This window comes from Mesoplodon densirostris, chromosome 13 (genome assembly GCF_025265405.1).
Source record: "Mesoplodon densirostris isolate mMesDen1 chromosome 13, mMesDen1 primary haplotype, whole genome shotgun sequence".
Taxonomy (NCBI): Eukaryota; Metazoa; Chordata; class Mammalia; order Artiodactyla; family Ziphiidae; genus Mesoplodon; species Mesoplodon densirostris.
In genome coordinates this window covers 73,662,356-73,734,444 of record NC_082673.1, presented here as the reverse complement: position 1 = coordinate 73,734,444, position 72,089 = coordinate 73,662,356, and the positions used below count along the sequence as shown (strand labels likewise).

Below are 72,089 nucleotides of genomic sequence, written 5' to 3'. Positions count from 1 at the left end.
GACCTCTGGCCACCTCCTAGAGGTAGACAGCTGATCTAAGCTATACCAATTTTTGAAATTTGAATGGAGAGAGTGAAGCTGGTTGAATCTGTTACCTTAATGGCAGTGTCCATATTCTCCAGTTGCTGAGGACTTTGTGGACTGTGACCCATGGAGACTGCCACTGCTATTAGGTCACCGAGGTGGGGATGGGGAAGAGGTTCGCTGCTGCTTCAAGGCCTGGGCCCCGCCACTGGGTGGCCATTGCGAGGGCTCTGGAGCTCTGCGAGACACAGCCTTCAGCCTGTCCCCACGTCCCGTAGCTCACCTGACGGCCGGAGGGCCTGGAGGGCCCCGGGAGAAGGCCGTGATCTGTCTCTCACTGCACTGTCTGCCGTGAGGACCATTGCGAGCCTGACTGTTGGTGGAGCGGGACCTCTAACTGCTGCACTCAGTCTCGCCTGCTCCACCCCTATTGCATCATTGTGTCCTTCAGAGACGGGATGAGGTACACTCCCCTCTTCCCCTTTTTATTTTCTTTATTAAAAATTAAGGTGAAATTCACATAACATTAACCATTTTAAAGGATATAATTCAATATTATTTAGTAGATTCACCATCTTGTGCATCTATGCCTTCTATCTAGTTCCAAAACATTCTCATAACTTCTAAAGAAAACCCAATACCCATTAAGTAGCCAGTCACTATTCTTGAGTTGTTTTTTTTTTTTAAACATCTTTATGGAGTATACTTGCTTATTCTTGAGTTTTACATAGATATTTCTGTAATGAAGCAATATGCGTATGACACTATTTTAAAAAAGGAATACCTGTTAGAATTGTGGTCATTTATGAGAGTCATATTTTGAAGGCTCAATAATCAATGATATCTTTAAATGGAATACTGATCAGTGACAGGAGGGTACAGTATTTCACAGCATAGTGTCTTACTTCATTTGGGATGCTGTAGTGAAAATACTATAAACTGGATGGTTTATAAACATCAACAATTTTTTTTCTCACAGTTCTGACTTCTCACAGGCTGAGAAGTCCAAGATCTTGGTGCTGGAAGATTCAGTGTCACTTTCTCACAGATGGCATCTTCTCACTGTGTTCACACATGGTGGAAGGGGCAAGGGAGTTTTCTTAGGCTGTTTTTGTAAGGCACTAATCCTTTATGAAAGGCTGTACCCTCATGACCCATTCACTTCCCAAAGGCCCTATATCTTAATACCATCACTTGGGGATTACAATTTCAATACACGAATTTGGGGAAGACATAAACATTCAATCTATAGCACATGAGACTGCCTAACCGTCATTAAGAAAATAAAAAGGCAAGCCACAGGCTAGAAGAAAATATTAACAATACATGTAGCTGACAAAAAATTGGCATCTAGAATATAAAAAGAACACTTAAAACTCAAATATAGGTTGCAAATCCAATTTTTTTAAAATGGCCAAAAGATTTGGCCAGGAACATCATTTAAAAAAAGGTATCTGAGTGGTTAACAGGCACATGAAAAGAGGTTTAAAATCATTAGTCATGAAATAAATGCAAATTAAAACACCTACTGAAATGAGATGTCCTATTAACCACTAGAACAGCTAATTTAAAAACGCTGATGCCGAGATTGGTTCAAGATGGCAGAGTAGAAGGATGGGCGCTCACTTCCTCTTGCGAGCACACCAGAATCACAAGTAACTGCTGAACAATCATCGACAGGAAGACACTGGAACTCACCAGAAAAGATACCCCACATCCAAAGACAAAGGGAAAGGCACAATGAGACGGTAGGATGGGCGCAATCACAATAAAATCAAATCCCATAACTGCTGGGTGGGAGACTCACAGACTGGAGAACACTTATACCACAGAAGGCCACCCACTGGAGTGAAGGTAATGAACCCCACGTCAGGCTTCCCAACCTGGGGGTCCGGCAACGGGAGGAGGAATTCCTAGAGAAACAGACTTTGAAGGCTAGCAGGATTTGACTGCAGGACATTGTCAGGACTGGGGGAAACAGAGACTCCACTCTTGGAGGGCACACACAAAGTAGTGTGCACATCGGGACCCAGGGGAAGGAGCAGTGAGCCCATAGGAGACTGAACCAGATCTACCTGCTAGTGTTGGAGGGTCTCCTGCAGAGGCAGGGGGTGGCTGTGGCTCACCGTGAGGACAAGGACACTGGCAGCAGAAGTTCTGGGAAGTACTGCTAGGCGTGAGCCCTCCCAGAGTCCGCCATTAGCCCCACCAAAGAGCCGGGTAGGCTCCAGTGTTGGGTCACCTCAGGCAAAACAGCCAACAGGGAGGGAACCCAGCCCCACCCATCAGCAGACAAGTAGATTAAAGTTTTACTGAGCTCTGCCCACCAGAGCAACACCCAGCTCTACCCACCACCAGTCCCTCCCATCAGGAAACTTGCACAAGCCTCTTAGATAGCCTCATCCACCAGAGGGCAGACAGCAGAAGCAAGAAGAACTACAATCCTGCAGTCTGTGGAACAAAAACCACATTCACAGAAAGATAGACAAGGTGAAAAGGCAGAGGGCTATGTACCAGATGAAGGAACAAGATAAAACCCCAGAAAAACAACTGTATGAAGTGGAGATAGGCAACCTTCCAGAAAAAGAATTCAGAATAATGATAGTGAAGATGATCCAGGACCTCAGAAAAAGAATGGAGGCAAGGATCAAGAAGATGCAAGAAACATTTAACAAAGATGTAGAAGAATTAAAGAACAAACACCTAGAAGAATTAAAGAACAAACACCTAGAATAATTAAAGAACAAACAAACAGAGATGAACAATACAATAACTGAAATGAAAAATACACTAGAAGGAATCAATAACAGAATAACTCAGACAGAAGAACAGATAAGAGACCTGGAAGACAGAACGGTGGAATTTACTGCTGCAGAACAGAATAAAGAAAAAAGAATGAAAAGAAATGAAGGCAGCCTAAGAGACCTTTGGGACAAAATTAAACTCAACAACATTCGCATTATAGGGGTTCCAGAAGGAGAAGAGAGAGAGAAAGTACCCAAGAAAATATTTGAAGAGATTATAGTTGAAAACTTCCCTAACATGGGAAAGGAAATAGCCACCCAAGTACAGGAAGTGCAGAGAGTCCCAGGCAGGATAAACCCAAGGAGAAACACACCGAGACACACAGTAATCAAACAGACCAAAATTAAAGACAAAGAAAAATTATTGAAGGCAACAAGGGAAAAATGACAAATAACATACAAGGGAACTCCCATAAGGTTCACAGCTGATTTCTCAGCAGAAACTCCACAAGCCAGAAGGGAGTGGCATGATATATTTAAAGTGATGAAAGGGAAGAACCTACAACCAAGATTACTCTACCTGGCAAGGATCTCATTCAGATTCGATGGAGAAATCAAAAGCTTTACAGACAAGCAAAAGCTAAGAGAATTCAGCACCACCAAACCAGCTCTACAACAAATGCTAAAGGAACTTCTCTAAATGGGAAACACTAGAGAAGAAAAGGACCTACAAAAAAAACCCCATAACAATTAAGAAAATGGTAATAGGAGCTTACATATCGATAATTACCTTAAACGTGAATGGATTAAATGCTCCAAGCAAAAGACACAGGCTCTCTGAATGGATAGAAAAACAAGACCCATATATATGCTGTCTACAAGAGACGCATTTCAGACCTAGGAACACATACAGACGGAAAGTGAGGGGATGGAAAAAGGTATTCCATGCAAATGGAAATCAAAAGAAAGCTGGAGTAGCAATTCTCCTATCAGACAAAATAGACTTTGAAATAAAGACAATTACAAGAGACAAAGAAGGACACGACCTAATGATCAAGGGATCAATCCAAGAAGAAGATATAACAATTATAAATATATATGCAACCAACATAGGAGCACATCAATACATAAGGCAGCTGCTAACAGCTATAAAACAGGAAATCGACAGTAACACAATAATAGCGGGGGACTTTAACACCTCAGTTACACCAATGTACAGATCATCCACAGAGAAAGTTAATAAGGAAACACAAGCTTTAAATGACACAATAGACCAGATATATTTAATTGATATTTATAGGACATTCCATCCCAAAACAGCAGATTACACTTTCTTCTCAAGGGCACGCGGAACATTCTCTAGGATAGATCACATCTTGGGTCACAAATCAGCCTCAGTAAATTTAAGGAAATGGAAATCCTATCAAGCATCTTTTCTGACCACAATGCTATGAAATTAGAAATCAATTACAGGGGAAAAAATGTAAAAAACACAAACATATGGAGGCTAAACAGTACCTTACTAAATAACCAAGAGATCACTAAAGAAATCGAAGAGGAAATCAAAAAATACCTGGAGACAAATGACAACGAAAACACGACGATCCAAAACCTATAGGATGAAGCAAAAGCAGTTCTAAGAGGGAAGATTATGGCAATACAAGCTTACCTCAAGAAAGAAGAAAAATCTCAAATAAACAATCTAACCTTACCAACAAACAAAACGCAAAGTTCGTAGAAGGAAAGAAATCATAAAGAGCAGAGCAGATATAAATGAAATAGAAACAAAGAAAACAATAGCAAAGATCAATAAAACTAAAAGCTGGTTCTTTGAGAAGATAAACAAAATTGATAAGCCATTAGCCAGACTCATCAAGAAAAAAAGGGAGAAGACTCAAATCAATAGAACTAGAAATGAAAAAGGAGAAGTAACAACTGACACTGCAGAAATACAAAGGATCATGAGAGATTACTACAAGCAACAATATGCCAATAAAACGGACAACCTGGAAGAAATGGACAAATTCTTAGAAAAGCACAACCCTCTGAGACTGAACCAGGAAGAAATAGAAAATATAAACAGACCAATCACAAGCACTGAAATTGAGACTGTGATTAAAAGTCTTCCAACAAACCAAAGTCCAGGACCAGATGGCTTCACGGGTGAATTCTATCAAACATTTAGAGAAGAGCTAACACCTATTCTTCTCAAACTCTTCCAAAATATAACAGAGGGAGGAACACTCCCAAACTCATTCTACGAGGCCACCATCACCCTGATACCAAAACCAGACAAAGATGTCACAAAAATAGAAAACTACAGGCCAATATCACTGATGAATATAGGTGCAAAAATCCTCAACAAAATACTAGCAAACAGAATCCAACAACACATTATAAGGATCATACACCATGAACAAGAGGGATTTATTCCAGCGATGCAAGGATTCTTCAATATACGCAAATCAATCAATGTGATACACCATATTAACAAATTGAAGAAGAAAAACCATATAGTCATCTCAATAGATGCAGAAAAAGCTTTTGATAAAATTCAACACCCATTTATGATAAAAACTCTCCAGGAAGTGGGAATAGAGGGAACCTACCTCAACATAATAAAGGCCATATATGACATACCCACAGCAAACATCATTCTCAATGGTGAAAAACTGAAACCATTTCCTCTAAGATCAGGAACAACATAAGGATGTCCACTCTCGCCACTATTATTCAACATAGTTTTGGAAGTCCTAGCCTTGGCAATCAGAGAAGAAAAAGAAATAAAAGGAATCCAAATTGGAAAAGAAGTAAAACTGTCACTGTTTGCAGATGACATGATACTATACATAGAGAATCCTAAAGATGCCACCAGAAAACTACTAGAGGTAAGAAATCAATTTGGTAATGTTGCAGGATACAAAATTAATGCACAGAAATCTCTTGCATTCCTATACACTAATGAAACATCTGAAAGAGAAATTAAGGAAACACTCCCATTTACCATTGCAAGAAAAAGAATAAAATACCTAGGTATAAACCTACCTAGGGAGACAACAGACCTGTATGCAGAAAACTATAAGACACTGATGAAAGAAATTAAAGATGATACAAACAGATGGAGACAGATACCATATTGTTGGATGGGAAGAATCAACAGACTGAAAATGACTGTACTACCCAAAGCAATCTACAGATTCACTGCAATCCCTATCAAATTACCAGTGGCATTTTTTACAGAACTAGAACAAAAAATATTAAAATTTGTATGGAAACACAAAAGAGCCCGAATAGCCAAAGCAGTCTTGAGGGGAAGAAATGGAGTTGGAGGAATCAGACTCCCTGACTTCAGACTATCTACAAAGCTACAGTAATGAAGACAATATGGTACTGGCACAAAAACAGAAATATAGATCAATGGAACAGGATAGAAAGCCCAGAGATAAACCCACACGCCTATGGTAAACTAATCTATGACAAAGGAGGCAAGGATATATACAATGGAGAAAAGACAGCCTCTTCAATAAGTGGTGCTGGGAAAACTGGACAGCTTCATGTGTAAGAATGAAATTGGAACACTCCCTGACACTATACACAAAAATAAACTCAAAATGGATTAGAGACATAAATGTAAGACTGGACACTCTAAAACTCTTAGAGGAAAACATAGGAAGAACATTCTTTGACATAAATCACAGCAAGATCTTTTTTGATCCACCTCCTAGAGTAATGGAAATAAAATAAAAAATCAACAAATGGGACCTAATGAAACTTAAAATCTTTTGCAAAGCAAAGGAAATTACAGACAAGATGAAAAGACAACCCTCAGAATGGGAGAAAATATTTGCAAGTGAATCAGCAGACAAATGAGTAATCCCCAATATATAAACAGCTCATGCAGCTCAATATTAAAAAAACATACAACCCGGTCCAAAAATGGGCAGAAGACCTAAATAGACATTTCTCCGAAGAAGACATACAGGTGGCCAAGAAGCATATGAAATGCCCCCAACATCACTAATTATTAGAGAAATGCAAATCAAAACTACAATGAGGTATCACTTCATACCAGTCAGAGTGGCCATCATCAGAAAATCTACAAGCAACAAATGCTGGAGAGGGTGTGGAGAAAAGGGAACCCTCTTGCACTGCTGGTGGGAATGTAAATTGATACACCCACTATGGAGAACAGTATGGAGGTTCCTTAAGAAACTAAAAATAGAATTACCATATGATCCAGCAATCCCACTACTGGGCATATACTCAGAGAAAATCATAATTCAAAAAGACACATGCACCCCAATGCTCATTGCAGCACTATTTACAATAGCCAGGTCATGGCAGCAACCTAAATGCCCATCAATAGACGAATGGATAAAGAAGATGTGGTACATTTATACAATGGAATATTACTGAGTCATAAAAAGGAACGAAATTGGGTCATGTAGAGACGTGGATGGATCTAGAGACTGTCACACCAAGTGAAGTAAGTCAGAAAGAGAAATACAAATATCGTATATTAACGCATATATGTGGAACCTAGAAAAATGGTACAGATGAACTGGTTTGCAGGGCAGAAATAGACACAGATGTAGAGAACAAACGTATGGACACCAAGGGGGGAAAGTGGTAGGGGTGGTGGTGGTGGTACGAATTGGGAGATTGGGATTGACATGTATACACTAATATGTATAAAATGGATAACTAATAAGAACCTGCTGTATAAAAAAATAAATAAAATTCTAAAATTCACACACACAGACACACAAAAAAATACTGATGCCATCAAGTGGTGGTAAGAATTTGAAGCAACTGGAACTCTCATACATTTCTGGTGGAAATGTAGAATCATACAGCCGCTTTGGATGACAGTTTAGTGGTGTCTTAAAGTTAAATATACACTTATCATATGAGCCAACAATTGCACTTCCAGGTATTTACCTATGAGAAATAAAAACATCTGGCCAGGCTTCCCTGGTGGCGCAGTGGTTGAGGGTCCGCCTGCCGATGCGGGGGACGGGGGTTCGTGCCCCGGTCTGGGAGGATCCCACATGCCATGGAGCAGCTGGGCCCGTGAGCCATGGCCGCTGAGCCTGCACGTCCGGAGCCTGTGCTCCGCAACGGGAGAGGCCACAACAGTGAGAGGCCCGCGTACCAAAAAAAAAAAAGAAACAACATCTGGCCACACTATGACTTTTACATGAACTTTCACAGCAGTATTTTTTAATAAAAATCCCCAAAGTAGAAACAAGCCAAATATCCAATAGCTAGTGAGAAGATGAATATTGTGGTACATCCATACTATGGAACACAACTCAGCCATAAACAGGAGGAAACTACTGATGTACAAAACAACAATGATGAATCTCAAACCATTATGCTGAAAGAAAGAAACCAAACATGAAAGAGTATCTACTTTATAACTTCTTATATATGAAGGTCTGTATAAGTCAAATCTATTCTTTATAGAGTAGACAGAAAAGAGATAAATGTTTGCCTGGGGCCAGAATGGGGAGATTGACTGAGATCAAGCACAATGAAACTTTCTTGGGTGATATATATGTTCTATATATCTATGTATAAGTTCTATATCTTGACTCTGATGACAGTTACATGAGCACAGGCATTTATCAAAACTCATTCAACTGTACACTAAAATGTATACATTCTATTGTATGTAAATTATACCTCAATAAAGCTGATTCAAATAAAAACAACAGCCTGGGAACACATAAAAATGCAAATTGTTATCTTGGAAGAGATGAAAGTTTTTAGGGAAAAAATGCTTTTATCCAGTGTTTGACAGACTGCCATGTGTTAGATATATGTATTCAACTTGTTCTGTGACTCCTCAGATGATAAATAAGTATAAGAATGATTTTTGGAGAATATAAATAAAATGTCCTGAAAACTGGAAGTTTTTTAGTTTGATATTTGAGAACTTTCCAAATTTTGATTTGATAAGGTGCTGAAGTCCTCTAACGTTTGGAAAATTTTGACATCATATTGATTTAGTACAATGAATCTTATTAACAAAATCCTTTGCTAAAATTGATGTTTTGTAATTTCCCTTGAAATATCTGAATTATGAAACCAGAACTTAAAATTCTATTCAAACATGCATTAGAATGGAAAAAGCAATGAACTGGGCTCTATCCTTGCCTCTGTGAAACCTAGATATATAAACCTGGAATGAGCTGCCTCCATACAACTCCATTTTGTAGCGTGTAAAATCAAAGTCTGTGTTACATTTTTTGGAACTCTCCACTAATTAAATCCCTCTATTAACTGCCCTAACTAAAGACTATGATTTTATGTTTGGCTCTAGAAGGATCTGTGTAACCATAAGAGGGCAGTATTCCATTTAAACAATTTCTTACACAATTTCCTGTAAGTGCTTAGTACACTAAAATTACAGGACTGTGAGACTGGCATAATATTTGCTAGTATTAATCCCCTTAAGATTATGTTAAGAAAAGTAATTTGTCTTTTTTAAGTATGAATACATAAATTTATCACAGCTAGAGGTAAAAGGGAGTCATCTTACTCTTTCTCTGGCTATCAGGCTTGCATTTACTTAAATTGAGGAGATCATGCTTCTATCTCATCAGGACTGTAGTATATTAAAACACACTTGTCAACCCAATTAAAGGGGGGGCATTCTAGGGCTAGGATGTACATTTATAAAGAGATATTTTTCTATGGATTCTGTGTAAACTGCAATGTACATGGTTGCAACTAATTCAAAATCAGTGTCAATGTCCCACATCAAAATCACATTTCAGTAACAGGACGTAAAATGAGAAAATAAAAGGGTAAAAAGTCATTTTTGGATGAGAATTTACTCAGGTCTTACTTGATGCTCAACACATTTTTAAAGGAGTGGAAGGCTTAGAAACTACTGTTAAGGCATTTACACCATTTAAAGAAACTGAATATGTATTCCTTAAACAATAAAAGATAATTTATGAAAAATAGAGTCTATCACCATGAAAGGTATTCTAATTTTCTGTATGTGTCCCAATTGTTAGCAATTTTATCTGCTTTATAAGCCCATTATCTTACAAGGACAGAAGGCCATGGAAGCTTGCACAGCTCAAGGTTGCAATAACAAATTCATGGTTTATGGAACTAAATCCCCTCTTCCCTCTCTTCTGTCCTTTACACTGGTTTATTATCTCCTGGTCACTCATCTCAACCTAAGAATGTCCCTTTTGACATTCAGTTCATCCTTCCTCTACATAATGTTAAAGTATCTTCTCACTGTCTTAGAAAACCACCTCCATCTTCTACAGTTAGAGGAAAAGAATGTTTAATAGTTTAGAAAGGAAAGGTCCAAGCATAGGGAAATCAAGGAACATTTACCAGTTCCAGGCTATGCCCATTCCCATAGGAAAATCTGTCATCCTCTTGGCTTACTAGGGATATTTGAAGAATCCATATGACTTGCTTAAAATCACTGTTTTCATTACACTCATTATTGTGTATGGCTTCTCACAATAATGGAGTGAACATAAGCAAATGATCAACACAATGAATCATACGAGAATCATCTTTTCTTTGAAAAGAACATTTATACCTGAAATAGAGAGCCTTGCTTGGGCAAAATTATCCATAGGATGACACAGCAGAACTTCACAAGTTGAGGGAATTTAGAAATGCTATATAAGTTCGCACCTTGCTACAAGACCAGAGGGAAGCCATGCCTAAAAATGAAAAAAAAAAAAGTCATTTGATTACAAATGTTACTCTAATTTTACTCTGACTCCATTTTGATATTTAAAATTTATTCTGATGTAGTGTTAGGATGTTAATAAAATGTAAATTGCTTTTATCCTGACCTTCTGTTTTATTGTTTCTCCTCAGCTTTTATTACAGAATTGTTATTGCTATGGAAATGTTAACTTCCTGTTTGTATTTCTGGAACTCTGAAGGGCATGGAAGTTGGCCAGTTTAAGCTTTATTAGGTAGCTACTGAGAGATAAATGTCTGCAGCATTTTTGTTTTGTTTTGCTGCAGTTCACTAAATGAAAATCTGTCCATTAAAAGTAAACTGTGTGGTCAATGCTACAGCAATGCCTCCCTTTTCTACCAGTAACACACTATAAACCTTAAGCTCATTTAGGTTAGTTATGAAGACCCACTATTGCTGCACCTAAGCCCATATGAACTTGAAACTAACCAGTCTCAAAATGTGTATGCCTCTCCGGATAGCAGATGAGAGCCATGGGTAAGGCTGGATAACCTTTCCAGATGTGTTTCATCATGGCTGCTACCCATTGGAGGGAAATCACAATGGAGAGTTGAGACCTTGGCTTTCCAGGTTCATAAACCTGGTTTTGTGAGTTTACCTAAATTTTAGCTCTGATGCTTCCTTATAAACAGGAACATCACTTTACTGATTACTAAGGGAGATACCGAGAACAGTGGGAATGAACAACTCTAGTGATCAGAATGCTTGTGCCCCATAGCCCTTCATTCACAATCTTTACTAGGAAAAAGGCAATTAGAAAACTGACTTAGTGATAGAAAGTTGCTTGATGAGAGAGCAGTAAAGGGAACTGAATGTCCTTAAAGGAATTCTCATCTTAATTAAAGGAAGATACACCTCTCGGCAGTGATCAGAACATGGTACTTTGGTCTGCTTTTCTCGATGATTACAGAATAGTTATTAGCAGAAATCTGTATTCTCTTTTTTCTTCTTTCTGTAGAGCTTGCATTTGTCCTAACAAACTTCCCCTTTATTTAACCAAGTAGGTCATTTTATGTATATTGCACTAACAAAATAGACAGTCTATGCTCCATGGAGCTTTAATTTTAGTGGTGAAAAACAGACAATTAAATGTGGTATATAATATTTTATGTGGATAAAAAACATTATTGAAAATAAGAATAAAGAAGAGTAAGTAGGCAGAGAGCAATGAAGGAAATGCTGTTTTAGATGGCATGAGCCAGAAAGATCTCTCTAAAAAAATGACGTTGGAGCAAAATGACATTGAATTGAGTGAAAGGCAGGTCATAGATGTATCTAGGGAAAGAAGGCTCCAGGTACTGAAACAGGTGTACTTACTATGGTGACATCACCATATCCCAACACTTTCTATATTGGGAAAACCAAATTAAAGTTACTACCAATGGTATCCTTGAAAGATGAAAAGAGTCCCTAAAGGACACTGTGTGATTGAGGACTTTGGTTTGGTGATGGATAAGGAAACCGATTGTTGACAGCCATCATCTACCTAGGGAACATTTTCCTAGTACCATTTGGAAATAATTATTGTCACTCAGGGTCCCATCAGAATATTAGGCTAAATTTAGGAAGGTTTGATAAGGCATTATTTACACTGCTGTGTAGTACCCTGAGAACTTGACCCTCCTAGGCCCTCGAAAGTGAGGAGATGGCATGATTAATGAAACTCAGAAGAAGAGAATGATAGCTTGAGAAAAGCTATCATCTTTGGTAGAGAAACCCAACCATTCCCAGGTGACCCTGCAAAGAGGGATGTAGTCCATGAAGATCAGCATCCCCAGGATGGGGGTGGGGTTTGGGGGGAGGGATGAAAAGATAGCAGGCACACCTTCCTTTCCCTTTTTGATTGCCAGTCTGAGACCCTACGGAGATTAAAATGTGGTGTTCCAGTCCTACACACTCAACCGAACACTTACGCAACTGCTCCTTCCCCGATGAAGGCTCAACATGCCTAAGGTTGACCTTATATCAAGTTGTTTCTGATAACAACGGAAATATAAAGACCAGTAGACAGAGATAGTGCTAAACATGGCTTAATCTTTGGCCACAACAAAGTCAGACTCCATGCAAATCTCAAAGAAAAATCAAGGACTATAAAGAGAAGGGGCTTTGGGTCTAATACTTGAGTGCAAGTCATACATGTGACAAGTACTATATTTGTGATCATTGATCAAGTTGCTTAATCTCTTTGCACTCCACTTTCTTTACCTATAAAATGAGCATCATTATAGTTCTTACACATAACACATTATTGGGAGGATAAAGAAATATATGATGGATGCAATGGAAAGGGCACTATAACCCTCAAAGATGCATAATGCTTTCTCCCACAGATAGAAGAGCAAAGAAGTACTTAGTCATACCTGCTTTAGAAGGAAAAAGGAAAAGGCATGAACACATAAGAGTCCACTATGCCCCAGACACTGCTTAACATATATTATTTAATTCTTTGAACACCACCTATAAGATGTTAATATTACCATTTTACAGGTAAGAAAACTGGGGTTCAGAGAGACCAAACAATTCACTCAAGATCACACATCTTGTAAGCGGCAGGGCCAAGATTCCTAATCAAGCAACATGAATCTCAAGACGATGTTTTTATTCCTGATGTCATCAATTCTGATTGAGCTACTCCAAGAACACAGAAAAACTGTATGTTTCATTTCAAACCACTCCTGGGCATAAAGAAGAAGCTCATCAACAACTACCTTAGAGTCTTTCCTCTCCCTCTCTCTGTGAGATGCCCAGAAGAACACTCTGCTAGGTAGTGGCCAGGACTGGGGCATCTCTGCTGAGCCCAAGGTGCTGACTGTTAGATTCAATATGAAAGGGTGTTCTTCCTTGACTTTCAAAGTCCTGAACTGCCAACACTCCTTCTCATGTGGGAGCGGGCAAGAACTGCAACAGGGACCTCTGCCTTCCCACTTTGGTGGGACCAGGCGTCCACATCACAGGGCTCAGGTCCGCCGCCAGGAACCCAGTGAGGATCATCACCATGCTTGACCAAATGCCATTCGTTTCCAGAAAGGGAGTGAAGTAAATAGCCTTTTGATTTGTTGCTTCTCAGCTTCTTCTGAAAGCTATCCTAAAGGCTATAGTTCAGGTGGGTCTAATACAGCCAGAGTATATGTATGGTAAATCAGGCTGGGAAACATTCAGTTTTATTTTGGTCTAGCGGGATGGTGGAGGCTAGGCAGAGTGTGAGTTCACGTGAGTGGAGTGAACAGGGCATGGGTTCCATTAAAGAGGGCCATTTTGTTGGGTGCAGCCATGACATGTTGGGTCAGGGAACTCAGCACAGAAGCATCAATAGTGGTGCCACAGCCAGGCAGGAATCACAACTTCAGGCATGCCCAGAACCAGTATCAACCAGGTTACATCCACTGTTCCCAACCAATCTTTGGTTCTTGGGTAGGGATAACTGTCTTTGTATGAAGAGTTTTGACCAGCCCAACTTCAGTTTTTTCTCTCCTGCAGGGCTGTGAAACTTTTCTGATTGTTTTTCTCAGTTTTGGGAGGGTAGCAGCCTCAGCATAATTGTGAACTCCATGAAGGCAAGGACTCTGTCTCCCCCTTCACCATGATATTCACCCTGCACAGCATCTAGATGTGATAGTAAACTTTTGTTAAATGAGTAAATGAATTACCCCCATGACCTCACCTCTCATCCAACCTGACAAGTTACTGTGTGTTAAGTGCTTTACATGGGGTTCCAAGCAGTCTAGTTTGTTTGGTAGATACAAACAGCTCCAAAATATATCAGTGGCTAAAACAACAAAGGTTATTTCAGGTCCACTGGCGGATGAGCACCACATCACCTTCAGGCTAGGACCCCACAGGATGCAGAAGTCACCATGTTGAACCCTGATGTTGCTGAAGAAGACAATGAGCCAGTGAATCTAATCCTGGCTCTTAAAGGGCTCCTCCCAGAAATGACATGTGTCAGTTTCGCTCATATGTCATTGGCCAAAGTGAGTCACTTGGTCATCACCCTCACGCCACAAGGGGTGAGAAAGTTCAGTCTTAACCCAGAAAAGAAGAGAACCAGACTATTTGTGAACATCTCTATGACTTTCATCCACATATTATTTCATATAAACCTTATAATTCATCTAGAACAAAGATGCTATTATTGGTCCCACTTTTTTTTTATTGAGGTGTAGCTGATTCACTATGCTGTGCTAATCTCTGCTGCAGAGCAAAGTGACTCAGTTCTACACAAGGATCTTGAGGTTTAACAAGGTTAATGAGTTGATCAAGAAAATCAAATGGTGAAGCCTGGCTTCAAGTATAATCACTTAACCAATCTGTTGAATCTTGCTATCACTGGAGTCTGGCAAGCTCTGTAAGGGGAGACACAGTGAATTCTCAGGGTGTCTAGGACCAGATTCATCAAGGGTCTATGCTTGAAATCATTAAGCTTAACCTTATAGTCTGAGTCCCTGTAGGTAGTACCTCTGCTCTCTGACTTATCCTTTCTCTTTATTGGAAGAACTTGCTGTTCCTTGAGGAGGATGATAGCTACTTATTTAAGACATTAAACATCTGCCATCATCCCTTCCATGGCCAGTATTTTAGAAGTTATCCAGCAATGACAATTTTCTTATTTGCTGGTGGTAGATAATATTCATGGAATTATTATGAAATTCATATTTACTCTTTCCATAACACATTGCAGTAGCTCAGACATCAGAGAACTGCAAATTCAGTCTGTGGTTCACATTTTTCTGGTCACGTAGACAGAGAAAAATGTTTCCCAAATGCTGAGATTAAGATGTGGACTTAGCTTGTTGGGGATGAAACATCAGTGGGCTGATGACCTGAAGACTATTTCTGTAGAATCAAATGAGCTTGCGAAAAATAAACTGTTGGTCTAAAACACCATCACAAACCTTTGACATGATCAGAGGTCACTATCAGCTGACTATTTATTTAGATAATTTATTAGGGTTGGCGAAACAGCCACAGAAACTCACTCTAGCCAACTTGTGTAAATGAAGGAATTTGTTAAGTCCTGGGCAGTTCAAAAATCAAAAGAAAAGCAAACTATCAAGGCCCTGGAAGGAATGGAAACAGTGCATCTCTGGGGATCAGACCCACAACCATCAGTATTCATCAGCTCCAAACATCTTTCTTCTAGGGGTCTCTCCACTCCAGATTCTGATGCCCAGGGTCCTGGGAGAAAGGTTCAGAAAGGCATAGCATGGATCATGTATGTCTATTGCTCACAGTGCCTGGCAGATATTAGCAGCTCAATAAATTTTTGTTGAATGAGTGAATAAATGAATGGCCAAGGTCTCTGGGCCTCATATCACTCAAACAAAAAAATAAAATAAAATTTGATGATTCTATGAAGTCTGTATTAGTTGCCTATCATTGCTGTAACACATTACCACAAATTAGTAGCTTAAAAAACCCACAAATTTATTATCATATGGTTCTGGAGGTCACCAGTTCAAAATGAGTCTTACAGGGCTAAAATCAATGTATTACCAGGTTGTGTCCATGTCTTGGCTATTGTGAATTGTGCTGCAATGAACATTGGGGTGCATGTGTCTTTTTAAATTATGGTTTTCTCTGGATATATGCTTAGGAGTAGGATTGCTGGATCATATGGGAGTTCTATTTTTCGTTTTTTTTTTTTTTTTTTTTTTTTTTTTTTTGCAGTACATGGGCCTCTCACTGTTGTGGCCTCTCCCGTTGCGGAGCACAGGCTCCGGATGCGCAGGCTCAGCGGCCATGGCTCACGGGCCCAGCTGCTCTGCGGCATGTGGGATCTTCCCGGACCGGGGCACGAACCCGTGTCCCCTGCATCGGCAGGTGGACTCTCAACCACTGCGCCACCAGGGAAGCCCTATTTTTCATTTTTTAAGGAACCTCCATACTGTTCTCCATAGTGGCTGTACCAACTTACATTCCCACCAACAGTGTAGGAGGGTTCCCTTTTCTCCACACCCTCTCCAGCATCTATTGTTTTTAGACTTTTGATGGAAGCAAACTAAATGTCCATCGACAGAGGAATGGATAAAGAAGACGTGGTGCATATACACAATGGAATATTACTCAGTCATAAAAAATTGAAATAATGCCAACATGGATGGACCTAGAGATTATCATACTAAGTGAAGTAAGTCAGACAGAGAAAGACAAATATCATATGATATCACTCATATGTGGAATCTAATTTTTAGATTCTTATTTACTTATTTTTGAACTTATTTACAAAACAGAAACAGATTTTCAGGTATTGAATACAAAATTATGGTTACTCAAGGGGAAACGTGGTTGGGGAGGGATAAATCAGGAGCTTGGGATTAACATACACACACAACTATACATAAGATAGATAACCAACAAGGACCTACTGTATAGCACAGGGAACTCTACTCAATATCCTGTGATAAACTATATGAGAAAATAATCTGAAAAAGAATGAATATAGGTATATGTATAACTGAATCACTTTGCTGTACCCCTGAAACTAACTCAACATTGTAAATCAACTATAATCCAATAAAATTTTAAAAAATAAAATAAAATAAAATCAATGTATCATCAGGGTTGGTTTATTTTGGAGACTCCAGGGGAGAATCAGTTCCTTGCTTCTACCAGACTCTAGACGCTGCTGGCATTACTTGGTTTATGGCTCCATCACTCCAATCTCTGCTTATATTGTCACAATTCTACCAACTTTGATCCTTTTGCTGCTCTCATAAGAATCTTTATGAATAGATTGGGCCCACCCAACAATCCAGGATAATCTCGTCATCTCAAGATTCTTAATTTAATCAAATTTGCAAAGTCCCTTCTACCTTGTAAAGTTAAGGTATTCACACATTGCAGGTATTAGGATGTGAACACCGTTGGGGACTATTATCTGGCCCACCATAAGACCCTTTTCAATTCTGAAATTCTGTAATGCTCTCATTGCTGATATTGCTACTAGGAACCATGGGGACCACCTGGCCCTGTTGTATGTGGAGCTTACAGTCTATTACCAACAAAGGTGGCAAAGATGTCTGATGGTAAATCAGGGCTACTGAAAGAGAATTTATATATCAGGTGATTCCTGTCTGTTGGATGAACCAGATGGCTCATTGTCTATGCCAAAAATTTGGGGATAAGAGCAAAGATTTTTGTTACAGCATTTCTACTAACTCCACCCCAAAATGGCATCACTATGAGAGGACACTGTCTAAAGAAATCACTCACGTGGAATTCTCACATCCCCAGAAGGGAGTCTGACTCAGGAGGGCCAGACTAAGAACCATAGGAGACTCCCAAGCACTGAAAAGATTATTAAAGGTTATTGTGCTCCACTTCCATTTGTAATTAAAAAAAAAAACCTCTAAAGTACAGAATAAATATAGAGAACTAAGACAAATATCTAACTTTATCTATGATGACTATTGAATGCTTGTTTTGAAATATCTCTATCAAATAATTTTAAGAATTGCCATTTTCTTCTCCTGCCTTCTTGCTGATGCACTAAATGCATTCTTAATCCTCCTGTTGGATAGTGCAGCCCAAAATATTTATGACCTACCAGAAATAATACCATCCTTAATAAACCAAGCCAGTAATTTCTAGATGTCATTTTATGATATCTTAGGCTTTTACTAATATAAGTAAAAGGGACTCTGGCATTCTAAATGCTAATATAATTATTTATATTAAATATGGACCCAAAATTTATAATACCTAGGAACTAAAATAAAATCCCACTATGGATCTCAGGCTTTAAAATGTTGTATCTATTAAACAACATGCCTTTATTTACAATCACTCATGTTTTCATTTTTTTATCAAAGATATTATTTGACTTCAGATCTGAGCCTCTGAGCAGCCTGAGATACTAACAGTTGACATTGTTTGAACAACCACTTTATGTCGGTGTATCAGCAAATACTTTATACGTTTTTAATCTTATACATAATACATAATTAAATCCCCAAATTACTACAGGCATTATTATTATACTCATTGTAGTATGAGTAAACTGAGGCTCAGAGTGGTTAATTAATTTGATGCAGGTCACACAACAGAGCAGAAATTTGAATCCAAGGAGTTGGTCTCTTAACCATTATACTCTGCTAATTCCCAGTTTTACCATACAGGTTAGCTGTCACAGTAGTCAGATGCAAGGGCTGTCTATGCAGCCTTTGTTTTCTCTCGGTTTCTTTTCTTTCCATTTCTTTTCTTTTTTCTCTATTTTTTTGAGAGTAAATTTATTATTTCCAACAGTCTAATGGTTTGAACCAGACCTGTACATCAGAATAACTCAAAGAAGTGTTTTCAGGTATATTTTTGCCATGCCCAACCGCAGAGCTTCTGATTTGGCGCACTAAGGCAAGTAGATGCCTGTGTGTAGGTAAAAGATCCCTGCATAACTCTAACATGGACTCCTGAGGAAGAACACTGCATCAGGTCTTATTAGATACTGAAAGGAGGGCAGAAATTGCATCGCTACCTTCAAGGACCTGGACGAATCTAGGAACTCCAAGTGGTGTTAGAAAATTGGTCAACAAAAGCATATAACAACTTCAAAAAGCTTGTGAATCTAGTCTAGATGGAAAGAAAACTTAACAGCAGAAATGTGGTACCTGGCTTGACACCTCATAGTAAACACCATGAAACTGGAAACATTTCACCGTGAAACTGGAAATAATCAACCACCCATGGTCCTTTGTAGCCCCTTTTCCTGAGTTATTACATGCCTTCACATTCATGAGAAGAAAAGTAGGGTGGAACGGAGCAAAAGAATAAAACTCTAGATAAAAGAAAAAAAAAACCCACTGGAAATACATTATGGTTGGAGCTAAATAGTACCAGCCATTTAAAAATGGAGCAATCTCTTCAAAGAGAGAGCAATGGGAAATAAACCCATAACTTTTATTCACCTCTAATGCTTTCTGTTCTCCAGACAAGCTCTCACAATTCTGCAAAAGGGTTTAGCAGTCTTAAAAAGACATGGCGAGAAGTTATTTCGAAGGATCGGTGTGTTGTGACATGCTCATACTAATTTTGCAGTCTCTTTGCATTACTTCTTATGAATTATTTAAAATAACCCACACCCTACCAACACAATGACTTGCGTCTTCTTTCATTCTCTATTTAATATTCTTGTTGTTGTTGTTGTTATAGTCAGAAGACAACCTTCTGGCTTTCTGTTTTGTTTGTACTTGTGAGAAAGGCAAAGGAAGTTTTTTTAAAAAATGTTAATGTCTGCTTGTATATCTAGTTGATTTTTTTTAAATGCACTACTTTGGTGTCCTCTTCTGCTTCTTTCTTGTGAGTTTCCATGTGTAATCAACAGACACTAAGTACATCATTAGGACATACTAAATTTTTTCCATAGCCCTGGGGCCATCTTGCACTCTGTTTTTTTTCCATTAGGGCCCCACACATGGTGTTTTCAGTAAATTTTCATTTCCTAGGATCTGGTCTTTTTCCACTGAACTCATATTTTTCCCTGATTTCCTTTTAGATTATAAAACTGTTGCCAAATTAGACATGGTTTTTAAAAAAACACCACCACTACCTCTCCTGGTGTTGAATTAGTATTTAATTTAGCCACCCAGTAGGAATATCAACAGTCACCCATTCAAGTGACAAAATTAAAATTTTTTTCATCCAGTCATGGCCTGGAAAGAATAACTGATTTTACTACTCAGTTACCTGACTTGACATTGATTTTCCATTTCCATGACAATGATCCCACCATCAGCAAATATCAATTGAATGCCTACAATTCAGAAAGCAAAGGGCGGTGCCAAGGTATGAGTATGAGGTCCATTAATAACTCCCCACTCCTTCCTTTCCTGTTTGGAAGACACAGTTGGAGGCTTACCCAGCAACCACACCATTCCCCGCTTCCCCACTCCCCCTTCACACGCACACTTCCTCCCAGCAGACAGAATCTGCCATGCAACATGGAGACTGAAAATGCCAGGTACATGCTTTCCCAGCCTCCCTTGTGTTTACAGCACCAGCCATGGCCACTGTGACCTGAAGGGAAGTCTGCTGAGACTGGGGTAAGAAACAGGGGAAACAGGGCAAAAGAACATGGTTCTTCTCTTTGATTAAAAGGATTTTGAGAAAAGTCACCCCCTTTCAGCTTTTTAAGATGCAATTGTTTAAAAAAAATGCTGAGGGATTAGGCAGCCATCTTGCAATCATGAAGGAAAAAGCTAAAGACCAGAAAGCAATATTCTGAGGAGGACCAAGCCAAAATGCAAGAAAGAGTTTGAGTTCTCAATGACATTTTGAGCCATGGCACCAAACCTGGAATTTTCCTCCCCCTGCAATTTATATTATGTGGAATAATGATTGCATTTCTTATCAAATCCATCTTCAAATGGCTAGTCTGTATTTTGCAGTTGACGGTGTCCCAACTAATATACCTGCTTAATTCTTCTTCCTTCAAAATTCAACTAAGACATCAATGCCCTAAGAAATTTCCCTCAATAGCATCTTTGGCCCACTCCATAGCAACCTCACTCCCATTCCCATCCAGGTGGAACAAAATGACCCTTACTTTCAATTCCCATGTTACCCTGGCATACAGATGCTTATTTTCTTACAAAACGTAGGTTCTCAAAGCTCCCTCTCATTCACTAGCTCTCAAGTCCAATGCAACAGAGTCTAGTTGATGTGACCACTTGCCCCATCTGTTGGCGTCAGGCAGAGTTAAATGTCTTTACTAAGAGGGAGAATCTCTGCTCACACCTAGGAAGGACAATGACAGTAGTTGAAAGTTCAGAAGCAGAGGAAATTCTTTGTTGCTCTATATTGAAGCCATCAACGTACCCGTCTCCTCTTCAAGATCATAAGCACCTTGAATGAATGGACTGTGTCTTTCTGCAGAAAGTTCAGGAGTTTAGCACATAGTAGATCCTCCATAACTGCTTGTTAAAATAAGCTGATAATTATAGAATTTAAATGTTAAAGCACAATGACACCTTAGAGATTATTTAATATAACCTCCTAATTTTATAGGTAAGGATATTGAGGTCTGGAAAATTTAAATAAGTTTCCCAATTTGTAAAGTAGAGGCAAAGCTAGAACTACTACCAAAATCTCCTAATCCAGTGTTCTTTCTATTCCACCAGAGGTATGAACGCATTTGTAATCTAGGTGGACAGAAAGGATATCTTCAAAAACATAACTAAAAACGCATGCAGATACAGTAAGCGTCACATGTTGTTGCAAGAGGGGAGATGATGTTTTGGACTCGGATGGATGGTGAACATTAGCTATTACACATGTCAGGTAGCACAGCAGTATGGATTCTTGGACTTGTTGCCTTCACCTGTTGATATCAGCTTGTAGTGGGCATCCCTGACTTTCCAGTCTAAATTTGGAGAACATCCCATTTATTCTCTCCACAGCACCTGTGACATTTTCACTTCTCTCAATTTACCACATAACACTGCACACTTATTTATGTGCTTATGTGTTCACTTGTTTGTTTAATTTGCATCTTCTCCAGAAGAGCAAAGGCCATGTCTGTTTTGTTCCTGACTCTACATCCAGCACTTCACAGAGCCAATGATAATTAGCAGACACTCAGTATCTAATCAGTTATTAATTTATTCAGCAACATTCCAGGTGATGGGGGTACAAAAATGAAGAAGAAAGGCAAAAGTCCTGCCCTCTTGGAGCTTATAGTCTATTTGGGGAAGACAGAAATTAAGCAATATAACATAAGCACAATACTGCATATTTAAGGAATTTCAGATGCCACCAACTTGAAGATGCATTGTTACTTTTATGTGTGAACAAAGAAACAGACATCACAAACTTTGCCATGCCATTGGTATTTTTCGATGCATCATAACCTCAGAGAGTTCCTTGAATTGATGAATGAATTAGGTTGGAATTAGGTCTGGAGGGATAGTGGAATATCAGAGAAGTGGGTAGTCATAAAGAACGGATATATTAGTCAAGAATTAACCTTGTATTTACAAGGTATGTAGTAACTATGGTGGCAGATATATCCTGACCCCAGCCCTGGCAATCATTTGTTGTGTGGGCTTGAGCAAGTTCTTGAGTCTCAGTTTCCTAGTTTGGAAAATAGGTACTATAAAATGTGACATTTCAGATAATGTATGTAAAAAGACCCTGAACTTAAGACCCTGAACTTAATGGAGACTCAATAATTACCTTTATCATTTTACTCAGCAACTCCTCAGTTGAATTCTAGTTGATATCCTGTTTGTTTAACTGTTGGACCCTTGTCTTGATTTGCCAGTTCTGAGCTTCCCCACCTCCCACCCCTCCCGCTGCCATGACCTCCCATAGACTCTGTGCTCATCTCGTGCACCTTCTGTTTCAACTTGTCACTTGTCTGTCTTCCCTACTAAATTATAAATTCCTTGAACATGTGAATCCTGACTTATTTATATCCATCATATCCAGAATACAATGCTTGGAACCTAGAAGGTTCTTATAATATTTGTTGACTGAATGTGAGACCAAATATATTTTTGTTGGGGAGAGGGCCTTCCAGGTAAAGGAAAAGTTTTTATAAAAGCCCTGGTGATACATACATTAGGCATCCATCTATTCACTCAACAAAACTTCTTTTGAGTGTTAACTGGCAATAGATTCAGAGATGATTACTGCTCCTTGGAGTACACAGGGAACATCCCATGGAATAAGCAGGTTAGTCATCATCTTGGGCTTTCTCCATCACACTAGTTAATCTCTACCATCGGTGGTCACTCATCCAGTTTGATTTGGATGTGCTGTTCCAGCAGTCCCTTTCCATGGAAAGCTGTTAACTTTATAAGGTTTTAAAGAGACTGCAGATGTTTCTCAACACTTTTTTATGGGTGCCAGAATTTACATCCACCACTGCTCTGTGGAAGGGTTGCCTTTTAGGTAATGCAAAACAGCAGGGGGGTGATTGATTTGCCTGCTTCCTTCAGACAGGTGTGCCTCGGAGAGCATGAGATCAGCTGTAGGCCCATGAACTGTCACGCCAACCTGCAAAAGTCACTTCTTTGAAAATGATTTAGCTTTTTTCATTACTTGAGAACTAAGCAGGGCATTAAAAAATGTCCAAAACCAAACTCCCCATTGAAATTTTGAGGTCTCTCTAAGAAAAAATAACCTTTTCCTGGCTTCGCAGGTCAAGAAACCATTAGAAAGGAATCATCTCAGCTGCCCCAAAATGGTCTCGAGTCCAACCGCCAAGGCGCCAAAGCCAACACCACGTTGACGCAGATGGATAGCCAGCCAGAAAAGGTAGAGCGCCAGTGTTAGGCTCTCTCTGCTCCTCCAGCCTGGGAGTGAAGGGAGTGGAAGAAGGGAGGAGAGGAACACAGACCAAAAAAATCAACATAGTGCAACGTCTCATAGTCAAGTCAGCCATGGCAGGGTCTTATAATGCTGTTCACCAGGTTTTGCACCGTGCAGACAGAGCCAGCTCCTGTATCAGATGAGCCACTTATAATCTTCCATCTTGATACCTGCCCACAGGCCCCAAATAATCAGACAAGGAACAGTTCTGATGAGAGTTGAAAATACCCTTTAATCTATAGAAGCTTATTGTCAAATGATGGATAATAGCTTGAATTCAGTTAAGCAGAAACAGCTAGCAAAATATAACGGAGCATGAAAGTTGTGAATCTAGAGTTCAAGCTCTTGCTTTAATTTCAAGTCTATTTCTTGCTAACTTTGCCACCTGGGACTGGTCTCTGGTCCTCTCTGAGTGCTACTTTCCTAATTTTTCTAATTTTCTAATAGAAATGTTTAACTTATCTACCTACCAGTTATTGGTCAAAGGTTGATTAAATGATCTCATGATATCCTGTTGATTTAAAAGAACTGTACAGGGACTTCCCTGGCGGTGCAGTGGTTAGGACTCCTTGCTCTCACTGCCAAGGACTAGGTTCAATCCTTGGTTGGGGAACGAAGATCCCACAAGTCTCGGGGCCATAAATAAACAAACAAAAATTTAAAAAAGAACTGTACAAATGTTGGATTGTGCCTTATGGCTTAAATGATAAAATAAGAGGGTATATTTAAAGTTAGCATGACAGTATAGATATACTTTAGGAATAAGAACTTCATTCTTATTTAAACTTCTGACGCAGTCTGGAATGGAAAGCAGATTTTGTTTCCAAACAAGTAGCTTTGCAGAGTGGTTCACTGGGGGTCCATATTTTCCCATCCCCTTCCTCCTAATCCTTCCCTGGGAGCAAACAGGGTAATCTTTTGATCTTTCTGCTTTATTGGCAATGTGTGTGGTGTGGCTAGAAAAATATGAGGCAAAAATGAGTCAAAGAATGGCTCTTTTACATTTGGCACTGTCTTGCTTTAAGGACTCAGTGAAATAAGGTATGGAAAAAGTACTTCAAAAAGAATAAAGTGAAAAAAGAAAGAGTGAAGAAAAAAGAATAAAGTGGTTTACAAATGATCTCTTAAGCACAGTTCTGAGCACGCTCAAAAACCCTTTGAGCCTCCACTGCCCATAAAACAACAGTTGCATCTGGCATTCAAAGTCATCCACACTTCCTCAGCCTCTTCCTTCTCTGCTGCTTTAGCACAAAGACAAGGTCCTCTCGCACCTGTGCCTCTCACCTTCCCTCTGCTGGGACCATGCACCCTGCACTACCCATTCTTCCACCACCACCACCAACACATCCCACCCCTGCCCACGTCTGGGCCTCCAGGAGCCTAGTTTTTCCTGCCTGGAATCCATTTCCTTCTCATATCTGCCTCTTAAAAGCCTGCTCATTTTTCAGGACCTCCCTGGTGGCCCAGAGGGTGGGACTCCACGCTCCCAATGCAGGGGCCCCAGATTTGATCCCTCGTTGGGGAACTAGATCCCGCATGCGTGCCGCTACTAAGCCCGCATGCCACAACTAAGATCCAGTGCAGCCTAAATAAATAAACCATAATTTTTAAAAAGCCTGCTTATTTTTCAAAGCTCTTCTCCTTCAGGAAGCCTTTTCAGGTAGCCTCCCGCACCCTCCCCACACACACCATCAATCCCATTTCAAATGTATCCTTCCTACCCCCTCAACTCCTAAAGACTTCATACCATTCTCATACCATTATGCCTTCTGACCTCCTGTACCACTTCTTTGCTGTAATTTTTTTAAAGCATGTGTAATAGTGTAAGCCAAGCTCTGATGAAGAGACCAGGTGATAAACTCCCAGAAGGCAAGGAAGACACCTGGACATCCACTTTCCATAGGTTTCCTCAGGGCTTGCACAGGATTGAACACTTTGCAGGCACTCCTGGATGCGTATGCCTCAGTTGATTGACTGCCATGGTTGCTGGGGGAGACTTTCTGCTTTAAATATCTAGTTTAGGGCTTCCCTGGTGGCGCAGTGGTTGAGAGTCTGCCTGCCAATGCAGGGGACACGGGTTTGTGCCCCGGTCTGGGAAGATCCCACATGCCGCGGAGCGTCTGGGCCCGTGGGCCATGGCCGTTGAGCCTGCGCGTCCGGAGCCTGTGCTCCGCAATGGGAGAGGTCACAACAGTGAGAGGCCCATGTACCACAAAAAAAAAAAAAAAAAAAAAAAATCTACTTTATACTTTCAAATAGGTAGTAACTGTAGCATGAGCAGTCTTTGAAACTATAAAATCTCTCCTTTCAATGGCCTAGACAACCGTGTCCACACAGCACAGGTACAATCATTCTAAAGTAATACCTTGGTGAATTTGATTACAGAGAAGTGCTGATGTTTGTGGGGAGCTTACTGCTTGCCAGGCATTGTTCTAGGTGTCTCACATATATATTCCCGTTTAAAACTCAGAACGATCTTAAGAAATGAATACTGTTATTAGCTTCTCCACTGTATAGATGGAGAAACTCAGACCCAGAGAAATGTAAGGACACAGAGCAAGGCAGCAAAGATTCCGATGCAAAGAGTCCAGCCTCAGAACTGGAGCTATACTCTGCTCTATTGTTTTTCATCTAAAAGCGCCCCAAATGACTTGACTACTTTTGCTACTAAACTGATCTTTATTCTAAGCTACCTAAACCTTATCTTACTTGAGTTTGAAGGGAAGGCCACAAAAACCCCCTCTTCCACACTTCCCACTGTGCCTGCCCCTTGGGACTTCTGCTTTTGTGTTCCGTTCATCTCCCCAACATCTAACAACCACTAACGAAGCAGCAGAGCTTCCTTCAAATGTAAACTGTGGTAAGTACCAGGTTGTTTGGAACCCAAGGAGCTACTGAATCAGTCACTGTTTGCTGCTCCCTCTAACAAATATTTCTTTGAGATCCTTGAATGACTCAATCACACATCCCACACCTGCTGCCCTAGGAGAGGAGAATCAGCTGCCCTGAGATCTGAGTTGTGCTGGGAGTACACAGTGTCAAAGGGTGAGCCCATTTATAGACTCAGTTAGTACAATGATGCACTAGTGAGGAGAAAACAACCCTCATTTACGTAACATTGAAAATTCAGGATGGGTAACCTAGACGGGAACCCAGGAAATATAAATATTGAAACATGACAAATGATGATACAACAATATTATTACTAACCAAGGTACAAACATCTCTTTAAAACAGTGCCACAAAATGTTTCATCATATTCCAAATCAGTTTCCCTACTGGAGTCATAGGTCATGAACCTTCTGAAAGTGAATGCAAAATTTATGTGAACTTACATATTTTTTTTTTTTTTTTGGCCAGAAGACCCACAGCTCTTATGAACTTGAAAGCCCCAGTCATGAGGCTTTCTCCTGCCAAAAAGGCTTTCTCCTGCTGCACAGTGACTGGGGTTAGAACCACTAAGTCATGATGTCTAGGACCAGCTTTTGGTCCCACTGTGCAAAATCCTTTCAAATGGTCTGGTTTAGAAGTGTAAGTATGTCTGTTTATCTACTGGAACTCCTCCCAGAAGAAGCAACATGTCTTTTAAGAGAAAAAAATCATAACACAGATAATGTTCTTCCTACCAGGACCCAAAAGGTGACCTTGACTGTTCTCAGGTTCTATTGACTACATAATTCTTATTGACTGCCACAAGGTACCTACAGAAATACGAAACTTCAAAGGCCATTTCACGTACTAGAGGAGGAACTGTAGTGACAGAATTTGTAAATGAAACTGCTTTTCATTTACACATTGTTTACATTCCTCCAGAGCCAAATCCCATCCTTTCTCTTCTATCATAGTCTAAGCTGTTCCCTGTACACAACTCTTTTCTCCGCCACTCCCTTGCTCTGAGTGCCTGTTAGTATGTCTGAAATTTATTTTCAAATATTTTGGCACAGTGTGATGTTATATACACATTAGTCATGTTAATCTACCCTGTACATGTAGACAGTTGATTTAACCAGGATTCTCACTTTCCAGAGGGTGAATTAGCATTTCAACAGAAGGCCCACATTCCAGTAATTCAGCGCTGTCCACCTTCCAGCAATACCAAAGACTTCCTTCCTTAGCATAATGGTGGTAAAATGGACCCTCATGGGTGAAATCATAGGTATTTAAGTCACGGGTTTGGCTAAAGTATGCATTCTCAGTGGGAGACAAATATTCCACAAGTGGGCAAAATTTGTTTGGTTGGGGAGGGGTAAAAAAAGCTTGAAATATTGCGAGGGTTTCACGTTCTTCCAAAGCACAACCCTACCTGAAAACATCTTATGCCTTAGTATTCAATTTCTCTCAAGTTAAATTGACTTAAAATTTTCTCCTTTGGGTGTAGTAATGAAAACATATGTGGAGGAACATCTGGCTAAAATATTTTAACACCCTCTACACCCTGTAGGAATACAGAATATAGCCAATTCTCTGTCCTTTATTTTTAGGATCAGTGAGTATGTTAGCTCTAGGCTTGTCGTATGTGACCTTTATCATCTTGAGGTACATTCTTTCTATACCTAATATGCTGAGAGTTCTTATTATGAAAGGATGTTGAATTTTTGTCAAATGTTTTTTCTGCCTCTATTGAAATGATCATATAATTTTTATCTCCATTCTGTTCATACCCTGTGTCACATTTATTGATTTGCATATATTGAACCATCCTTCCATCCCAGGGATAAATCCCACTTAATCATGTTGAGTCCTTTTAATATGCCATTGAATTTGGTTCGCTAGCATTTTGTTGAGGATTTTTGCATCTATACGCATCAGGGATACTGACCTGTAATTTTCTTTTCTTGTAATGTTGCCTGGCTTTGATAGCAGGGTAATGCTAGCCTCATAAAATGAGTTTCAAAGTGTTCCTTTCTGTTCAAATTTTTGGAAGTGTTTGAGAAGGACTGGTATTAATTTTTCTTTAAATATTTCATAGAATTAACCTGTGAAGCCATCTAGTCCTGAGCTTTTATTTGTTGGGAGATTTTTGATTACTGATTTAATCTCCTTACTGGTAATTGGTATGTTCAGATTTTCTATTTCTTCCTGATTTTAGTCTTGCTGGGTTGTATGTTTCTAAGAAGTTTTCCATTTCTTCAAGGTTGTTCAGTGTGTTAGCATACAACTGTTCATAGTTGCCTCTTACGATCATTTGTATTTCTTTGATATCAGTTGTTATGCTTAATAGTGAAAGGTTAAAAGCCTTTTCTCTAAGATCAGAAACAAGACAAGGATGTCCACTCTCACCACTTCTATTTAACATAGTAGTGGAAGTCCTAGACACAACAGTTAGGCCAAAGTAAATAAATAAATACATAAAAGGCATTCAAATTGGAATGGAAGAAGTAAAATGATCCATTTGCAGATGGCATGATCTTATATACAGAAAACCCTAAAGACGCCACCAAATAGCTGTTAGAACTAATAAATAAATTCAGCAAAGTTTCAGGATATAAAATCAGTTGCATTTCTATATACTAACAATGAACTATCTGAAAGAGAAACTAAGAAAGAAATCCCCTTTACAATAACATCAAAAACAACAAAATATTTAGAAATAAATATTTTGGTATCAATGCCCTAGATTTGATCCCTGAACTGTCCTGTATTCTACCTCTGATTCTAGGAATACTTGTTTGCCTGATGGAGGCATTGTTGCTACGTCCTGCCCTGCCACGGGACACTGCATGGTCTGGCCCTGCCCATCTCTCTGAGCACATATGGTTTAAATCTCCCTCTCATTCCCTTAGCTTTAGCCCACTGACATTTCTCACCTGCATTACCACACTTGCTCTTTGCTCTACCTGGAGGGCTTTGGTTCCACCTCCCAGAATATGCAATGCCCTCATCATTCCATTGTCCGATCAGAAGTTGCTTCTTTAGAGAGCCTTTCCCTAAGAAACTCAGCTAGGGACTTCCTTGGTGGCGCAGTGGATAAGCCTCCGTTCTCCCGACACAGGGGGCCCGGGTTCGATCCCTGGTCAGGGAACTAGATCCCACTTGCATGCCACAACTAAGAGTTCGCGTGCCACAATCAAGGAGCCCACATGCCACAACTGAGGAGCCCGCGAGCCGCAACTAAGACCCGGCACAACCAAATAAATAAATATTTTTTAAAATCTATAAAAAAAGAAACAGCTAAAGTAGCCCCTTTCTAGGCATGCACCATTACACTATCTTGAATTATGGACTTCAACCCTCTTATCACTCTCTGAAACTGGCTTATCACCATCCAAAGCGTTTATTTCCTTGATTTATTTAATTACTCTCTCTCCTCAACCTGACTGAAAGCTTCTGAAGTGTGGTAACTATTTCTGTCTATATTGGGGGTGCAGTGTCTGGCACCTACTAGGTACTAAGTACTTTATCATTTATTTGTTGAATAAATAAATGATAAAGTACTTTATGTGTACAGAAACTGGTTATGTTAATAGTGCCCCTTCAGCTGAATATTAAATAACTTCAACCTCCTCTTAAGCTTAATATTCATCTACGGATGCTCCTTTAGGCTAAGTCTTTTCTAGGCAAACTCTTGTTTCAGGAAGCAATTCTCTCTCGCAGGCTAGTTTTTCTGAAAATTATCACATCAAAACTTTTGTTTCTAAAGGTTTGTTTCAGTTAAAGGAGGGGACTTTCCCAGGTAGAAGCACCTAAGTGACTACTAAGAAAATGGTTCTAAGAATTCTTATCTATCATATTTTCATTAGCCAGGTGCAGACAAATTGCATGGGGGTTGGGGGAGGGGGAGAATCTTTGAATCGACACTAGAGATGACCAAATTTCCTGAAGGACTTTTGAAGAGGAAACTCTGAGTAGGCAGGCGGTATTTTCTAACACTCTTCTGATATGCAGATATCAGATATATTTGTTCAGAAGCCTTCAGGTGAGGGTTGTTTGGGATATGCATCCCTGTTTAATTAAGGAACCCATTTCCTGGGACTGAGTAGACACTAGATGGGTATCTAAGTTTCAGAAAACCCCGTCTGAAGTGACTGGGGCTATTGGCAGACAAGGTCAAAGTGATTATAAGCAGGGAGTTAAGTTTCTTCTTCTGGCTGCAGAGGAATGACAGACATCATATTTCGGTCTATTGAGATTTTATTTTTTCTTTTTCCAAACTTCCCCACTCAGAATTAACATGAATTTGGCATTGTCTTGACAGAAATTTCAAACAGAAAATTGTGATGGGTTTTGCATGTGTGGAAAGGCTTGATATATGTTCTCCTCTGTTCCAGCAGGCAGGGTATATACTACGCTATTTAACGTAACTGAGTTCTACTATTAAGAACCTTTATCAAAGAATGTACAAGATTTTCCCCCCTGCTAGTAGCTTGCCAACCTCATACAGTCAGAGAAACCAGAATCTGAGAATGGGTGATGCATTTTGGAAGGAAATATAATCATAAAGTGAAACTGCCTGAACTGCGGAGGTTATTTTCTTAGACTGAAGGGGGAAGAGAGAATCCAGAAAAGGAGGAAAAAAGAAATTTGAGGGAGAGAAAAAGTGTGACTTTACAGTTCTGTATTCATAATATTTAGTGCGCACTCTAGCAAGTATTGCAAGAGTCTAAATTCCTTTGAAAATTAATCATGGGACTATAAATCCTAAAAGAGGGGAATAGAACTATGCTGCTATGGATTGAATTGTGTTCCCCCAAATTCCTTTGTTGAAGTCCTAACCCCCAATGCAAACTGTATTTGGAGATAGGGCATTTAGGAGGTAAATAAGGTTAAAAGAGGTCATAAGGGTGGTGTCCTATAGAACTGCTAAGAAGAGGAAGAGAGAGATATCCCTCTCTGAACACACACAAAGAAGAGGTCATGCTAGCACACGGCGAGATAGTGGCCACCTACAAGCCAGAAAAAGAGGACTCACTGGAGGCCGATACCCCAATATCAAACTTCCGGCCTCGAAAACTCTGAGAAAATACATGTCTGCTGTTTAAGCCAGGGGTCGCCAACCCCTGGGCTGCAGGCGGGTACCAGTCTGCGGCCTGTTAGGAACCGGGTCGCACAGCAGAAGGTGAGCGGCAGGCGAGCGAGCGAAGCTTCATCTGCCGCTCCCCATCGCTCCCCACTGCTCCCCACTGCTCCCCATCCCTCCCCACCGCTCCCCACCGCTCCCCATCCCTCCCCACCGCTCCCCACCTCTCCCCATCCCTCCCCACCGCTCCCCACTGCTCCCCACCCCTCCCCACCGCTCCCCACTGCTCCCCACCCCTCCCACCGCTCCCCACCACTCCCCATCCCTCCCCACCGCTCCCCACCCCTCCCCATCGCTCCCCACTGCTCCCCACCACTCCCCACCGCTCCCCATCGCTCCCCATCACTTGCATTCCCGCCTGTACCACCTGCCCCATCCCATCCATGGAAAAATTGTCTTCCACGAAACTGGTCCCTGTTGCCAAAAAGTTCGGGGACCACTGGACTTTAAGCCACCCAATCTATGGTATTTGGATATGGCAGCCCAAGCTAAGACAAATTTCCCACCCTCCACTTCTCCTGGTGGGCTGATAGAAGTTGCTAAGCCCTGAATCATAAATGAGGCAGCTTTCTTTATAGAGCTTGAAAGACCAGGCTTCCTGCTTAAAGAATGCAGTGCTCCTTCCAATGCTATGTGACATGGATTACAGGGAGTAGTATTTGCTTATTATAAGTTATCCCTCCCGCACACACACACAAAGTGGTTAAGATTAATACTAAGAATAGTAAGGTATTTGGGAGACAGTCTGCCAATACCTATCAAAATGTAAAATACATATACAAAATGTAAAATACATATACCAAAAAACTGGAACAAAGGTCCCGATTACATTTCAAAGAGTTTATCCTTAAAAAGTCCACTCACCTAAATGTGCAAAGATGGACACATAATACTCGCTGCCACATGCTTTGTAATAGAAAAATACTGGAAGCAGCTGAATTGTCCATCAGTAGAGCACTAGTTAAGTAAATTATGATATAGTCATATGCTAGAGTATTGTACTACAGTGAAAAAGAATGGGACACTTGTATATATGTCTGTGCCCATCCTCAGTCGGTTTACCCTCACAAATCATCCCCCTGTTCTTCTCTGTATCACGGGAGAGCCCACCAGCTCATGCTGCATCCCATGTCTGCGGGTACATGCCTGTGCTTGGCCAATGGAAAGCTCTTGAAGGAGATTTGAGGGGCAGTATTTCTGACTGCAACTCTGTCTCCATAGAGCTCAGATCTCACTGGACAGAGCCACTGTGGCTCCGGCTTCCTTCTGGTGAGACGAGCCCCCAACTCTTCCCTTTGACCCACCACGGTAGGGAGGTAATAGCTTTATGCTGTTTCTCACGTCTTGGTTGCCTCATCATCCTCTGTTTGACTTCTCAGCGATTCTATAACCTGTGTAACCAATTCCATGTATTAAGTTCTCTCTTTTGAAGCCCTCAGACACAGTGCTGGTATGGAACAGAAACAGGGTCAAGTGGCGAAGCAACCTTTGGAACACTGTAGTGTATGCTCCTTTCTGCACGAAACAACAGGATATCTATCCATAAACATGTATTTGTATATGATCTGAACAATCATACAAAAATCATTAATAGTAGAAGCTTCTGTAAATGGGCAGTGGAGGTCTGAAGCAAAATGGAAATTTACCCTCCACTGTATATGTGTTAATACTATTTGAATTTTTACCATATGCAGGCATTTAAAAAAGCTTAAACTTAGTTAAGCTAAGAAAAATACTTTTCAATTTATGCTGTGATTTTTAGTTTAAGAGGGCTTTCTCTTGTATGACTACGTTTGGACCTATGACCCTGAGGCTGGCAGGATGAAGGTCAGAGAATTTCTATCCCACAGAAGCTATAATGATCATGTCACTCCTGTGCTTAAACCCTCCAGTGCTTCCTATGGTTTTTTGGAGAAAGACTAGAAGCAATTACACTTTGCAGCCTGACCACTGTCCACTCGTCTCTGCAGCTTCTTCCAGCCCAGGCAGCACCTTGCCCTCCGTGTACCAGCCTTACTGGGCTTCTCCTAGTTGCGGGAAATTACAACTCTCTTCCTCTCACCTTGAGGTCTGCTGACACCTTGTCCTTCCTGCCCAAGGGCTATCTTCTCTCTACTAGTTAACATACATGAGATGTGGCTTAAAATCACACTGGCTCAGTTGCTCCAACTGTAACTTATTTCTTTCCATGTATTTATATTTGTGTGATTGTTTGATTAATACCAGCTTTCAACGAAAGAGTTATTTTTTTTTTTTTTTTTTTTTCTTTTTGCGGTATGTGGGCCTCTCACTGTTGTGGCCTCTCCCGTTGCGGAGCACAGGCTCCGGATGCGCAGGCCCAGCGGCCATGGCTCACGGGCCCAGCCGCTCCGCGGCATATGGGATCCTCCCAGACCGGGGCACGAACCCGTATCCCCTGCATCGGCAGGCGGACTCTTAACCACTGCGCCACCAGGGAGGCCCGAAAGAGTTATTTTAATGAATGACTGACAATGCTGAAGTCACACTACCCTTGAGTGGGAAACCATAACTAGCCCTTACTGACCCCTGGCAACACTTCCAGATCCTTAAGCAATGGGTGACTTACTCAAGCAGAAAGTGCTTGCCTTTCTGCACGTTATTTTTAAAGCAAATACATGTCCATTTCTGTACAGAGTCTATAACACCTTGAAAGTCAAATCGCTTTGTGTAGAATATTAATAGTTAAAATTGTGTTTGTTAATGAAGAAACGGGCAAACATTAATAAAAGAAAATCAATAGGCTAACTGCATATTTCTCCTCTTTTCTTTCTGTTCCTTCTCCTACAAGATCAGGAAAAGATTTACTAACAATGAAATAACAAGGAATATGTTCTTGTTCTTCTAGTTAATAACCTTTCCCCTACGTAACCTCAGAACTTGTATTTCCAGTTTTCAGGTGTGGGAGCTCAGGTGTAATATGTTCTAGACATTCAATCAGTCACTTCAGAGCCCACTGTGTGCCTGGTCTCCCAAAGGACCTAAATCAATCCCTGTCCTGCGTTTCAGGCATTTCTGTTATAATGATGATTATAAATGGCCTCCTGTATCAGGTGCTTTGCTGCTATGCTAAAGAGTGGAAGTGTTTTCCTCCTGGGCTTCCCAATATTCAGGCACCATTTCTTTAAGCCATACAAATGGCTGAAACCGAAGCAAGGACCATCAGAAATACGTGCAGTGAAAATGTGTTCAACATGGGGCCAAACTCAAGAGTTCAGGGAAGAGGAGATGAGCGTCATCTGATTAGGTGTCACCTAGGAAGTCAGCATCACACGTCTCTGGCGCCCAGAAACAGGTTAAATTTACAGGACACTCTGTTCAATGGCCCCTGCCAGTGAAGGATCTGTCACAGGAAGATGGATGTAGTCTGTCTGCCAAGTGAACGTTCAGACATTTCCACTTGGATTCAGTCCCGAGTGCCCGGGTCCCTTCCAATCCAGGCTGAAGGTGAACTCCAGCTTCTGAGTGTTCAGGGCCTGCTACTCACTGTAGTGGATCACACGGGAAGAGCCAGGGGGACTGGCCAGATTTCTCCAAGAATATAACAAAAGACGTGACGGATAACTCAGAGTGTCTGTTTCCTGGCAGTGGGTGATTAATAAACAGCCCACAGTCAGGCCCCGACATGCACAGTCAATACACAGACTATTTTGTGACCCTAGACAAATGGTGCCCCGGCTTTTCTCAAGATGACAGTGAATTACACTCCCTCCCACTCTCTCTCTCTCTCTCACACACACACACACATACACACACCACCACCACCACCACTATTACTATTATTTATCAAATAGTTACAGGGAGGCCAGACGCTGAGCTAAAAGTTTCAAGGAATATCATAGGAAAATATATGATTCCTGCCCTCAGGAGCTTATAGTCCCGACTTACCTTGTGCTTGTATAAATGTCTCTACGAGCACCTCGGATGAGAATGATAATAATAGCTAGAGTTAGTGAGCACTTACTACGTGTTAAACACTATGTTGAGTGATTTACATGTTTTATCCAATTTAATCCTCATAATAACCCTTATAATCCTCTGAGGGCGGTATGATTTTTATCCTCACTATACTGATTAAGACACCAAACAGAAACACAAGTTAGTTAAAACTTGCCTGGGGTCATAGAGACAGGATGTAGTAGATCTGGGGTTCAAGTATAGGAGTCAGTCTGGCTCTAAAGCCTGGTATCTTACTTACTCCCCGAGAACAATCAGTGCTGTAATTTAGTAAATATTTCCTATGGGCCAGGCACTGTGCCGAGTTATCTTACATGCATTCCTTTATTTAGTGCTCACAATTAGTGATTAATCTCATTTATGGAATACTTTTTTAAATGCTTTCATTTGCTCCTTCCCACATTTCTGTCATAGCAGTACTATTTTTATCTTACAGATGAGCAAACTGAGGCTTAGGCAGTCATAAAACTTTCCCAGGGTGAACACTGCGGAATTCAATCCTTGATCAGTTTTCTCCAAGGCTTGACTCCTGCACATTGGCCTTATATGACAGTTCAAGGAAAATGCCTTCAGAGAGTATCCCAGACAAGCATTATCCTGAGAAAGACAGTAATACTGCCATTTATATAGTGCTTGACTACTAACACTCAACTTGACTTGAGTCCCACGGTCAGTCTAAGTGTTAGTAGCTCAGATTGTAGGTGTCAAACTGAAGTTCAAAAGCTGAGGGGCAGGGCTTCCCTGGTGGCACACTGGTTAAGAATCTGCCTGCCAATGCAGGGGACATGGGTTCGAGGCCTGGTCCGGGAAGATCCCACATGCCTCGGAGCAACTAAGCCTGTGCGCCACAACTACTAAGGCTGCGCTCTAGAGTTTGCAAGCCACAACTGCTGAGCCCACATGCCTAGAGCCCGTGCTCCACAAGAGAAGCCACCGCAATGAGAAGCCCGCGCACCGCAATGAAGAATAGTCCCCGCTCGCCGCAACTAGAGAAAGTCCCTGTGCAGCAACAAAGACCCAACGCAACCAAAAATAAAAATAAATAAAAAATTTAAAAATGAATAAAATCTATCTTAAAAAAAAAAAAAGCTGAGGGGAAGGTCTAGAGTCATACCACTTTGTCCCCACTCCCTGACCTTCATTCATTTACTAGTTCACTTAAGAAACCACCATGCTCTGGAGAGAGAAAGCTGAATAAGACCTTCTGTCTTCTGTAATTCACAGTCAGAGCAGAAGACCTGAATTCTTTCCCTCTAAATATTTTCTACTCTTGTCTATGGATCCACTTGGACCTCCTGGTGGAAAGATGTGGGTTTGAAAGGGCAGATATTCTGATCCCTGCCAGTATTACTGGCCCCTGGGGCCACTCTTCTGATTCTCTTCACCTTCCTCTCCTTGAACTCTGGTGAAAAGCAGAAATTGACCTTCTCAGGAGACAGAACTGAACACTTGGCCCTGTTGGGGAGACTGGCTCTGCAGTGGTTTTTCAGCATCCTCAAGCAAAGAGTTCTGGTAGCAACCTGAGAGCAAATCAGTAAACTGCAAGCCCTCAGAATGGGTCTACACTTTAGACGTCATCAGGTCCAACTTTCAGATAAGCAGCTGGTGGGAGTGGATGGGGGAGACAAGAACACTTCAGGAAAAGCACCAGACTTCCGCCAACAGCTTGGGGGCGGTGGAAAGACCTCGAAGAGGTGACTCCAGACGTTCAGTAGGTAGGACAAGAAGGTACCAATAACCCTTTGATGATGACGGTGTTGATGAAGAAAACAGCTGCGAACATATCCCACAGCTTGCAAGGTGTTTCCTGCCCTAGGCAGGAAGTTTTCCTGGGCTGATTCTCTCTGGCTCTAACTCCCCCAGGCAACAAACAGTGAAGAGGGAAAAGCATGGGCTTTAGAACCAGACAAGTTAGAGGAGTTTCTTCTACGTGTCTATGCAACCTTGGAGATTAATGACTGCAAACTCCCAGAGCAGTGCTCTGAGACAGTGCAGTGCGTGAATGAGAAGGCTTGTTATTGGAGGGCTCAGAATCCGCTGAGAAGGGGATCAGACGAGAGTGGGATACAGTGTCTGGGACGCACTGCAGGCTGCGCCCGGATCTTGGCTGAATCTGACGCTCGGGGTGGAGAAGCCCAGCACAGCAGCTGCCCAGCGTGCGCCCAGCCCTCCCACCGCCGGCCGCGGCTGCCAGGAGGCCGGCCGCTGGCGGGAAGGGGTCAGGAAACCTCAGAGCCGCGCGGAGACAGCAGCCGCCTTGTTCCGCAGCCCGGTGGCTTTTTTTTTTTTTTTTTTTTTTTTTTTTTTGGCCTCCCAGGGGCCAGACATCCCCGTCCCAGCACCGCCCACCGCCGCCCCCCCCCCACCACCGCGCCGTATCTTTCCGCCCTGGCTCTGAAAGCGTTAACCCCGGACCCCAGCCCCACTCCCCCGCTCCCGCCCAAGGTTCCTAAAAAAGAAAGGTGCAAAGTTTGGTCCAGATAGGGAATGAATGATCAAAGTGAAGCCGATACTTCCTGTTGCCGGGACACTATATATAACGTGATGAGTGCACGGGCTGCAGAGACGCACCGGAGCGCTCACCCCGCAGCCGCCGCCTCCGAGCGCCTGAGGTTTCCCGGGGACCATAATGAACAAGTTGCTGTGCTGCGCGCTCGTGGTAAGTCCCTGGTCCGGGGACGCGGGCACCGGTGTCCCGGGCGCCTGGGGAGGCTTCTCGCCTCCCGGTCTCCCGACCTCCCCAAGGATTGATGGGGAAAAAGTTCGATTTGCTTCCTCTCCCAGGAGAGATTTGGGGTCAGGTTGGAACAGGAGACCCCTTTCAAGCTGATTGTGCTTCTCCTAGGGTGTCCCTTTACACTGGAAAGTTCCTGCTGGGTTTTTGGAGAAGAGACGAGCTCTGGACCGTTTTTTATTTGAATGATTTTTATCCATTCTATTTATTTTCTTTCTTCATCTCAGATGGTTCATACCATCTTTGCTTAGTTAACCTGAGCATTATTATTATTATTATTATCATTAGCAATAAAGTGGTCTCTTAGAATCAAGATAAGTTGGGAGATGTCAGTCTTCTTAAAACTACTGTAATCAGAATAAAGTTTGGAAGCAGTGAATATGATATGATACATCATTAGGCTCATTCCCCACTTAAGCAGATGCTATGGGAAATTTTGAATAAGTGGCACCAGAGAAAAGATCACACATGCACCCACATTCTTTACTGTGCAGTTTAACATTTTACTAATTTTTTATTATCAAAATGGGATATTTCAGTTCTCAATTTCAATGTAATGTGGAAAATATTGGTGAGATGTTAATTAGGTTCTAAAATATATTTAAATAATTGAAGTTCAGTACTAAATAGAGCTAAAAGTCATTTTACACATACAATTTGGAAAAGAAGGAATCTCTGTAACTTTTAGCTTCTTTTTTTGTTTTTAATTTGGATTTTGACCAATCAAATTAATAAGATTTGTATGTAGATTATTCTACGTTTATTATTATTTATTATTTATATTTATTCATTTATTATTATTCTACATTATTATTATTATATATTATTCTTATTTCCTTTATGTCACTAGAGTGTGGAATGCATTAAGACATGAATCAGACAGTCATGAAAGGATAGGAAAATCCATATTTAAGCCACATACGTGTTTTGGAAGTTGTTGCAGTAACTGCATGAATATCAATGTCCAACCCACAAAGAGTGAATGGAAGGCTAGGAAGTCTTCCAATTAGTTCCTGGGATACACCAACATAAATAAGTAAATAAATAGCAAAGTCACTAAAGAAAAAGTAGATTAACAGGAGTCCACACTTAAGCATGCTAATCTTATGTACCACTACATATAATACCTATATGTGTATGTGTGTATGTATATATGTATATTATATAAAATAACTCCACCAATATGGATAGTATGGAGAACTTTTTAAAAAGTGAAGCTTTATTAAAACAGGACACATATAGAGAATTGCACAAATCATAAGTGTCTGAGTTTCTCAAAGTGAACACTTGTGAGCCAGCACACAGATCAAGCAACACCACATTACCAGCACCCTAGAAGCTTCCTGGGCTTTCTCCCTGTCACCACTACGACTGTGGCTAGAGGAATCAATATTCTGACTTCTAATGCCAGAGATGAGTTTTGCTTATATTGAACTTTATATAAATGAACTTTATGTACTTTTTTGTATCTGTTTGCTTTCACTTAAGGTTCTACTGTGAGATCGTCTCCAGTGTTGGATGTACAAAAGCTCATCCATTTTCACTGCTGTGTAGTATTCCATTGTGTGGCTACACCACAATTGACTTAATCATTCTAGTTTTTGGCTAGTATAAATAATTCTGCTATTAAAATGGGTACCCTTTTATTCTTCCTAGCCTTTTATATGCTGTCAAAGATTTAATTCATAATAAACATATTATCAGTAACTTTTAAATTTTAGCATTTCCATTAAATAATATATATACTTAATAATAAGTGTTTCAAAATAATAAGTAGACAAATGTTTTGATATCTGGTCTGTAATTGGATGAAGATATATATTTAGATAATACAGCATCTACTAATGGTCGATGATACAGCATTATCAAAAGAGAAACATTTTATTGTCTTGAACACAGTAAATACTTTAAATAGGAATGATTTCCCTTTCCCTTTCTGTAGTTTCTGAGATTGACTTTATTTTATAAATAATTGAAAAAAGATACTTTGTACTTACACATGAAGAGTCCAAATGCCCTTTTGTAAACACTAAGATGTAGTTCTAAGAACTGGAAGCATTACAGCTATTTAGTCCTTTGTACCAGGCATGCCACTAGGCACTAGGGACAGAATGGAAAACATGGACACGATTTCTGTCCCCATGGACCACATAGCCTAATGGGAAAAGCAGATATTGGATGTATAATAAGAATAACAAAAGGAGAAACACTAGGTGACTTGGGAACATAAAAGATCCTGCCTCCCAGGACCTCATAACCACTGTGCAGTGCAGTGGTTATGAGTTTGGTTATTGTGGATCAGAATTCAAATACCAGTACCACTGCTTACTTGATAAAAGATTGTGTGGCAAGTTACATCTCTTGAGTTTTAGTTTTCTATAAAATAGAGATAATAATATGCACACATGCAAGATAACCACATAAAGTTCCTCTTCCATATTAACACTAGCTTCTAGCCTTATGCTCAGATAACTGAAGGACGCTCTAGACCCAAGTGAATTATGTAAACAAAGTGCTGACGAAGCTCATGGCAGGGAGAGATGGCCACCAACTATTACCTTGAAGGAGCAATAGAATGTTTCACTGTTGGAGATAAAATCAAGGGATCCTGAATCTAAGAAGTGGAAGAAGGTAAAATTGTGAGGCAAAGTACAATTCTAGATTCTTTTTGTGAGAGCAGAGGATATGCCTGTAAGCAAGCACTGAAGGGGTGTGGTCATTAGGACTAATGCCATAGTCATGGGCTTTCTGGAATGCTCACTGATGTAGCTAATTAGAGACCTACTCTGCGAGATGAGGTGGTCACATCACCAAGTCATTTCTTTCATGGTTGCTCAAGGAGCCTCCCTAGACTAGGAACATCCTGGCCTAGGACTAGATTTTAACTGGTGGCTGAAACGTCCCAACATGGAGCTCTAGAACCATCCATTGGCCTTCTCAAAGCTAAGCTCTGAATTAATGTGAGACACTAGGGCTTGGGGTTGGGGGGCGGGGTGAAGCACTGGGGGGTAGTAAATGTTTTTTTCTCTGGACAACTGCCTGATGCGTCTGTCCTCCTTTTGTTGTTGTTTGTTTTGGTTTCCTTCTCTTCCCCCAGTGGTTGAGTATATCTGTCTAGTCTTTTTGTTTGTTTGTTTAAGAGAATGATAACTCTGAAGTTTGGGGGAGAATCTAACATATACTCAGTCCACAACAGTCCTGAACCTCTGTCCCTAGCAACCTTTCTGGCCTCGATCACCCATGAACCGTCAGCACAATTCTTAATTTCAATCTGGTCTTTAATTTTACTTCTTAGGTTAAAACCACAGTTGTCAAATTCCACTGGTCAGGGAAGAAGCCTTTCTGTGCCAGATGTTTTATCCACTTAGTTCTAGAAGGAGAGCTATGGCAGTGTCTATCAAAGGGGCTCTAAGCACACACTCAGATATTCTTGCTCTCCTACCCACTAACTTGCCAGCTGGGTTTTGCTCTAAGCAACTCTCAGCCCCCCTGCCTGCATGTTCCCTTTTTGTGAAAGCTTTCTGTGAAAATCATTATTTCCTTTTTTTTTTTTTTTGCGGTATGCGGGCCTCTCACTGTTGTGGCCTCCCCCGTTGCGGAGCACAGGCTCCGGACGCGCAGGCTCCGGACGCGCAGGCTCAGCGGCCATGGCTCACGGGCCCAGCCGCTCCGCGGCATATGGGATCCTCCCAGACCGGGGCACGAACCCGTATCCCCTGCATCGGCAGGCGGACTCTCAACCACTTGCACCACCAGGGAGGCCCTCCTTTTGCATCTCGTTGACCGGCAGTGTTTCCTTTAGCCTGAGTTTCTCCTTTGCAGACCCCAAAAAGAGGACTGGAAAGTATATTTCAGAGAAAGAGTAATTTTATAAAAAATTATGTTTGCATTATTCAACGCCTTACCTAACGATGCTTGGCTACCCCTGATGCTGTTACTATGGACAGAGATGCCAACATTATCTGTGTATTTGAGTGTCTTACCCTGTAGAGTAGCAGCTCTCCATCAGATCAGACTCCTTCCATGCACTTATTAAAAAAACCCTTTGTAACAACTCCCTTGCTTTCCTGAAATGAAATTTAGAGCTCCTATATTTTACCTACATACAGAATTTTTAAAAATCAATATACTGGCATAACTATACTATAAAGGAGAAATAAAAAGAAAGTAATTTATAATAAAATAAGCTTCACTGGAAGACTCAGTGAAGTAATGTTATATTAGCATCTTTACATAGAATTGCCAAGAACAGACTAGGAGGAACAAAGACGGGAGCACATGTGTCACACTGGGGTTCAAAACCATGATCAGTCCTGGCTTTGGTGCTGTGATTTTTTGAATGGAGAACAAATCTCACTAAAGTTTTAAACAAAACAAAGTACAACCCTCTATCAAATTTTATGTTGTTAAATTCCTAGAAAATTCAATATGTATAAAAATCATGCGAAAACTACTTTCTATGTATATACATATGTATATGTGTTTGTGTATATATATTTATATATATTTACATATGTGTATATATGTGCATGTATATGTGTGTGTGTGTGTGTGTGTATAAATATATAAAATGGAGTTCAAATCCAGGCTCATATAATGATAAATGGGTTTGTTTGTTTTTTTTTAACTTAGATCACTTATATCAGTCAATAGGACATCTGAAAGTATGTGGGACATGGGATTATTCTTGATCATTGGGGACATTTAGCAGCACATAGAAACTGTGACAACAGAAATCACCCACACATTTCCAGAACCTCTAGGAGATAGTACTACACCTGTGGTAAACAAAATATGAGCTCTTTGCAAACATAAATTATCTTCTGATTCACATTTATAGCCCCCAGGTCTGCACAGTGCCTGACACTAAATGTGTGTTTGCTGAGTCAAAGGAGCTATGGTGAGATTTGCTGGGGTGTTTGTATAACCTACCAGCAATTTCCATGGACATCCCAACAGAATGTAGCTTACTGTCGGAGATCTAACATTTTAATGTTAGCTTTGATCTCTTTCAAAATATAAATATAACACCCTACCCACCTGACCAGTATTTTAAATATTCTTTTGTCCATTTCTACAATGAAGATATATACCAATACCGTCGTGGAGGTCCATTCTTAAGAGAGCAACAAAAATGAACCAGATTTATATGTATACCCTTGCAGGTGCTACCTAACCTCAGCTGAATCTCCTTTTTGACCTTCCCATCAAGAGTTCATTCTTGGTTTGATAAATCTGATACATTCGTAAAATATCCCAATGGAGATGTCAAATAGGCATTTGGATTCAAAAAAGTTCAGAGCACAGGGGAAGCCTGGACTTGAGATAAGAAAATCTGGGTCATGAGCATAGAATGGGTTTTTTGTTTGTTTGTTTGTTTTTTCTGTTTGTTTGTTTTTAAGCCATAGGGAAGGATATTTCACAGGGCAAGAGAAGAAAGGAGGAAGCAGCTCCAGAGTACATTTCTGATATTGATAGTCAGGTAAACAAAATGCAAATATGAACAATAATAGCAGCCATGTTTAGAAAAGAAAACAAAAATCAAAATAAAACTTAGCAACCCACAAGAGCAGGAACTAGTCAATCAGAAATCCTAGCAACATCTGTAAACTATCTATGCAAGAAGAAAGAGTGAGGTATAGCCAACTTGAAATACACACGGTATTTTTGTGTGACATGTAATTAGTTTTTGGAACTCACTACCACAGAATATTTATTTTGGGGTAACTAGCATAGAAAGTCTAAAAAAAGAATTCTTTTAGACAGTTGTAGGGATAAGAATAGTGTTACAACACATTAGGTAAGAAGCTGTGTGGTACCCACTCCCTTTCACATTTACCTGGCCTTGCTAAATGAATGTTCCAAAGGCCAGAACAGTCTACAGACAAAATAAAATGGTTTCTCTCAACTACAAGGTGACATAACTTTCCAGGTGCTTGGGTAGGTTTTTTTTTTTCACCCTAATTTCTCAGAAGCACCTGAATCAGCCAGACCATAAATGGATAGAGGATGCAGGAGGAAATGAAAGGTCATTTCTGAAGGTCATACTTCTAAAAAAGTAGTGTGCTCCAAAACGCCCTGATTTATTACTTTCTTATTGGGATTTTTAAAAAGTCAATCTCTTTAGTATTATAGTTTTAATACCGTGAAAACATTGTTTAATTTCCTTGAAGCATCTTCTTTAAAACTAAAAAGAGTAGCCTTAGGATTTTCACTACAATTTAGTCTGCACCTTGGAAGCATTTTCTATAAGAGCCTCTTAAATAATCAACTTTAAAGTAGGAAAATCTGTGCCAAGATGAATTTAGATTTAAAACAAGCTAGTAATTCATCTAAGCTTTGTGACCGCCTTTAGTAATTTCAGTTTTCTTCTCTGGTCTTTGATCCCCAAATCTCCCTTGCCATGTAATGGTACTTTCTTGTTCAAAAAAACTATTTTAGGGCTTCCCTGGTGGCGCAGTGGTTGGGAGTCCGCCTGCCGATGCAGGGGACACGGGTTCGTGCCCCGGTCCGGGAGGATCCCACGTGCCGCGGAGCGGCTGTGCTTGTGAGCCATGGCCGCTGAGCCTGCGCGTCCAGAGCCTGTGCTCCGCAACGAGAGAAGGCCACAACAGTGAGAGGCCCGCATACCGAAAAAAAAAAAAAAAAAAACTATTTTACTCTTAGAAAATATGGCTATCAAGACCTTATTCTTTAGAAAACCCCCCTCCACCATCAGTTGGCATCACCACCAACACCAACACCAACAAAAGTAATTTAGGAATTCACTTGTGGGGTGTAATGACAGTAAGAGCTCTACAACAGCAGACAAGAAGCAAGGGATCTTATTTCTCAGTTTTGCCTTAGATTCTGAGGTCCAGTCAGTGACTTCACTTCTCTGAGTCTTACTTTGTTCATCTCTAAAATAGGGGTGTTGGACCAGGTGATGTGTGGACGGTCTGCTTTGCTTTTAAGCCTTTGTCATTAAAAAATGAATCAAAAAATTTTTACTATATACCTGCTAATATTCCAGACATACAAAGATCAAATGGACTAGGTTATCTATGAAAAAAGTATACCAAAGAAATTTTTTTAAAAAATCTATTTTGTTGCAATTGTCAAAGTTTCTTCTGCCCAATTGGTTTCATTTATAAGAAATTCTGTTTAAATCAATGAGATCACAAGAGGAAGCAGCTTTTGAAATGTCGCCTGCTTTTAAGCAGCAAGACTAGATCTGGGCTTTAGGATCACAGATTATTCTTTTAAACCAAAAACTATTTTTTCATTCTGAAACAAGTCCTTCTTGTCTTCAGCTAGCATAGAAGCCATTAATGTGTGTATTTTCATATCCCATAGAGTTAGAAGCCAGGTCCAAGACATTCCCTCAGGACTTACTAAAGCGGTATAATTATGGTCACCAGCAATCTCCTTAGACTCCTTTTGAGCAGAGTTTTCAATTTGTATTCACAAGGAAGTACTTGACAACTGCATACTGCTCTTTGGAATAAGTGTCAAACGTTCAGGTGAAATAAGCATGATAATGGGTGGGTTGGCAAGACCATTAAACACTGCACTGGAACTCTACATGGACTGTTAGACACATCCCTCTGCTCCCACACTGTTTCCTGTATCTTCTAACATCCAGTAAAAAGGAAAGAAATCAACTAGATCGTGCTAAAATGAAGGTCAACTAGAAAGCATGAGCGATGGTTACTGCACAATGATGTAGTCGTTAGTGCTGTTTGTAAACATTTTCCATTCTCCTCCCTTTCAGAAACATGGTAAGATGGTAGCTCTTCGTTTTCTCTGGGGAGGAAGGGGGTAGGGGTGTGAACAGTTCTGGCAATGACTTGTGAGTGTAAATGATAGAAGTCACTTCCACATGAGACCACTAATTGCCCATATATGACCCCCAACATTTTTTTCTCTTTCCCTCTTTCACAGCAAACCAACCATGTTCCAGATATTAATTTCTATATCATCCTAGGTCCTGGACAGACGGCAATGCTAACCACCTTCATTTTAACAAAAATCCTCTCATGTGGAGATTGGTATCTATTTTACAGGCAAGAAAACTGAGGTTCAGAGAAGTTAAGTAATTTTCCCTAAGGTGACCTGGCTGAGAAGTTTTTTCTGTCCTGTAGGAGCTTACATCTAGCAGCTGAGTCCAGTGAAAAATACCCATAAGGCAGAGCAGAGCTTCTGGGTTCCTTCAACCAGAGTTCTCTTCTCTGCCGGGGTTAAGGGTGTCCTGGGATGCGGCTCAGAGTCATATCCTTGGTCAAAGTGATTGCAATGTATTTTTTCAGCTCCTCCTTCAGCTGGAGGGGGTCACCATGTTTTTGTCTTTGTTTTTTTCTGTTGAAATTAAATGTCCTGGCCTCCTTACTGGACTTGAATTCTAAGTCCAGACCCATTAGGGTATACAGCATGAGGCAAACGCTTTATATTTTAGCTCCTTATTAGAAAAGTGCAATCCTAGGGAAGCAAGAGAGGGTGAAAGAAGAGTAAGCAAAAAAGGAAGGAAGGCAACTTCAAGGGGGTGCATCACTGAGAAGCCGCTGCTTAGTATAAAGTGCAACTGATTGCTCAGTCTCACAAGACCATCTTCCAGAGAGGCTGTGTGAACTACTGCATTCCAGGACAGAAGACAGAGAAGAATTTATTCACAGGGATAAATGATAGATAGATAGATAGATAGATAGATAGATAGATAGATAGATAGATAGATAGATGACAGATAGATAGGGGATGGGATGGCATGGATGGATGTATGGACGGATAGAAAATATAGATCTTACTGAATTTCACATTGTGTCATAGGTGATCATTTATATGCCTATCTCTTTAGTAATACTGCAGGTTCCCAGGGGGAATAGTCAATTGTTAAAGGCTTAGGTTCAGACAAGATTGGATTTGAATCCCAGCTCAGATGTGTACTAGCTGTGTGACTTTTGACAAGTCACTCAAGTTCTCTGAGACTGTTTCTTCATCTATAAAATGGGGTTAATACTATCACCTCAGAGGTGGTTGGAGGGGATGGATGACAATAGCATGTGAAGAAAGGGCTCAGTATAGAGCCTATTATGTAATGATGTTACAATATACTATGTTATTATTATTCAGCATGTCACCCAGGGCTTCCAGTATGATGTTTTGCATGTTGTAGGCACAAGATAAATGTCTACATGTTTAAATCACATCCTGTTTTATTCCATTTCCATTTCTAGTTTCTATTCCATTTCATAACCACCATGGCTGTTTTTTTCTAACTTTCTCTCACCAGCTGCCCTTGAACCATATATTGATTGGACTTCAATCTAGATCATTAGCAACCAGATTGACTCATAGGATGATGTAAGCAATGTATTATCTTTGAGGAAAGGTAGATATAAAATGGAATTTAAAAACTGATGTTCAAAAATATCAACATACTAAAATGTATTGCCCATTCTGAGCTCAAAATGCCAGGGACTGTAGCTGGAAAACTGAACTAGTGATATCACCCTTGTGCTTGTCAAGTGGGCCTGAATGGACATAATTATAAGGAAAATTGCAACCAGCCCTGTTGTTGATTTGAAATTTTCAGAATTGATGCTATATCTCAAATCTGGTGATTAATACAAGTCCAAGAGAAGAAATATTAAGATCTGAGATCCAAAATGTGGGAGATTTCTACACATCTCCCTCGGGAAGTTTGAAGTGTTTACCTGCATCACAAGTTCTTTTGTCTTAGAGATTCTCTCATTTATTTGTTAATCTATCAAATGTTAATTATCTGTAAAACTCCTCTGAAGCAGCACCAGCCTCATAAGCAAATCTGTTCTGACAATTCTGGTTGATTCCAAACATAAACAAGGTACTGCTAATTAATTTTAAAAGCCTCCAAACAACTAAAGGAAACTTCTTGAAGGGAACCGAAAAAAACGCATTTAAAGTTAAGTTTTACCCGGAGACAGTTCTTCAGCCCCAAGGGAAGCAAAAGAGTGTGAAGTTTGGCCCAGTGATTCATCTAATAAATCATAATTGCTTGTGTTTCCTTTCTCCTGTTTACCTAGCAAAAGCTGTTGGCAGCAAATCAGTTCCTAGCAGATGAACAGATTTAATGCATTTGCTCTACATCCTTACCTAGAGACCTAATCCTGGCTATTGTGGAAATTATTAAGCAGTGGTAGACCCTCAGGTGGGGAACTGGCAGCAGGAGATAAACCTCTCAAATGAGCTACCTGCTTTTTTACACATTTACCTTTAAAATAGAAGCTAAATACAAATGGAACAGTACATGCAAAATGCCAAGCAAAATGAAAGATGCTTAAAAAAAATCTTCCTTTAAGCAAATTCTGTCATCAATATGATTTTACGGATGAGAAAGCTGCAGATTTTGTCCTTGTCCTTGAAAATTTATCCTTTACATGGAGGCTACTTATCTGTGTCTGTAGAATCACCAGTAATCCTAATTACACATAGTAGGTACTCAATATCTATTGAATTGAATAAAATTAAAATAAATATATTGAATACTTGCTATGTATAAGACACCATGCTAAGCATTTAAGGTGTATGGAAACAAATCCTTTTCTATCTGAGTCCTCTAAGCAAATCTGTGGAACTGCCTTGAAATATTTTACTTAGACCAAGCAAGTGATACAAGTTGGGAAGATACTGAAACTGATTTTAAAAACAAGTCAGAGATGCTTTTTCTGGAGATGATTAAGAATAGGATAGATAATTGACTTATGGCATATTTTAGGTGTGTTACTCCCTACTGAACAAGAAACTTCAAAATGTCTCCTAAAATGAGTCTGATTCAAAATGTCCCCCATTTCCCACCTCCTATGTAATTAGCATATGTAATAATGACTCATTCTTGTCTGGAATCTTATTCTTTACCAAGTTTATGTCCCTTTACTAATTTTAAAACAATTGTATAGGGATAGATAAAATAAGGATTATTCTCATTTTAGAGGTAAGATAACGGCCAAGGGTTATTAAGCTGGTGGTCGAACTGAGCTTGGAACCCTGGGATGCAGGTTTCCAGCTAAAAGTGCTCCTGTAAATTCACATCAATCTAATGGATCTAAAAGCTGTACGCTTTTTAGATATTATTATACATTATCCATTTAGCATTCTTCTTGAAACTTTCTGTGATATCCCTACTTTTTTCACCCTCTTTTTCATCCCATCTTGCAAATGTTTGTAGGTTCCAAAGGTTAACATTTTAATCTTTTTTTGCTTATGTACAATATCCTTGGGTAATGCCATCCTATTCTCTGTTTCTAGAGCCATTTATGTGTTCATAACCCTGAAATCTGTGTCTTTAGCTGCGTTTTTATCCTGAATACCCAATACACATAGTTAAGTGTCTACTCGACATCATCACTTGAGTCTCATAGTTGGAAGATCCAAAACTAAGTTCATTGTCTTCCTCCATAACTGTTTCCTCCTGCTGTTGGTAATTAAGGGCAACACCACATATCTAGTAGTCAGAATTCATGGGCATGTTCTCTATTTGCTCTTTCTAGTACCTCCCTCCCCATGCAATCAGCTAATATATCATACCTATCCCTTCCTCTCCTCCTTACCACTGTCTAATTTCAGTTTCTCCTCATTTCTGGCCTGTTTCTCTATTGAGCCTTTGCTTTTTGTTTGTTTGTTTGTTTTTACATCTTTATTGGAGTATAATTGCTTTACAATGGTGTGCTAGTTTCTGCTTCATAACAAAGTGAGTTAGTCACACACACACATATGTTCCCATATCCCTTCCCCCTCACGTCTCCCTCCCTCCCACCCTCCCTATCCCACCCCTCTAGGTGGTCACAAAGCACCGAGCTGATCTCCCCGTGCTATGTGGCTGCTTCCCACTAGCTATCTATTTTACGTTTGAGCCTTTTCTTGATCCTCTTTTTCCTCTGTTTTACCTCCAATTGTTTTGCAGTGATTTATGAGTATTTTACATCAGCCTAGGCTTTTGGATGAATGTTCTAGCAAACAGGAACATTAACTTATTCAACCCCATTGCTTAGCAATAGTTCCAGAGCATAGTAATTGTTTCAATAAGTGTTCACTGAATGAATGAATAAATAAATTATTTAAGGAATGGAGGAAATAGGAAAGAAGTTACTACACTATAAGATTATAGAAAGTCAAGTAAACTAACCTTCATAGGAAAAGAGTTTTTTTTTTTTAAATAAGCTTTATAGTTTATACTACAAGAGATCTTTAGGAAACTCACCATGATATATATCCTGAATGTTTCCTTTCTTGGCTAAGATGAACTGTAAAATACTATGGTTTCCAAACTGACCAGAAGTTTAGCTAACTCTGGATAGTCCTCAAATAGTTTTCTGTGGCAAAGATCATGACGAGGGATCACAAAAGGAACTCCCAAACCAAGTAGTTATTTCAAGCTTTGTGTGGGCTCCTTTTAATGAATTTTCCATAAACGGAAACCCACTGGGTCACTCATGGTGCTGTATACCAGAGAGAGTAAGCCCAGTGGTATGCGACTGGCTGCATTGCATCATGCAAAAATAAATTTGCTGGAGGAAGTGTGTTCTTGTATCCTTTAAGGAGAAGCATATACTGGTAGCCTGCTGTAGTGAACTCACTTGTCATATAAGAAATTTCCCTCTCAGTAACTTTGGACAAGAGCTAGTCTTAGCACAAAGAAAGAAAAATCATCAGTTCATCTAGACTTTGGGAAGGCTTTGCTTGATCTTCTCACTTTCGTGATCTCCTAACACTATGCTCTCAAATCTGAATGAAAAGTTAGCATTTTAGGGCTTATTTTGGACTATGCATGAAGGCTATAGCATAAGTTAGAGCCTTCAGTAAATGTTAAAGTATATGGCCAAACAATAGTATTCTATGGCACATGCCCTGGGTTTTAATTCTGCCTCTACTAATTACTGTGACCTGGGAGGGTTGGTCATTCTAAGACTCATTTTGTAGCCTGTGGAGACTTAATGATAATGGTAAAACATCATAAAGTACCAACCAATGTGTTATAAAGATTAATTTTTAGTTCACCGCCTGGCACAGAGATTTAACGTGTGTTTGTTAGAATGGAATAGACAAAACAGAATTCTACCTTCATATTGCCCATTTTTCTTTCCACTACCATATAACTCCTAAATATGGGGAATTTTGTTAGAAATTTTATGTTTGGGACTAAGAGTTATGTGATTAATTGAAAGATCAGTTAAAGCATTTAATAATAAAAACTACATACCTATATATTAAATATTTTATTTTGACTTAAAACATTTAAATAAACATTCATTTACCTGTATTTTGAGATATAGTCAAGGCCTTTCTTAGAATCTGTGTTGGCTACCTGGAGTCCCATGCTGTCTTTCTTACAAAACCCTTATCTAAAATGTATTGCCCATCCATTTCAGTTTTGGAACTTAAAGACATTTTTGAAATAAATTGATTATATAATCCTTCTGGATTTTTTCCCCATTTTGTTTTTGCAGTTGTCTCAGCTACCTCAAATTCTATGGTAGAGTTTTGTTGCTGTTGTTTTATTTTTCCATGCCTCATCTTTATCAAGTCATCCCCCAAGCATTCAATTTACTTTTCATAGAAAAATAATTTTTTCACACCCATGTTTACTGGTTTACATAATATTTGAGTCTCCTAACTATAGTTACAACTACAGCATATACAGACACATACATACAATGAGCATCAACAGAGTCAGCAGCAAACATACAACTGACTTGTTTAAGAGAGCAAATAGGAGTTGGAATGCTAAAGGAGAAGGCATGGCTAAGAATTCAGTGTGCTGGGGCAGCCCTTGGTTTTACAGAGGGAATGGAAGCATGGGTGGATCTGAAAACTGGAGGTTGATAAGAGAGTTCTGCAGTACAGGCACACCTTGGAGATATCAAGGGTTCGATTCCAGACCACCACAATCAAAGGAATATCACAATAAAGCACATCACATGAATCTTTACACTATACTGTAGCCTATTAAGTATGCAATGACATTATGTCTACAAAACAATGTATATACCCTAATTAAAAAGTACTTTCTTGTCCAAAAATGCTGTCATCTGAGCCTTCAGTAGGTCGTAATCTTTTTGCAATAATAACATTAAAGATCACTGATCACAGGGAAGTCCCTGGCGGTCCAGTGGTTAAGACTCTGTGCCTGCACTGCAGGGGCACGAGTTCCATCCCTGGTTGGGGAACTACAATCTCACATGCCATGTGGCACGGCCAGGGGAAAAAGAAAAAGATCACTGATCACAGATTACCACAGCAAATAGAATGGTAATGAAGAAGTTTGAAACATTGCAAGCATTACCAAAATGTGACACAGAGACACAAAGCGAGCAAGTGCTGTTGGAAAAATGGCACCCATGGACGCTCAACACAGGGTTGCCACAAACGTTCAGTTGTAAAAAACACATATATTGTGCTGTGAAGCACAATAAATTAAAGCACAGTAAAGCAAAGTATTGTAAAAAGGGGTTTTACAAATAAAAGAGTGGAACAAGAAGTAGGAGGGGGGTTAGAGCAAAACATTTGTTTCCAAGTTCATTGGCTACTTAAACTCTGTCAATATTACAGTGATAGAAAGAAAAATGGTAGAGCCAGAAAATGCTTCAGAGAACAACTAATTCAGCCCACCCATCACCTTCACCCACTACCATCACCTGCTAATATTTGATAGATGAGGAAAGATGGTTGGGTTTGAAAGAGAACATTCTTTAACACAGTCCAACATGAAAGAAAAATGGAAGGTGAGGAGGGGGACAAAGCTACTATAGATGGAGCCTGAACTGTCCTTTCAAGAAAAGAGACATGGAGGGCTTCAGGAAGGATTCCTGGACTGGTGGGAAGCACTAGATTAGAGGACTTTTGGATTCCCTTCAAGGATTAGGGGTCTACACCAGACGGTGGATGGATAGGGAATGGAGAGAGGAAGAAAGAAAAAATGGAGAGAAAATTCCATTTAATTTTTCTTTAAAAATCAAGCGTAACCCAAAACAGACTGGCTTCTTTTACAGACAGCACTTTATGCTTCTGCAGAGACACCTATGTACGTGTCCTAGCTTTTGCAGATATTCCTCAGTGGTTATGTTATGCACTTCACAGAAAATTTATTTTTGAACTCTTCTTAGACTTTAAATATTATCAGCTGGCAAAGGAGATAGAGCCAGTGTTAAGATGGCCTGTCCTCCTTTGGCTTCTTCTTCATTGCTTTTCTAGGAAAGGCAGAAGAAAGTGAGAGGACTGAGATGAAGAGCTTTATTAATTCTGCCCATCCTCTGTCCAGTAACTGGTTCCAGAAATTCGATGCAGGAATTGGGGCTAACCAGATAGGGAGACTCAGTATCCAATATTGGCCACACAGAGTTCTGTCTTTTTACCAAAGTGGAAAATTTTCAAATAAAACACAGAGGCCCAGTGGAACTTGCTGAAAACAAGTCTGCAGTTCCTTACGGCTTTCTCATATTTTAAAAATATATACGATCATTCCACGCGGTAGCGGGGGAGAAATGACCTTCACCATTATAATTGCCCTCTAATCCTTAAGTCAACCTGATGTATTTATTTTTTCTCTGTGGATTCATTTCACCTAAGCTTCCCTGTATTTTGAAGAGATGGCAACTAATTTCCTAAGCATGGTTTCAGGAAACCAACAGTGTCATGTCTAATTGCCTAGAAAAATACAAATTGCATCAATATTCTTGGTCAGGTCTTGTATTTGTGTGGCTGCTTGTAGTGAGGAACACAAGCACTATCTGTGGGGTTGTCCCATCTCATCCTCATCACTTCTTGGTAAGAGAGAAAAGGGTCAGCTGATGAGTAAATGAGCCATGTTGGTGTGAGAAAGGGGGGGGTGATGGGAAGTCAGGCGGGGGGAAGTCTCAGGACTGCTAGCCCTACCAGGATGGGGCTCACTCAGCAACAGCAAGCAAGACAAAGGCATCCCTATGGGCCTCTGAGCTGAGCTTCTTGAAAAAACAGAACCCTTAAAAGTGGCTTTTCAGGAAACTGAAAGTGAACATCAAGAGAAAAAAAGCATTTTTCACTGTTTTCCTGTGTCTTTGCGAGTTGCATCAGGAAAACTTCATTCCCTAGTGTTGAATATTTTAGAAATATTTGAGCCAAGCCCACACAGGGGCCTTGAAAACTATAGCATAATATGATTCGAATGACCAAGAAGCAATAAAGTCAGTTCATCTTGCTTCATTTCCTTCAAAACATTGATCGTTATTTGTAGTTATTTATTCCTTTCCTTCTATGTTCCCTGCCTCCTCACTAGACTGTGGGCAGTTTGAAGAACATCTTTGTTTTGTGCGCCACCATATGCTAAGATCTTCTACAATGCCTGGTACACAGTAGATGCTCAATAGATATGTGTTGAATGAACAGATTCCATCTGTTTCTGAAAAATCCAGACCAAACCAGAGCTTTCACTTGTTACTGGTCCACTTCTTTCTCCTAATGTTGACCCAGTTTATCTGAGCCAATAGAAAACCCCAGGGAAATTCAAGAACATACTTTTCCCCAAAACCCTCGGGTCATGAGAGCATCCTGAAAATACCACCAAAGCAGTGCTGTTTTTGCACTGTATTCTATTTTTTGTTGTTTAGGAGTCCCTTACATCACAGGACTCTGAAAATTGCTCTCAGTTAAAAAGTCCATGGCCCTAGGTGAGATATTTTATTCTTTCAATCCCGTTTATCAGCTCATATTAGGTCCAGACATCCCTGACCCTTGTCATGTCCCAATAAGAAGCGAATAGAATTACTTATTAAAATGCCCAAATGCTTATGAAAAAGGCCTTTCTTTACCTTTGTTATTCCTCTTTCAAAAGGGAGTGCTGTTTCCCTAGCTTGGCACACTTTTTCCAGGTCAATGGGTTTCTGTGAGATTTCCTGAGTTCTGCAAAGAAGAGAGTTTGGAAACAATTATTGTGTTTGGCCTGCCACCTTCCCAAAGCCTGAGAACAGTCAGTGTTGATCCCTGTACCAGAAACAAACAATAAAACCCAAACAAACCACCCCTACGCACAAACAACACTTTTTCTTCTAATTAGTGTGAAGAACTACTTCAGTGTTCCCTTGAAGACCTTCTGAGATCTAGACTACAAGATAGAATGCCCACGTGCAGCTGCCTTCCCAAGCAGCACTCTTGCCTGCAAAACCTTCTTTCTCCTATGTACACAGCTCTTCGGCCATTATGGACGGAAACTTCTGAAACCCTGCCTGCTCCCTGAAGCTTTTCCCAATTAACCTTAAGAGAGGTGGTCATTTAACTTTCTAGACATCATTCACCTATGAGATTCAAGACTGTACCATATGATGTTATGGAGGAAATATGTCTTAAAATTCTAGGAATTTTCCAGTAGATTACCAGCTGACAGAGACAAAGATCATATCGTTTTTCTTTTTTTTTTTTTTTTTGGCTGCATTGGATCTTCATTGTGGTGTGCGGGCTTCTCATCACAGTGGCTTCTCTTGTTGTGGAGCACGGGCTCTAGGCCCGCAGGCTTCAGTAGTTGGGGCGCGTGGGCTCAGTAGCTGTGGCTCGCGGGCTCTAGAGCACAGGCTCAGTAGTTGTGGCACACGGGTTTAATATCTCCGTGGCATGTGGGATCTTCCCGGACCAGGGATCGAACCCATGTTCCCTGCGTTGGCAGGCGGATTCTTAACCACTGCGCCTCCAGGGAAGTCCCAAGATCATATCTTACTCACCAGCATATTTCTGGCATTTTTCTGGTAGGCATGCAGTACATATCTGTTGCATGAGTGAATGAATGATCAGAATGACTGTAATCACCAACTGTTTAATTTACCATATGTTTGGAATCATTACATCTTAGAACAGGAAAACTAAAAGAAAAATATCATCTTGTCCTAAATATGCTACTGTGACCACCCCATTTAAAGTTTGTCATCTCTCCACCTTCCCCTCCATATTTCCAATCTTTTTACTTGATCATTTTTTACAACACTTATTTTCTAATGTATAATTTATGTGCAATTTGTTATTTATTTTCTTACTCCCCCAGTTGGATGGTAAACCCCATAAGACAGAGTTTATTGACAATTTTATTCACTACTGTATCCCAATTGCCCAGAACAGAGCCTGGGACATAACTATCATCAAGTGAATAAATTATATTTATTGAGTATGGGCTCCACACATGGGAATCACAGCAGTAGATTTTTCAATCCCCAGCCCCAACTTCACATCTGTGGAATCAGAATGTTTAGGGATATAAATCTCAGGAATCTACATGTTACCAAGGTGTCTAGGTGATTCTGGTATAGCTGTTCTGAGAAACACTAGTTCACCCAACTCACTAATCTAGCGATAATCCTGAAGCCCAGGGAGGTAAAGTGTCACTCGGGGCACATGGGTTATTTAGCGGTACATCTAAGTGTAATCATTTCTATTCTGATGAGCTTTTCCACTCCAGCCATCTATGAGCTAGATTTACTTAATGTTTTGCTGCTATTGCCATCTTGGTCTTTGAGATTAAGCTACTTAGAGGCAAGAATTATGGCTTCTGAACTCACTCTCTGTGGTTGTAGCTCCGTAGGCAGGAGGGGCACGAGGCTTCAGGTATTAAAGGACTCTTTGAAGTTAATGATGCTTTTGTACAGAAGAACCACCCCATTTCCATGCTAACATGCCACGATTTCCCTTTCTTCTTCCAGTTCCTGGACATCTCCATGAAATGGACCACCCAGGAAACCTTTCCTCCAAAGTACCTTCATTATGACCCCGAAACCTCTCGTCAGCTGATGTGTGATAAATGTCCTCCTGGCACCTCCCTAAAACAGCACTGCACAGCAAGGCGGAAGACCCTGTGTGCCCCTTGTCCTGACCACTACTACACAGACAGCTGGCACACCAGCGACGAGTGTCTGTACTGCAGCCCAGTGTGCAAGGAACTGCAGTACGTCAAGCAGGAGTGCAATCGCACCCATAACCGCGTGTGCGAATGCGAGGAGGGGCGCTACCTGGAGCTGGAGTTCTGCCTGAAACATAAGAGCTGTCCCTCTGGATTTGGAGTGCTACACGCTGGTATGCATCCGCTTCCAACATGAGGCCAAATTCATTAGCATCACACGAAGTCAGGCAGTAGGGAAAGGTTAAGGGAACACGTTTGTCCTGGTGACATTACAGGACAGCAAATTGCAAAGGTAATGGAACCTGCTAGGTATGCACGATGTCTCTGGATGGCTGCCAAAGAACCATTCCTCAGAGGAACACTTTGCCACTAAGGGGCAATTTAGTTACAAATCTCAAATGCAGCAAATCACTCCCTAATGAGACGCATGATTGATTGCTCTTTCTTAAAGGGACACACTCCTAGTTGCACCGTTTATAGCTGAGCTATACCTCTGTGTTTCACTTCAGCATGGAGAGCTTCAAACTGCAGTGCTTTCTGACAAACATCAAAACTGTTAACTGATACCAAGAGAGTAATTATGCTGATATTAATGAGGCTCTGGCATGCTAACAATGAGTAGTTATAATTGATTATGTAAGAAATGAGAATGGCTAGGGGAAATGCAGTTCATTATGAAAAATGAAGCTAGTTCTTCCTTTGGCATGGCAGTTGAGTGTCTGGGAGGATAAAGATGGTAGCAGCATCTCTTCAATGAGCTTATCCGTTATCTTAGACAAAGCAGATTGTCAAGCCAAGAGTAAGTACTTGTCTACAAACAAAGTACTTTCTCATTTTGCATTTTGAAGAGCGTAGGTTAAGGCCAGTGTGCACTGAACTTTTTAAAGTTGCAACCCACTTTTTTTTTTGTTTTTTGCTACATTCACGAAGCTTTGGTATAGTCTGCATGCTCTCCTGGCCTGGGAAAATTAAAGAGTATTCACTTACTTTTCTGGAGGAAGCAGTAATCGGTATAGATTCCAATTACACAGTCTGAAGCAGTGTTTCTCAACCTCAGCTCTACTAACGTTTGGGGGCTGGATAATTCTTTTTGTGGGCAGCTGTCTGGTACATTGTAGAGTGTTTAGCAGTATCCCTGGTCTTTAGCCACCAGATGCTAATAGCACTCTTCCCCCAGTTGTGACAACCAAAAATGTCCCAGACATTGCCAAATGTCCCCTGGATGGCAAAATCACCCCTGGTTGACAGTCATTGGTTTTGAGGATGCTAATTATTCATAACTATTTTGACTTTCAGAAGTTGTAATGTAGTCTAAATTATTATAAACATTTTAGGTTTAAAGGCCGACAAAGGAAACATTCAAAAATTGAACTACTAAATTTCCTAAGTTGTGAATTTTATAAAATTAATCACAGAAGGTGCAAATTGCATGACAGTTCCTTAAAATGCCTCTAGTATGAGTATCTGAGGAAGAAATTGGTGACACTTCTTAGCTTTTATTGGATGATACTTCGGGACTGAAAAGCTAAGCCAAGATGTAGAGGGGGAAGCCAATCCAACAGAAACAGATCCATTTAATTCAATTCAGTAGTTTATATATGTAGGAAAATTAATTAAGCAGGGGCTATGCAGCTTGGAAACTAGAAAGTTTTGAAAAATAATGGAAGTAGTAAGGATTTTTCTCACATACGCATGAAAATTTGTTTGTAGAACGAAGTAAGCAGGCAGCCAGAAGACTCAGTACAAAGGTACACGTTTATTCATTTACTTACTGCTCCTTCCCTAGAAACCTACAAAGGAGTTCCTCATAGAAAATACAAGGTTTCCAGTCCAAAGACAAGGCAAGATTCTGTAGTGTTATTCTAAAAAGTATTTAATAATCATTCTTTGTTGTTGTTGTTTTGAAGCCAGATTGTCTTTTCCTCTCCATATTTTACACTGACCCTTGAAAACATGGGTTTGAACTACGCAGGTCCACTTGTATGCACATTTTTTTTCAATAGTAAATACTACAGTACGATATGATCACAGTTGCTTGAATCTGTGAATGCAGAACCCCGCTACAGAGGGCTGACTATAAAGTTATAATGGGATTTTCGACTGTGCAGACTGTTGGTGCCCCTAACCCACCATTGTTCAAGGATCAACTGTACTTCATCCTGTTAGTCCTGTAATTCTTATGTAATTGCTTATGGCTAGCATGGTGAATTCTCTACTGAAAAGCAAAACTCCTCTTGCCATTCTATTTCACATTTTGCTTGCCAGATTGTACTTTGTATGTTTCTGTTGATATTAATAAGGCAAAATCATTTACTTAGATGGATACATCTTTTTTTTTTTTTTTTTTCTTTTTTTTTTCTTTTTGTGGTATGCGGGCCTCTCACTGTTGTGGCCTCTCCCGTTGCGGAGCACAGGCTCCGGATGCACAGGCCCAGCAGCCATGGCTCACGGGCCCAGCCGCTCCACGGCATATGGGATCCTCCCAGACCGGGGCACGAACCCGTATCCCCTGCATCGGCAGGCGGACTCTCAACCACTGCGCCACCAGGGAGGCCCTGGATACATCTTTTTATAAGAAGTTCTATCAATCATAAAAGAGGGGGAGTCGTTTTCAGAAAGGTCATTACATAAAGCCTCCAAATACATTAAGAAACTTTCCTTCTATAATTCTTGGATTCCTCTTGGTAAAGAACTTTAAAGGCTAAATTACCTGAAAGAATGTCTTGTACCTATGACTTCCTCATTGGGACACATGAGAACACTCAAGCCATCAACATGTATGTGAAGAATGACAAGATTCTTCTTTGTGCAGTTGGCAAAGGGAGACTTGGATCCAGATGTCCAAGACCATTTATCCCCAGAATATTAGCAATGAAAGAATACCATGGAATCTCTGTCCAAATACCTTTCCTTACGATATTGTAGAATTTGGTATCAAGTTGGATCCCATTTAAGGAGAGGAGTGTAGCAAGAAAGTACTTAAAAAAACAGACCTCTTTGTAAGGTGGTTCCTAAGATGATGTCACTGCAACCCTGGAAATGGCATTTAACATGGGAAGGTTTCATGCATGGTTCCCCCTTCTCTTTTTTTTCTGCCAACCATCTGTCGCTTTTATTCGTCAATGCATCATCAATCCCTTTAGAAAAGAAAGAAGCCAGAGTTGAAACTAAAACCGATCCATTGTACTCTTTTTTTCTGGTTTTGGTAAAGGATACAATGAGATGGAAGGTTGAAAATTTTAATAAATGAAATTTATTAACTTTCTGTAGCTTTCATTTGTCCCTTTAGTATTTGGTATCTTGCGTCAGCCAGAATTGGCCTGTAAAAGCTACATTTGAATACTAAAGTCTAAATCTGTTCAACTAGCTTACACTAGATGGAGGTATTTTCATATGCAAGTACACTGTAATGTATGATCTACCCAGGCATAGAGTCAAGGGTTTGAAGATATTTCTTTTTAATAGCATCATTAGTTGTTGACTGGTTCAAGTTTTCCTGCCAGTGATTTCTCCAAATTTATCAAGTATCTTTCCACTATGAAATAAAATGCCCTTACAGTCACCCTTCCCTGAATTTTAACGACTGTGCTCTTTTCAGACTCAACAATTTAAGCAAATGGGATATCATCTTCCATTTACTACGTAATTGTCGGCTTACGCTTTTGAGTCTACGGTCAACTTTATTGCCACCTTCAAAAGTTTATTATAACGTTGTAAATTTTTACTTCTCAAGGTTAGCATACTTATGAGTTGCTTCACAATTAGGATTCAGGAAAGAAGGAACTTCAGTAGGAACTGATTGGAATTTAACGATGCAGCATTCCATGGGTACTGATTTCAATGAATGATATTACAGCAGTTACACGGTAGTTATCTTCATGATTTTCCAGGAATAATTGTGTGGAGAATATGGTTGACAAAAAGATCTTACTGACAGTTTAGCACAGGCAGGACTAATTGAACATCATACCCTTCTTTTCTTTCCTCCCCAATTTTGTGCTTGTAGGTAACAACAAAACACATTTGTGTTTGTATTACAAGTAGGGGAGACTGCCTAAGGGGCTGACTCTAGAAGTTTTGTTCTGTCTAATGAAGTGAAAAATGAAAATACCTCAAGTTTTGTGCAATATAATAGTAGCAGTAAAAACCAAGTGAAAAGTCTTATCCAAACTCTGTTAAGATGGTATCTGCGGCGAAAGTATTTGAGAAGAATGTGCTAAACGGCTTGGTATTTTCTGTAGGAACCCCGGAGCAAAATACAGTTTGCAAAAGATGTCCAGATGGGTTCTTCTCCAATGAGACGTCATCTAAAGCACCCTGTAGAAAGCACACCAATTGCAGTGCATTTGGGCTCCTTCTAACTCAGAAAGGAAATGCAACGCATGACAATATATGTTCTGGAAGCAGTGAATCGACTCACAAATGTGGAATAGGTAATTATGTTTCAAAATATCAGTCTTTGTATCACTTCTGAGTTGAATACAAGACCCTCCAGCCCTTCTCAGTCAAACTTATATTTTCCCTTTCTTGAATTTTAACCAACCAAGACTATTCCCTGTGCATCATCGCTAAAGCCACAACTCAAAATCTTTCAAAAAGTCCCCATCTTCTCACAATCATGCTCCAAACCCTGACTTTCACACTTGAATCAAATGTTACCCACGGAGAATGGGGTGGTGTAAAGATTTTGTTTAAGGCTCGATGATCAGAGTCCAAATTGCAGAATTTTTTAAGCTCTACATTTTTATCACTTTTAAGAATATCTGTATTATTAGCCAAAGTATAAACTGGCAACAAAGAAGCATAGTGACATACATAGATGACAAATTAGAAAATGCAATACTGGCTTTGTTACCTATGGTATTACTGCATCTGTTGCATGGAAGTTCTAAGTTCCTGTACTTGTCTTAAACTCTTTATTCAGGAAAGGTCAGTAGCTCCAAGCTCAAGTTACCTGAATGTACCTCATGTTGGTGATGGCACTAATCAGGTTGCTGTCCTCACCTTGTCACTCCTACCACCACACTAACCTCAGACCTCCTACCAAGGACTCATCACACCAAGGAGGATCGACCTTTTGGCATTTAATCAGCTTGATCTCCCCAAACATCTTTTTGTGCGACACAGAAGTATATAAAACATAGGAATGTGGGTTGGGAGATTGAAGATTCAAAGCCAGTTCCAACATTCTTTCACTGTGTTGTAAAAATCTTAGATAAGTCATTCAGCTTTTCTGCTTTCTTATTAAATAAGGGAACGAGGGAAGGGATAGTAAGAAGGGTGACCTCTAACATTCTCTTTAATTCATTTATACTTTTATTTCTATCATTCTTTGAGCACTTACTATATGCCAGACACTTCTGCTATATGGGCTTTAATCTTTATAAAAATACTATAAAGTTTGTTCAAGTTAATGTATGAACTTGAATGGCAAAGTCAGGATTCAGAACCAGACCTAATGAATCCAGAAACAAACTATTAATCCCTGGGATATACCAACCCTACCCAGACACTCAGGCCATTGCACTTCTTTTCTAAATGACATGTTTTTGTGTTTGATTATTTTCCCACTTAATGTACGCTTATACATCTGTATCCATCCTTGTTCCCAAAGGTGAACTATGTGTCTGTGTGTGTGCAGAAAATAATACACTATTTCAGATTACTTTTCAAGCTCCCTTAAAGACAGTGATTTGACATTGATCTTGAAGTAACCTGTAGACACCAGCTAAACCTTTAACAAAATATTTAAGTTACATTAAAATATGTTAATGTATATATTAACATATATATACACATTATGCTATATATATATAGAATTTTTGCTGTAATTTATTTATAGCAATAATACATTCTTATTAGACATTTGTTAAACTCTCCCCCCAACAAAATGCTCTAAAAGAACATTAGAAAGGACATAAACCCAGTTGGATTGGTGATCTGCCACTAAGACCAGGCAACAGAAGATTGATTTTATTCAAACTTCTCATTTTAGCATGCAATATCCTGGAAAACTCAACTGTGTTGGTTTTTAGTATTACTATTATTATTATTATTTTAGTCCCTTAGACATCCAAGGATCCAATTACTGAGTAAATCTCCTTGGTTTTCCCACCTTCCTTTAGACATGACCCTGTGTGAGGAGGCATTCTTTAGGTTTGCTGTTCCTACAAAGCTTACCCCGAACTGGCTCAGTGTCCTGGGAGACAACCTGCCTGGCACCAAAGTGAACGCAGAGAGCATAGAGAGAATAAAACGACGACACGGCTCACGAGAACAGACTTTTCAGCTGCTGAAGTTATGGAAGCATCAAAACAAAGACCAAGATATGGTCAAGAAGATCATCCAAGGTATGGTAACCTGAAATAAACAACTCGATCAGAAATCAGAACACCTGTTTGTCATACAACAGGAACAAGACTATGTACCTGTTTAGTTGTGTGGATGATGTTTCCCTTTGGGAATTATTGTTGGACTGAAAACGTATTCATCAAGTGATAGTGGATACGCTATTCCTAGAGCAGTCATGTGAGGTTTTATTCTCACCTCCTTTACTCCCCAATTTCTTTTTCAAGTGTCTCTCTAAAGGGAGAGATAATACATTTCAAATGCGGGACTAGACCTCAGGAAATCTGACTCTGGATCCCCTTAGCAGTTTTAGGAGCATCCCTTCTGGCCTATCTAGAAGTTCTTTAATCACTTTAGATCTCACTTTGCATTTCTACCAAGAAACTATGTTGTATTTACATGGTAATTCTCTCCAGAGAGCCTCTAAGTGTCTTACAGGTATCCTCTCATTAATCCTCACAACACAGCTTATTTTATTTTTATTTTTAAAAATTTATTTACTTATTTATCTATTTTATACATATTAGTGTATACATGTCAATCTCAATCTCCAAATTCATCCCACCACCACCCGCCACTTTCCCCCCTTGGTATCCATACGTTTGTTCTCTGCATCTGAACACAGCCTATTTTAAGATTACCATTTTAATAGCATTTGTTGTGAGGATTAATGAGATAAGGTCTGTAAAGTGTTTGAGCTTCTTGGAGGATCTCCTTTAGAAACTGTGTGTGTGTGTGTGTGTGTGTGTGTGTGTGTGTGTGTGTGTGTGTGTAAAAGGAAGTAAGTTTCATCCAGTGTGGACTATAAGCTTTAGGATACACAGTAGAAAAAGTTCTGACTTTAATTAGCATTGGGAGGACATGGCAGAAAAAATGAGGGGGCGTTTCCATAATGCAGGCAGTGTCCAGGAGAAATCCATTCTGCTCTTCACATGTAGTTAAATGACTGAGAGTCCTACACAACCTTAAAGCCTCAAACATCTGAAACGGAGGCAACAGATTTTAGGCGACTAACAGCTTTAATAGTTGAATGGTTTCACTTGTGCAAAGAGTAAACTTGTCTTCTGTTTTTGGCAAACAAAATGTATTCTTTGAAAGTATAATCAGCCCTGAAGCAAAAAGAGAGGGAAGGAGAGAATCAGAGACTGTTAGAATTGGAAGGGACCGAATTTCCTATTTTATAAATGAGGACATTTCAGCCCAGAAAGATGAACAGACTTGCCTTCGGGGCCACAGATAATAAATGACTCATGTCATCAATAGAAACGTTATTTACTCCCTCTTATGTTTATGTCCTAGCTCATTACTGAAATATTCTCCAGGCCATGTGTATCCTACTGTTCTCTGGCCTCATATCATTGGGTTTTCATGGCTCCTCCTTTGTGCAGATGATCTCCTGGTGCTATTTATTAAAGACCGTTTGAAGGACCTAATTCTTCAAATAGCACATATATTGGGTATCAGTTAATGAAAGTCTGTATTATAAAATAGCTAACTTTGTGTTTTTCCTAAAAAGTTACACTTTTAATTTCTCCAAATTTTCTTAGAAAACGGTGTGTCTGTAGTTTCCCACTGTTATTTTCCAAATTTGGGCTTTTCACAGAGCTGTGTTGGATGCCTAGAATATAGGAAGCATATTATCCTCGTGAAGCACAAAATAATATTTAACTCAATTCTCAGAAATAACTAGTATTACTTAAGCCCTCCCAAAAGGAAAGGAGGAGGTTATCCTTAAAGTTATGAAATTCTGGGGAACCTCCTTTTGCCTCAGGGAAGTTTTACGGTGGCTTTAGGTGGATTACGTGAATGTCTCTGGGCTTTTGCTTTATGCAGATATCGAACTCTGTGAAAAGAGCGTGCAGAAGCACATTGGGCACATGAATCTCACCTTCGAGCAGCTTCTAAGGCTGATGGAGAGCTTGCCGGGGAAGAAAGTGACGACAGAAGACATTGAGAAAACAATGAAGACGTGCAAATCAAGTGATCAAATCCTGAAGCTTCTCAGCCTCTGGAGAATAAGAAATGATGACCAAGACACCCGCAAGGGCCTGATGCATGCCCTAAAGCACTTGAAGACACACCACTTCCCCAAAACTGTCACTCAGAGTCTGAAGAAGACCATCAGGTTCCTTCACAGCTTCACCATGTACAGATTATATCAGAAGCTATTTTTAGAAATGATAGGGAACCAGGTCCAATCATTAAAGATAAGCTGCTTATAACCGGAAATGGTCATTGAGCTGTTTCCTCACCATGGACCAGATCCAATAAATGAGGAAACTGTTTCTCAGGCGCTTGAGGAGGGTACAATGATTTCTTTCTCATCACCAAGGACTAGATTTGGCCACAGGGCCTGAAAAGAAACTATGGTGTGGAGAAAGAACTCACATCTCCCCCCAGAGTTTAATAAACCCCAAATAATTTACCCAACTAACAGATCTGGTCCAATATCTACTGACTACATTTTTTCTTGTTACTGCTTGCAGTAATTCAACTGGAAATAAGAAACTATACTCCATTGTGCCTTACTAAACATGGGAATGTCTAACTTAAATAGCTTTGAGAATTCAGCTGTACTAGAGGCTTTTATTAGAAAGCCATTTTTTTTTCTGTAAAAGTTACTAATATCTGTAACACTATTATAGTATTTGCTATTTATATTCATTCAGATATAAGGTTTGTACATATTACCATCCTGAAGGGAAACTGTGTAAGACTTAATTTTAGAAAGAAAAAAATATATATTCTGTTTATTATTATGACAGATGAAAGAGATAAAATATATTTTTTAACAGAATATTTGTAACATTTCCTAATAGGTACTGCCATTCTTCCTGTGTAGAGTATTTTTGTAATATACTTTTACCTGTGTAAACTGAATTATCATTTTATAGAAAATGCATTATTTAGTCAATTGTTTAATGTTGGAAAGTGTATGAAATATAAATTATCTGAATATTAGATGCTCTGAGAAACTGAATGTACCTTATTTAAAAGATTTTATGTTTTTACTATATAAACAACATCATTAAAGTTTTCAAATTATTTTTCATCGCTTTTCCTCTTGCTTTTATGTGACTGGGACATGAATGGGTCTGGGCTTTCACAATTTTCCCTTTCTTTTACCATCAGGACCATCTGGGAATTGTTAAAAATGAAGATTCCTGGACCAATTTATTGAGAAACTCTGGAAAGGCGGGCAGAAACCTGCATTTTTAACAAGTTCCAAAGTAATTTTTACTACACTAAAGTTGGGGAACTTCTGAAGTCAAGCTTACTATACAGATGGCACAAACAACTTATAACTACTGCCACTAGTATCAAGAGACCAAACTACCTAAGTTCTTTTGGTTGCAAGTAATAGAAGCTGGCACTACTTAAGAAAAAATTAATTGGAAGCATGGTATATTTGGTTGAGTGGTGCCCCCTGCCCAAAATATGTTTATGTCATAATCTCCAGAACCTGTGAACGTTACTTTATTTAGAAAAAGGATTTTTCTTCGTATGTGTAATTAAGAATCTTGAGACGATAAAATCATCCTGGATTATCCAGGCAGGCCCTAAATCCAGTGGCAAGTGTCTTTATAAGAGACACATCGAGGGGAAAGACAGAAGAGAAGATGATGTGCAGACAGAGGCACAGATGGGAGTGATGTGGTTACAAGCCAATAAGCCAGAAGCTGGGGAAGAAAGGAACAGACAGATTCTCCCCTAGAGCCTCTGTAGGGAGCACAGCCCTGCTGATATCTTGATTTTGGACCTGCCCTCTAGGACTATGAGAGAATTCATATCTGTTCTTTTAAACCACCCAGTTTGTGGTAATTTGCCAGAACAGCTACAGGTAATAATACAGGTTGTATCCAAGCCTCAGAAACAGTAGAATTAAGATAACGCTGGGCTCCTTGATGGCAGAAGTTCCTACACTTTCTCCTAGTCTTATATTTCTGTATCTTTTAGCTCAAAATGTCAAATTCCTAGCAGAGAGACTCTGGTTGTCCTAGGTGAGGACTGGTGTAAATATTCAGTACATGGCTAGTGAGGGTCTCTCTTCATCAGCTGCAGTTCCCAAGAAGGGGATATTACTGGGAACAGGGTCCATGATACCCCATCCTTTCACAGTCTGTGTTTCTCTTTTCTCTCACTTTTCTATGATTTAGAATGTAACACAGATCAACCTTACCTTTGTGAAAACAGATCATTATGGCCGCTTTGACAGAAGGGTAGATCCAGGTAAATGTCACACAAACTCAGAAATCTGGGGAAACAAAAGGCAGAGGTAAAGTTACGAGGCTTAAACCTGGAGAATCAGTCCCAAGGCTGCAATACAGGGAGTGGAAAATATGGTGGAAATTAAGTGCTGAAGTCATTAAGTCGGAGGACAGGGGTTAACTAACAGCCATCATGTTCCGTTCAGAAGTTCCAGTTCTTCCACAAAGTTCTTGTGCACAGAAAATGAAATGGCCTCATATACATCAGCTAAGTTTAAGAAAAGTTTGGTAGTTAATGGTATCAGATATAAATCCTTCAAACGTTAGTTTGATTGGCTTACCTGCTGCTCCTTTGGGTTCAGTCTGCCTCAAGCTTCTCCGCCAAGGGAAATATAATACGTAAATTCATGTCAATTTCTCTTTTTCAAAACTTTTAATTTTGAAGTAGTTTTAGACTTAACAGAATCATTGAAAAGCCAATATAAAATATCCCTAGTGAGCTATTTTGTAAAATATGCCTCAATTTCAGTCTGTCTGTTTTCTTGTGAATAGATGATGTTATGGATTTGGGGAGAGAATATCACATAGGTAATGGCCCTTCTCACAGCATACCAGGTGCAAATGATATCAGCATGACTAAGTACTGTTGATATTAACCTTGATAACTGAGTGAATTTTTACATAAGATGTGAGATATATATTGAAGTCTTTTTTTTTTTTAACATACGGTCATCCACTTGTTCCCATAGGACTGGATGAAAAGACAAGCATTTCTTCTTTAATTGCCTTTGTGTCTTTGTCAAAAATCAGTTGATTATATTTCTGTGGGTATATTTCTGGACTCTCTATTCTGTTCCATTTATCTGTAAGTCTATCTTTTCACCAGTACCACACAGTCTTTTTTTTCTTCTAGTTTTCTTGAGATACAATCAACATACAGCACTGTGTAAGTTTAGGGTGCAAAGCATAATGATTTGACTTATACATCATGAAATGATTATCACAATACGTTTAGTGAACATGCATCATCTCATATAGATACAAGACAAAGGAAAAAAATATTTTTTCTTGTGATGAGAACTCTTGGGAGTTACTCTTAACAACTTTCATGTGTAATACATGGCAGTGTTAATTATGTTAATCATGCTGTACATGACATCCCTAGAACTTATTTATTTTATAACTGCAAGTTTGCACCTTTTGACCACATTCGTCCAATTCCCCCTCCCTCTACCCACCCCCACCCTGGTGTCTGGTAGCCACAAATCTGATCTCACTTCCTATGAATTTCTGAGTTTGTTTTGAAGTATAGTTGACCTACAACACGATATTAGCTCCAGGTGTACAACATAGTGATTTGATATTTCTATACATTACAAAATGACCACCATGATAAGTCTAGTTACCACCTATCACCATACAAAGATATTACATTATTAATGACTGTATTCCCCATGCTGTACATTTCATCCCTGTGACTCATTCATTTTGTAACTGGAAATGTATACCTCTTAATCTCCCTCCCCTATTTCATTCATCCCCATACTTCCCCAAATCCTCCTCCCTTTGGCAACCACCTGTTTGTTCTCTGTATCTGACTCTGCTTTTGTTTTGTTATGTTTGCTCATTTGTTTTGTTTTTTAGATAACATATATAAGTGAAATCATATGGCATTTGTCTTTCTCTGTCTTATTTCACTTAGAATATTATCCTCTAGGTCCATCCATGTTGTCACAAATGGCATGATTTCACTCTTCTTTATAGCTGAATAATATTCACCTGTATATATACCACATCCTCTTGATCCATTCATCTACTGATAGCAGTTAGATTGCTTCCACATCTTGGCTATTGTAAACACTGCTGCAATAAACATATGGGTACATGTATCTTTTCAACTTAGTGTTTTTGTTTTCTTCAGAAAAATATCCAGAAGTGGGATTGCTGAATTGTATGGTAGTTCTGTTTTTAATTTTTTGAGGCACCTGCATACTTCTTTGCATAATGGCTGCACCAACTTACATTCCTACCAGCAGTGCACAAGGTTTCCCTTTTCTCCACATCCTCAACACTTGTTGTTTTTTGTTTTTTTTCCTTAGATCAACTATTTTTTTTTAATTTTAATAGATCTTTATTGGACTATAATTGCTTCACAATACTGTGTTAGTTTCCGTTGCACAACAAAGCGAATCAGCCATGTGCATACACATGTCCCCATATACCCTCCCCCGTCCCTATCCCACCCCTCTAGATCATCGCAAAGCACAGAGCTGATCTCCCCGTGCTATGCTGCTGCTTCCCACCAGCCAACTATTTTACATTTGGTAGTGTATATGTGTTGATGCTACACTGGTGTGAAGTGATACCTCATTGAGGTTTTGATTTGCATTTCCCTGATGATTATTGATGTTGAGCATATTTTCATGTGTCTGTTGGGCATCTGTATGTCTTATTTGGGAAAAAGTCTATTCAGGTCCTCTGTCCATTTTTTAATTGGATTGTTTGTTTTTTTAAAATTTTGAGTTGTGTGAGTTCTTTGCATATTTTGGAATATTTACCCTTTAAAGGATACATCATTTGCAAACATCTTCTCCCATTCAGTAGGTGACCTTTTCCTTTGTTGATAGTTTCTTTTGCTGTGCAAAAGCTTTTCAGTTTGATATAGTCCCATGTGTTTATTCTTCCTTTTGTTTCCCTTGCCTGAGGAGACATATCCCAAAAAATATTGCTAAGACTGATGTCAAAGGTCATACTGTCTAGGTTTTCTTCTAGGAGTGTTACAGTTTCAGGTCTTACATTTAAGTCTTTAACCCATTTTGAGTTTATTTTTGTATATGGTGTGAGAAAATAGTCCAGTTTCATCCTTTTGCATGTAGTTGTCAAGTTTTCCCAACACCATTTATTGAAGTGGCTGTCTTTTCCCCAGTGTATATTCTTGCCTCTAAATTTATTGACCACATAAGTGTTAATTCATTTCTGGGCTCTCTACTTTGTTCCTTTGGTTTATGTGTCTGTTTTTGTGCCAGTACTATACTGTTTCATACTGTCTTAACCACTGACTTTGTCTTTTCTGATGATTACTCTGTCACTTGAGAATGTGCTGATATTTTTCTTGCCTTTATGTCTGTCTCATGATTTTTTGTTACAGCCAAATATATTGGGTAGGTCACTGGAACTGAGATAAATAGTTGTTTTTTTTGTTTTGTTTTGTTTTATTTCGGTACGTGGGCCTCTCACTGTTGTGGCCTCTCCTGTTGCGGAGCACAGGCTCCGGACGTGCAGGCTCAGCGGCCACGGCTTACGGGCCCAGCCGCTCTGCGGCATGTGGGATCCTCCCGGACCAGGGCATGAACCCGTGTCTCCTGCATCGCCAGGTGGACTCTCAACCACTGGGCCACCAGGGAAGCCCGGTAAATAGTTTTTATACCTGGATATGGGCATGCCTTTCCTTCTGCTAGAATTGTAAAGGAAGCCTTTCCATTAATCCAGTTAGTAATTGGACTAGTTTTGTATTTGTTGCTGCTGTTGCTGCTATGGTTATACGCAGTGCATCACAGGTTTCCCACCCCTATAGATACTTGTTTCTAAGGTGGCTGATGTACCTCAGAGCAATGGCTGTTGGATCCTGAGTTTCAGGTGTTCCCTTTGCGTTGTGCCTCAAACTGGTTCTCTTTGCACATTCTCATTCCTCTCCCAACCCTCGCCCAGCGGTATTTTGCTGCTGTCATTTGAAGTTTCTTAGCTTCATGGTCGGGGGTGGGAAGTGCAGTCACCGCTGTTCTGATTAATGCCCTTAGGCACGCCTGTGTCCCTGGGGTGTGTGGCATTCTCAGTTTTCCCGCCCCTCCCCTGGCTGCAGTTCTGGGTTCAGCACTTAATTCTGCGCTTTCTCCCCAGAATAGATTTTTCCCCCTCCTGTTCCCTTTCCTCAGCTGCAAGGAGTGCTTCCTGATAGCCTAAAGCCAGCAGTTTTACCCTTTCCCCAGATTAATGCTTTTGTTCTTTGGGGTGGGGTGTCTTGTTCTCCCTGTAGGGCTACTGCCCCTCCCTCTAAGATCTTACCGTTCTTTCTGATCTATTCTGAGAACGCTCAGTGGGGTTCATGGGGAAAGAGCCTGT

The 72,089-nt window shown here is 40.0% G+C and overlaps 1 protein-coding gene across 1 annotated transcript; it reads left to right on the top strand.

Annotated features, from left to right (window-relative positions):
* Positions 1 to 38,396: 38,396 nt before the first annotated feature.
* Positions 38,397 to 65,984, top strand: TNFRSF11B (TNF receptor superfamily member 11b). The gene is made up of 5 exons (XM_060116149.1): positions 38,397 to 38,477; positions 57,218 to 57,587; positions 61,656 to 61,847; positions 63,540 to 63,764; positions 65,596 to 65,984. Exons 1-5 carry the CDS (start codon positions 38,448 to 38,450, stop codon positions 65,982 to 65,984), a joined length of 1,206 nt encoding a protein of 401 aa, XP_059972132.1. The 5' UTR covers positions 38,397 to 38,447.
* The last annotated feature ends 6,105 nt before the right edge of the window (positions 65,985 to 72,089 follow it).

What these genes read in the sequence shown, in the direction of transcription:
- TNFRSF11B (XM_060116149.1), top strand. Translation starts at nt 38,448, where the DNA reads ATGAACAAGTTGCTGTGCTGCGCGCTCGTG. An exon ending in ATTTGGAGTGCTACACGCTG is followed by an intron (nt 57,588 to 61,655) that starts GTATGCATCCGC and finishes TATTTTCTGTAG; the next exon opens with GAACCCCGGAGCAAAATACA. An exon ending in GACTCACAAATGTGGAATAG is followed by an intron (nt 61,848 to 63,539) that starts GTAATTATGTTT and finishes ACCTTCCTTTAG; the next exon opens with ACATGACCCTGTGTGAGGAG.